We start from the raw sequence: 60948 nt of genomic DNA, 5'->3' as shown, positions 1-60948 counted from the left end.
GTGTGCACCTGGAAAATTAGATTAATCAGTTTACTTAACCATGATTTAGCATATCATGCAAACAAAATTGGTACTAAAGGATTAATCAAGTAGGTCCCAATCCTACAAAACATGGAAAGAGCTGAGGAAGCCATTTTCAGATCTTGGTTAATATGGTTATTGATGTGGGGTAGACTTATAAATGCAAGAAATCCTTAGAACAAAAAAGTAATGATACTGTTTTTAGAATATTTTATATTACATTTTATTTGCATGAAAATAAATTATACAACTTAAAAAATAAAATCCAAAAATTAAGCAGTACATCAAAATAGTTCAGCCAGACTGCCATACAAGAAGAAACTGCTACCAGTCAAAATTGTACAGCATTGTCTCATATGTAGTGGCATACATTCAAACTGTAAATTACCATATGTAGATAGATATTACAACCTTGGAAACTCAAGTTTGCGCTGCACTCCAGGCTACATATAGTCTATTAACAGAAATGTTCTTGAGTACTGTTTTATTTCACACGTAGAACCTTGAATTTACAAACACAGCATTCCAACTAGTTCCATGAAAATAATTTTGCACTCAAGATACCAAAATTTGTCCATGAACCTATCAAAATTCTCCCCTCTGTATTTTTATGTGTACCTTCCACAACTGATACCATAATGCGAATAAAATCCAAAGTTTATGATTACTCAGGTCATGTTTCCTTTAAAAAAACAGGGAAAGGGGAAAGAACCACCACTAAAACTTAAATGTAACTATACTATGCTCCCAAGAAAAACAATAAATGAATATAGTACACGAAGACATCAATGGGATTAAGGAAAAAATGGAAGACTTCGAAGTAGAGTATGAACCTCATTAGTTGTGACAAAACATTTTGTAAGTATAATTATATCAATGCAACTCACATTATTTTTCATAGAATATTTTTTCACATTTAGAATATAACCTAATACAAACCACAGTGGCAATGCTTGTGGCAACATTTCCCCCCCTAGAAGCAGCACCTCTTTATTCTAGGTCTTTGGCGGGAACAAAAATAATAATCCAAAGCTAAAAAAATCAGCTTGAAAAGTGCCATATTGCAAGGACTATTTCATTACTTTTAGATGTGAAAGTATCCACACTTTTGCGTATATTTTTTAAGCCATAGATAGCTACCTTCACAACAAAGTTCGCCTTAAGGGCATCTTGTTGAAAGTGTCCGAGCAGAAATGCTAAATGTGATGCTGCAGCTGGAAGAAAATTGCTGGTGTGAGTTTTGAATCATGTTTCACATGGCATGTATTCCAATTTGTATTAAGTACTGAAACTAGGATTTATAGCATATTGTTCGTTATATTTTCTGGCTTTGAACTCACTTAAATTATGAATGAAATGGGTATAAAAGGTAAGACACAAGTAATGAATATTTTTAATGTAAATAAGGACAGTCTTCCATTAGCAACATCCAGGCACACGAGTGCTCCAAAAACTATTCCATATGTACCTGGGGTGCCTAGCAATTTTCCCTTCAAAAAATATCTCTTACACTGCATCAGTTATCTCTGTTTCCAAGAGGCAAAAGGAAGTGCAGAGAGAGGTAATTCTGAAGAGCTATTCATTAAACCTAAAGGAAGTTAGAAGTCAGATACAAAATGTAACTTTTAAAAGACTTGCCCTGCTAAGAAATGAAATCATTCTGAAAGTCAGATTGCTAGCATTTGGATGTCATTAAATATGAGGTTTAGGGCTGGTTGGATATTCAATGCCACATGCCTGCTCCTTTCACAGCCAAAGTAACAGGAAGCAAAGTCAAAAGGACTCTACCAAAGAATTTTAGAAATATGTACATACTTTCTAAAAAAAACTTTTTGTCTTTTTCTACCCATTTCTAACTTTATTTCCAAATCAAATGCAGTTTTGGAAATCTTGTAGCATGTACAAAAGACTTCTTGGTAAATCAATTTTAGTTTTTTTTTCCTTTAGCATATATTGAATGTTGGATAATATATACAACTTTTTTCTGACTTTTATTCACAACATTTTGAAATTGAGATTTTTAACAATCCTATGTTAAATTTGCAGCGCTTTAAAAAATATTAATCTCTGTTCTACAAGTAATAAAAAATGCACATAAATACAGAAGATGAAACTTCAGGTCAGCACCCTGTCTTCATTTACTTGCTTTTTTCATAACCACGAATGTCTGCAATTCTCCACTGCAATATGGTAGGGTTCTCTCAACCTAACCCTGGGACATTCATTACAGGTGGAAGTTATAATCTGCATGTGTGCATCAGTGCAAGGTTTTGAGGCAGAATTCAAAGTTCAGTTTCCAATTTGGAGGATGGGACGAATTTTCCTTCCCCTGTGGACATATCATGCACTTTTTAAGAATTTACTTAGGAAGATTGTATACAAGGGAGTACAGACGAGAAATCAGAAAAAGAAAACCTTACAGCCTGAACTGATTTCCATTTCCACTGGATTATATTCCTGGCACTGCTAAATTCATTTGGCCCACAATTACGCTGTCTTGATCTTACTTTTCTACCAATTAGCAGCCATAGTCTAATGTAACAACTGAAAGATGACAAAACTCGTATGCATTGCTGAAATTTCAAATGTAGCTTTGCAAAGAGGGGCTAGCAATATGGCACAGTAGGAAATCATTTAGAGAAGCTAAAAACTTGGGAGTCCTTTACTAGCATTTATTTTAATCTGAAATTCTGTACTCTTTTTGCCCTCTATAGATTAAACTATATTTCACAGCCTTAGTATTTGTTTCTTCACTTAAATCTGAGGCAGATTAATTTTAAGGAACGGAGAAAAGGGCCTTCAACTAGTGGTGGGTTTGATACATCCCACTAAACTTATGGGGCTATGGTACGACTGTTGTTGGTAGAGTAAGTGAACAGCCTATGCAATTGATCAATCTGTTATCTGGTCAAACTGGACAAAAAGACATGCCTTCTTCCACACTTTTTTTTTCAGAGTATGATTACGTGTAAAAACATACGTTTAGTTATTTTCAAATAAATAAAGGTATATATAAGAATTGTCAAAATGTAACAATTTTGAGGGAACTGTGTACTGGTTATGTTTAATGCATTACTTTTCTGAAAGCATACTAAATAGTGAATATCAATATTAAATGTATAACAAATACATTTAATATTTTTTTCCACTACAAACACATCTTTCGATGAATAAAGTGAATATTAAAAAAAGGAGGGGGGGGGAGATTGAAGCAAACTATGTGACATATGTAATATATCCTGTTAGGATTACTAGCATCCCAGTATTCCAATCCAATTTTCATACTGAAACACTTGTTTAAGCTAACAGATAAATATGTATCTATAGATGTGATGCATTTGTGTGTTGTTCAGATATTATACATGGGGAAGAGATCAAAAGGAGGACAGTACATTTAGGCAGTTGTTCCAAAACACAAAGTGTGAAGTGCTACATCTAATCTATTTGCTTCTCTCTTTTTTATGTGAAAATGAAAACTAGCAAGTTTTTCAGTGCGTGAATATCTGAATTTTTTTTTCTTTGTGCAAGTTCTGTAATATAAAAATCCCAGATTTTGTTCTCTTCCAGGTGCAAATCAAATCCTAACATTCTCACAATGGGCTCTCTGTGAATGTTGTTTCCCCACAAAACCAGCATGCTGTTAAAAATGTGCACAAGATGAGGGGAACACCATCATGCTAACTGGAAAAAAAAAGGAGAGAGAGAGATTGACAAAATGAAGTCCTCTGGTAAGGTAAGGCAGGAATTTGAGTAAGTAATGCAGGTCAAGTCCTTTTACAGCACAGTCTTCTTGTATATTTTTTTCTGCCCAAACCACTCCCAATGCACATTTCTTGGCCTTTTCCAGTAAATCCTTAAGCTATGCCATGTATATAAACGTATTGATATCAGATTCATCTCTTCGGATATATTTGTGTTCTATAAGCCATTCAATTTGCTCTTTTATCATTTTCTTCTGTGGCAAGAACATATTTTTTAATATCTCTACTAATTCAGTCTGAAGTTGAGCATTAGTAATTTTCTTCCGCATTTTCATTATTTGGATGATAGCCTCCTAAAAAAAGAAAGAGAAAAAGGGAAAATTGCACTTTGGATATATTTGTCCAAGATAAGCAAAGTGGATGTAGCGAACAAGTTGAAAGAGATACCATATACACAATTGCACAAGCATCTGTTTAGGTCACTGTGTTAGTTTTCTGTCAACTAGAAGAGTTTGTTTTAGTAACTGGGAAGGTCAGACAAGCTTAGATAAAGGAACCTCTTTACATACATACTCACCAGCCTGATTGCCTAGGACAGTGATGGCAAACCTTTTTGGCACCGAGTGCCCAAACCGAAATGCCTGTGTATTCGCATGCATATGTGCACGCCGGAGTGTCGGAAACCCGAATACCAGCTAGCCGGTGCATGCATGCCTGGTTTTTTGGCCATTTGGGGGGCATTTTTCAGGCCATTTTCAGGCTATTTTGGGGGCCAATTTCAGGTCTGAAAATAGTTTGAAAAACAGCCCAAAAAAGGCCCCCCAAATGCCCTGTGTTTTAAACCAGAAGAGCAGCTGGTGACGGCACACATGCCTACAGAGAAGACTCTGCGTGCCACCTCTGGCATGCGTGCCATAGGTTTGCCATCATGGGCCTAGGATTTATTTTAGCAATATTATCAGTTATCTAGGAAACAGCTAAATGGATATAGCATAACCTGAAAAAGCAGGTTATATTCTAGTGAGCGAATGTAGAAGACAATTTTCATTTGGTCTTACTAGCTATTCCAATATAGAGTAAGGAACTGACTTTGTTAAAAATACATGTAGACTCTCTGGTCAAGGCAACATGGCCTGTATATTTCTGTTAAGGTCATTTTCCTTGTCCTCTACATTTACAACTTAGCACTCACAGGGTTTGGGAATTCTGGCAGGTGCACTCTCAACACACCTAGAAAGTGCCAATCTGAGGGAAGGTTTAGTTAATCTCTGTAAGTGTGGGACAGTATTATTTATGATCCAACATACAGGCAAAATGGCATAGAACAGGGGTGTCAAACTCAAGGCCCGCAGCCCGGATCCAGCCTGCAGTGTGCTTAGAACTGTTTTCTGCGGGGCCACCCTGGAAACAGTGAAGGTCAACCCGCAGTGCCTCTGCCAGCGAAAATGGGCTCCCAAGCTCCATTTTTTTTTGGCTGCAACAGCCTCCTGCAACTGTCTGCCAGTGTAAAAGGAGCTCGGGAGGGCTGCACACCGTTTCCACTGGCAGAGGGTTGCAGAAGGATGTTGCAGCCAAAAACTGGAATCGGGAGCCCGTTTTTGCTGACAGAGTGCTCAGGCCACCACAGGTGCTAACCTGAGTGACATTAAGCTGGCCACACCTACCCCAGCCCCCCAAGATCAAACACAACTCTGATGCGGCCCTCAATGAAACTTGAGTTTGACAGCCTTGGGATAGAAGGATCACAGAAAGAAGTAGAGCACTCAGAGTTGTGATTAGGACAGCTGGAGGCAAACCTGAGTCCCTTGGGAGTGGGCGGCATACAAATACCAATAAACTGGAAACTAAGTTATAGTTTGCAAGCTACAAAGTGATCTAGAATATCCATATGGCACTGCAGAGCCAGTTACAGGCTGATGACTATCAGCTTGATGGACAATGTATTCCTCCCCATGACATACATACAAACACACCCCTCAAAACCAAGAAACTTATATTTTATGTTTTTTTCTAATTTACAAATTTATACTTATTTATAATCCCCTCATGCCAGATTCTACTAATGGGCACTTGTTAGTAACACCTTTATAATGTCATCTGGGTAGTATGTGCCTAGTAATGTGGAAGTTGGTAAACTTTAGCATGCAATGCACCTTGGAAATGGCTCCCAAATCTTCATTGTTGGACCTATCAACTAAGAAATTTTAAGTGGAAGTATTAAAAGATCAACCTGGATTTCTTGCTACTCTTTCTTTTTTGCACTGTATATACTGAAATCTACTCAAACTCTCTTCCTTGAAGTTTCTGGTTTTCAGTTTGTGTCTTGTAACTTAGCAGAAAAACTATTTTTCACCTGCTTGTTTTGTGAAACCCTTCTGATGACAAAGTGAGACAGTTGAATGTATGAATCTCCACAGCCTATACCAGTGTTGTTGAACCTTTCCGGTGCTCCCACATTTAAGCTAAGCTTACACGTGGGAGCACTGGAAACTGGAAGAGCAATTCTCTGGCGTGTATGTGTGCGCCAGGAAGCAAAGCTTACAGTTTCTACATGTGCATGTGCGCACATCACCTGGTCTTCCGGTTTCTGGTGCACATGCACGCACAAAGACCAGCTGGCTGGTGCGCATGTGCACCCTGGAAACTGGAAGCTTAGTTTCCTGGCACGAGCATGCAGGACAGGGAGCTGCTCTTCCGGTTTCCACCACTCCCGATGCGTGAAGAACAGCTGGACGGCGTGCATGTGTGCGACAGAACCCAGAAGAGCAACGGGTGATGGCTGGCATGCCTGGAGAGATGGCTCGGTGTGCGACTTCCAGCACACGTGCCATCACGCGCCTATAGCATCAATTCTACTTTTCATCTACTTACATAATGTGAAGGAAAGGGGGGGGGGGTTTGTCAAGTATCAAAATACTACTTTTTGAACAGCATAACCATAATTGTATATTATATCTCTTAGGTTCCAGAATTACACAAAGCAACAACCTATGATCAGTTAACATACCTGGGTTCGTAATATTCTTAACTGGACTATCCCTTCATTCTCTTCTTCTCTCATTCTCTCTGTTGTTAACTGCAGTCTACCAATAAGGTTTATTTTACCTCTTTTTTGAACTTTAGCATTTTTTCTGAAAAAACCAAACAGGAAATGTAAAAAAAGAATAAACATATATAGGTTAGTTTTAATCAGTGAATGTTATTGACGATTTGAGAGACACAGCTACTTGGACTACAGAGATTTGAAACTGAATACAGACATTGGGAATTGTATCCGTATACAATTTCCAATGATTTTTAGGAAAGCAATCCTGTTTTTTCCATTTACTTGAATATTTAATGGCTTTTCGTGATTTGTTAATATTTTGCTCGCAAAGATTTAACTGTTTTATATTTATACATTATTATGGCTGAAAGCACAAAACAGGAAATTAATATTTACTAACAAAATAATGTGCTCTAACACTATAATCAATATTACAAATGCTTAATATTTAAGTGCTTTACTCATATTATTCTGATTTCTTCATAACAGTATAATCTAATTGCAAATATTGCATATTGCCTAAAAAACTTTTGTTACAACACAATCTCAACACAATATATGAAAGAGAACTGAAGTTAAAAAATAGTTTATCACAAAAATAAACTTCAAGCTGAGAATTGCTGGATTTAGTACTTAGTACTTTTAATTATATTATTCCACGCCATCTGACCTACCTTTAATGAGAACTCTTAACTAGGTACAAGGCCATCTCCACAAGGCAATATAAACAACAATTTATGTGCAAACTTCATACAAAATGATTTTGGTTGCACAGATGACTACATTGTCCTTAATGTCAGCAGAGGATGTGGCATGTGCATGGGAACAACTAAGTCTGTTTACCTGGCCTATCTCTTCTCTGCACAGTCTCTCTATTACGATTTACATTTGGCAGTTAAGAGAGCCAAGCCTGGTTAGTATTTGGATAAGAGACTCTCGGAAAATATCGGAGCTGGAAGAAAACGTATCAAAAGAATTGTTCTGCCTTGTTACCAAGAATTCTGCATGGTTATGCCATGTAATTTCAGAATTCAAACTGAACTCAGGAGTCCTGCTATTCTACCTTAGAAACATAAAAAAAACCCACTGCTACTATATGGATGTCCATCTAATATAAACTATACTGTGCGTAGTATGTCACATTTTTCAGTATTCATATGCTAACAATAATCCATGCAGAGACTATATGGATTATTATGATGTTATGATGGCATTAAACCAAGGGATTTACAACTTTTCCTCAAAGTTCTGGCCATTGCAGCAGCCACGGGAACACAATTCAATTCAATTCAATTGCAATCACTAAGAATTTTTATCTACAGTACTATTTTAAAAGTTCTAGTGGGCTAAGAATAACTTTCTCAGAAGCAGAAGATTATGGCCCAGGGAAGGCAATCCACAGGATAATATTGAGTGCATTACTGGAATACTTAAGCGACGAAAACAAGGAAAAATTTAAATGTTTGTTTGATTTAAAAGAATTTAAAGAATATTTAAATTCCAGTCTTCAGTCAATATAATAGTTTTAATAAATGGAAATATCAGGAAAAAGGAAAGATTTGTATTTCTAAAACTGAATATAGATATATCAAAACATTTAACTCTTACAATTTTAAACTGTAAAAAAATGTAGCTTAATTCTAATGATATCGCAAAGTTCAACTTTAAGAGCAGTTGAATCATTCAATATTAAAAGTTATCTTTGGATATCTATAAAACATTTGTGAGTAAGCCAGTTATCACTTCTTACATTAAGCTGAACTCCTGGTTCACTGAGAAGAGAGTTCCCTCTGTAAAGTCTTTGGGTGAATTGACTAGAGGTTCATACAGCAAAACTTGACGTTTCAACTTTGGAAATGCGACAAGAGACTGTAAATTAGGAGAGAAAAAAGACCATGAAAATCAGATCTTAGATCAAACATAGAGATCAAATTTTGTCATGACTTCATTGACAAAATTCTTTTAATTCCATAAGCAAAAGCTAGAAATTTTAGTTACCGTAATCAGATGTTAAAGAAAAGCCTTAAGTATTACATTTGATCATTCTGAAATGTAATCTGATAATAACGATATCAGCAAGCCTACTTTCAAAGACAGATTTTATTTTAAAAGTAGAAAAGGTTAAGACTTGTTCTTTGTTTCTCACATTAATATGCATGTTCCCACAATGCTATTATCATATTATTGAAGAGCTGAAGACTTACCCATAAAGTTCTCCTAAGCTCAGCATCTGGAAGTTCTGTTGCTAGTTTAAGGTTTTCAAAGCTAATTTTTTCTCGGGGTCTTTGATTCCATGCAAAAAGCACAGCCAATTGAAACGTAGTAACCTCCAAGTCATACTGGCCAACTTCATTCTTGAAAGTTATCTGTTAATGACCAAAAATTAGCAAGTGAGCTTAAATACACTCATACTTTCAGGATGCCAAAACCGAACAGAAATACAAAATGCAAGCAAGTGACATACTTACAATTCCATTGGACATTAAATGATGCCAGTGAAGCTTCCTGCCACTGTGGTTCTTTTTGTAGAACTCTTCAACCTCGGGGATAAGGTCTTCTAATTCCGTTGGCAGTGATACAAAAACTTTTTCAGAACTTCTGGACCAAGCCCCAGCATTTAATATTTTAATATTCACAGAATCAGCTGTACAGAAAACAAAAACAGAAAGCTCAGCCAAGTAACACTAAAACTATCAACCAATGTATGAAGTCAAAGAAACTGAATGCACAATTTTGTATTATAGTTATCCAATTTATTTATTAACAAAAAAAACCAGGATAAACAAATATAAATAATCTTGGCTTACTAGAACACTGAGAATTTTAAAAAGTAACAAGTATAAAAAGTACCTGGGAGGGCCAGTTTATTATTTTTGTGCATTTCCTTGAAGGCCTGATTGAGATCTTCAGATACCTTAATATCCTGAAACATCCTTGCCAATTTATTTACATAATCTGCTGGCATACCCACTTCCTGCACAGAGGGAGGATTGAAGCAATAACTATATGATTTAAATACAGTAAAAACTTACTACTGATCTTTTTAGTTAACTATTAGGCCCATGCAAAATCATTTCAAAGACTTTTTGCAAAGCAAGTGAAGTGGCCCTTCAAACCAGCCTCTTGAACCATAACAAAGCCCAAGTGGTTTTGTACAGCTCCGAGTAGGTATTACAACTAGCAATATCCACGTACTAACATAAGAACAACTTATTTCCCACATAAAATGTACTAAAGTGGAAAAATTAATCAGTTCTTCACATTCATGCATGGGGAGGGGCGGGGGGGGGAGCAAAAGAGGTTGGGTTCAAACTACAGACCAACTAGCTATTTTGTTTATATAAATCTTTGTTAAATCATTGTTGGTACCTTAACATACAAAGTTCTAAGTTCAATTTTTACTTTTTAAAAAATTGAATAAAAAGTTTGCTCACATTAAACTAAAGACCAGGCTACAGATAATGTAAAATTCAATAATTTACAGTTTGTGTGATCTTAAATTAAAAACTATGCTTTCTAAAGAAAAGAGTAGACAATAGAAGTGATGAACTTACTCGCAGCCATTCAACCATGTTCTCTTCTATTTCGCTGTCTGCTGATATATCCAATATAAGACGCCTTGTTAAATGAGCTTTGTGGTATCGCATAAAAACATCTTTGTTCTGTACATACTTGAGTACCAATAGCTGTTTTTAAAAAGCATTATACATATTTTTATGATTGCTATTAGTATTTACTCCTGTTGCAGAACAGCATTTCCAGAATATATTTTACCACCCTTCAAAAATTCCTATATGTATCAACATATTCAGTCACCATATATATCACTTCATTTATACTGATGCATCCATAATACTGCCTTTTGTTCATATTTAAAAATAGCAAAAATATGTTTGTGATCATAAGGCAGTATACCTTATCCGCTGCTTAAAATGTTTGAATATGAACAGCCCCAAAATGAAACATGATTGCTAGTTGCCAATAAGGATTGTGATCACTAATCAGTGATAGGAAATGTTCCAAGGTGCAAATTAGTTTATATTAATATACTGAAACTCCACTAGTTTGATAGGACCAAACTCCTACTATAATCAGATAGATAATTAAAAATCTATGTCATCTGATTTCAAAAAGATTTAAATAAAACAACCTTTATTGTATCACATTTTAAAAAGAGCATAGCTTTAAATAAAATATGTTGAGATAGTTTCATTTTTGAAAGATGGCCATTTGCTAAAGCATCTTTCCAACCTAAAACGTGCAATATCCTAAGATGAAATTTAATTGTAGATATAGCAGGCTTCCTCTCTCCCTTTCCCTCTCTCTCCAGGGAGGAACAGAATGTCAACAATATCAAGAAGAAGGAAATATTACTTATTTAGAAATTTACTTTTGAAGTAAAATTTGGCAACAACTAATGGATTGAAAGTTTCACTTAAATCCAGTGAAGATTTCAATCACAATCTTAAACTTACATTTTAGGGGAATATCATACAATCAGTAGAATCTTTTCAGTGCTCAAGAGTATAGGGACTGCATTACTAATGATGTATAACCATTAGCTATATCATGGATGACACCTTGCCCTCATCAGCAACTATTTTAAGGACTAAATCAACACGTCACTTTTAATCATAACTGACCTCTCAGTGCTATTAACTCAGATTTAGAGAAAAAGTACTATGTTCTGATAGTTTTGAGAGCAGAAAGGCAGAAAGACATTAAGGAGAAATTACCCAACCTTCACATTTATTTCTCTCAAATAAAAAACTAGAAACAAAAAAGAACATACCACTTCTTTAAGTTTTGCTTCAATTTCTTCAGAGGTTAATTTTTTGCTTAGTGGTGTTTTTCTTAATAACATATCACAATAATTTGCAAGTAACTCTGGACATTTGGATTCTGGTTGTGTCTTCAATCCAACACTAAGGAAAAAATAGTAGCCAAAAGTTATACAGAATCACTAACATTGGTTTCATGCCATTATATAAACTCATTATTTTATGAACAAAAAAGGGGAAATGCCTTATGTAAAAACAATCAATATTTTCATGTTTGCATTGTATAAATTTATTTCTTTTATTTCAAAGTGACTATATTATTTTTTACATATAATTAAAAATATAAAATAAAATAGATATGGGAACCTACAGAAAAGTTGTTCAATTTGCATGAGAAATGAATAGAATAGAATAGCATTCTTTATTGGCCAGTGGACACACAAGGAATTTGTCTTTGGTGCGTATGCTCTCAGTGTACATAAAAAGACAATATACATTTGTCAAAAATCATAAAGAAATAAATGTGTAATTTTTTAAATAAATGAAAACATAACTATTGTAAGATCCTAGAGGAATTGTCAAGTCATTTTCTATTACCGATTTAATGTGCTTCAAAATGACAAGCATAGTTCCAGGTAAATAAGCAAAAATGTCTAGAAATATTTCTTTTTTTAAAATATTATCTTATGGTTATCACCAACATTATCAGTAACGGGGTTTGGAAATGCATTAAACCTGCACAATAATGTATTAATGTAATGTGTTTTAGGAGTAGATAGGTAGATATACATATCTGAGTATCTGAGATACCTTTAGTACTATGTGCATGCTTTTGTGCACTTTTTTTCAAGGTTTGTAGATTGCCTAAGTTAAGTTTGCCCAAGTATTACAGAAAACAAGGACAATCCTAAATATCCATTCAAAATATAAACAAAAATTAAATTCTATTATTGCCAAGTACTCATTCAGATTACTTACCCCTTCTGTTTCAATGGTAATTCAAGTTTAAATATTGTAGCATCATTAACCACTGCTTTATATGCCTAAAATAAAAATAAAGCATTAAATACAGGCATTCAATCTACTTTTTTCATACCGAAGTATGTCTTTAAAAACAAAAATATGTTAATTTTAAAACAATCACTCTTAAGAACCAAATTCCTGTATCACATTGGGAAAACAGCCAAAACACAGAAAACGTCCCTAAGAACCACTACTTTCAGGGGAAGTTTGAAGTTTACTGTTGCTTCAAACTTCTGTTCATGAGAAAGGGGGAAAGAAGACAGAAAAAATGAAGGGACATGGATGTAAGTCTGGATACACCAAATTAGCCCACAGGTTCAGAAGTTTTATCTATATCTTGTTGCCCTGCTGGAATCTGTTTATATTTTTAGATCTTCAAGGTGAAGTAAAGTATACAGTGATATTATTACTTCTGTGATCCTTGGCAAAAATGACTCAGCGGGACTCCCTGATAATGTCTTATCCACATGCTAACAAGGTCTGTTTCTACTTAACTTCCTAGCTGGGAGAAAGTTAGCCATGTCTTATCCCTGGAAGGAACCTTTACTTTTATTTAGTTTGTAATCAACAAATATTCCAAAATGATTTTTGTAAGTACTGTTGCCAGATTAGGAGGCATTACATTTCATTATTATTTTCAGACATTTTCTCTAGCCTATCAATATATTTTAAAATGCTATTTATCGGTTGTAAGATATTATGTCATGCTAGAGGCATTTGCTCATTTTTTGGGAAATATGAAGTGTTGCTATTTTAAATTCTACCCTGTGATTATTCTTCATGATTTTCATGAAGATACTGATGAATCTTCTTATTAAAGCAAGATTACAAGTACAGCAATGCAAATATATAAATAAAATCTTGCAGTTATCTTAATACTTAAATCTCTACAGAAAGCCCAATTTCTGGCAATTTACTTGTATGATTTCATAAACATCTTGACTAATTACAATACAATATAATAGCAGAGTTGGAAGGGACCTTGGAGGTCTTCTAGTTCAACCCCCTGCTAGGCAGGAAACCCTATACCGTTTCAAACAGATGGCTATCCAAGATCTTCTTAAAGACTACCAGTGTTGGGGCATTCACAACTTCTGGAGGCAAGCTGTTCCACTGATTAATTGTTCTAACTGTCAGGAAATTTCTCCTCAGTTCTAAGTTGCTTCTCTCCTTGATTAGTTTCCACCCATTGCTTCTTGCTCTATCATCAGGTGCCTTGGAGAATAGTTTTGACTCCCTCTTCTTTGTGGCAATCCCTGAGATACTGCAACACTGCTATCATGTCTCCCCTAGTCCTTCTTTTCATTAAACTAGACATACCCAGTTCCTGCAACCAGTCCCCTAATCATCTTTGTTGCTCTTCTCTGCCCTCTTTCTAGAGTCTCAACATGTTTTTACATCATGGTAACCAAAACTGGATGCATATAAGTGTCGCCTTACCAAGGCATTATAAAGTGGTATTAACACTTCACGTGATCTTGATTCTATCCCTCTGTTTATGTAGCCCAGAACTGTGTTGGCTTTTTAAATACTTACTGTTTTAAAAAACTAAATACATGTAAACATGTATCATCAAAAAATGAAACAAGAACCAACTGGTGACTTACTTTATCTCTAGCAGTAAGAAATCTTGGGTCATCTTGAAAAGCTTCTTTAACTAATTTGCTAAATCTATTAAACAGTGTAAGTAATTGTTCTACGTATTTTTCAGAATCCTAAAATTGAAAAGCAAAACAAAGATTAAAATATGGGAGGGGAAAAAAAGCAAGCAATCATAATCAAGTGAAATCGCCCTCCCTTTTTCAACTGCATTTCTGATATAGCAGTCATGAGCCCATGAATAATACAATAAGGTACAAGTTATTTCTTGTGGTCTAGTTTATATCTCATAAAATCACACTTTGTGCAAGTTAGCCTCCAGAAAAGTTACTAGCTGCCAACCCAATAGGGACATTCTTCCACTTGTTTTCAATTTTCTTGTTTTCTTTAGCCACGATTCCACATGGCATCAGCATGAACCAGGCTCACTCTACCAGATTACCCAATTCAAATTGCCACCCATCCAGATTTAGAATAGAACACCCAAACATACCTAAAAATCATAGGATGTTGCAAGATACCGCGATAGTGTTAAGAGTTTTTGTTGACTCTTTGACAGCCTGAATGTTAAGCCAAATTTGTGGGGGTAAGGAAAAGATTTTTTACTTTAACTTCATTAAATTAGCTGCACCAGCTGTGAAGGTTTTTGACTAAACAGCTGTCAGAATAAAGCAATTTTGATGGCAAATTAAAAATAAAAATGCTGTCTCAAAACATAGAATTATCTTCATCAGTTTTTTAACCTGTCTCTTTTTATCAATAGAAAAAAATCATAAGAAGTTGCCACAAAATATGTTTCTTGAATAAAAGTCTTTTCATTACATTCCACTTTAACTATCAATTTCAACTACCTGATGTTCTATTTAAGCAGCTAATTCAGATGCAATAATTGTTTTATAAGAACAAACAGTAAAAATCAAAGGTTGCTCCTCCTTTATGGATGGCAACACTGATGTTGGATGAATCACTGGATGAAGCTGCCAACCGGTTGGCTTCACAGTAGGAACATCTAAGCAAAGGAAGGAGAGCACTGTAAGGCATTACATCCAATCTTCACTTTAATGACTATGTTCCAATTGTTAGCTTGGCTACTCCTGCAAGCAAGGATGCTTTCAAGTGATAGTTAGTTTTTAAAAAAAAGACAAATAGAACAAAATGTTTCAAAGTCAGGATTCCTGCTTGTTGCTCTCAGAACAAGCCAGAGAAATAAAATAGGCTGCTTTCCAATATGAGGTGAAAGTCAGAGTGTCTCATTCAGATAACACAGCTTCCAAACCATGAAATCCTTTGTGATTTTGCATTCTAATTTTTAAAGAAGTTGTAGTACTTTCCTATTTAATTTAGTGGACTTTAACATTCATTTTTTTTCACATTAATTTCAGCAATATAAGATTTTATTTTGCCAAACATTCTTGGTATTTCTAGCCAACATTCTAAGAGGAGATAAGGGATAAAAATAGAAAATGCTCACTTACAGTAGTAATAGTTTCTGCAGCTGCTACCATATCTGCTAATCCAGCATTAACAATATGCTCTTCTAAATCTTTTAACATAGGCTCTATTCCATTAGGAACTTTATCCATCAAAGAAAACATTAAATGTAATTCTGAAGATAAAACATATTGAAGAGTCACAGGTCAAATCCATAGTAATAATTCACTTGTCCAACTTTCTTTTCTTTATATAGTATACTTCTTTATACACTACTCTTGTCAAATTAAGCAAGCCAAGGAGATTTGTAGAAGTGTTCACTGTTGACAAAAATACGATATAAAAAGTCCCTCGCGATGAATTTGACTTAAATAATACTTTCTCTTTTAAGAATGTTGATTTCATGTTGCCCTAACTTTCTAAATGAACTTGACAAACTACTGAAAAAAATTCTAGGAAGTCTGATTTGAAATTAAATAGCGAGCTTGTTCCAAGCTTCTGGTTCCTGCAATTCCTGACTGCCCAACTTAGAACTTGGTTTGAAAATCATGCTCTTTTCTTTCCTTGAACCGATTTCCTCTTTCTTTTCCCGCATAGCACTTTTAACACTGTAATGCATATAAAATAATACAAATCACAACTTTTAGAAACTATATATTGTATTAAGAAATTCCTGTTTCCCAAGGACTATTTCTACTCTGTCTTTTGTAATATAGGAACAAAAGAATCTTCTGGCACTTTAATGACAGTTGTATTTGTTACTCTATGACAGTGGGTCTCAACCTTCCTAATGCCACGACTCTTTAATACAGTTCCTCATGTTGTGGTGACCCCTAAACATAAAATTATTTTATGTTTTCCATATTTTTTCAAAAATATGTGTTTTCCAATGGTCTTAGGCGATCCCTGTGAAAGGGTCGCTCGACCCCCAAAGGGGTCCCGACCCACAGGTTGAGAACCACTGTTCTATGAGGATTTATAAGTTACAATCCATCTCATTTGAATAAAGGCCTGAAGAAATAATACAAATCTATTCACATAAACACAAATAGTAAGTGGAAGGTGAGAAATTATAAAAGAAATCAAAATGGTAAAGAGATAGTGATCATTAACAGTGGTTAGAAGTGATAGAGACATTTTTGTATTACATGCTAAGAATTTGGTATTCAGCTAATTTCTGAGAAATGGACCGATAACTCAGTTTTTCAGGAAAGAAGAAGACCAAAGTTTCTTATTAAATGCCATCTCTGTGTAATCAATTCAACATAACTGAATGTATATCCATTTTTAGGACTATATTCCGGACACCTAGTAAAGCAGACTTTGATCCTCAAAACTTTATGCAATTATAAACTGTTATGGGATATGTTATTTGCTGAAGATACTCTACATATTTTTTGTAAAGAGAATTTACAGAGAGAAAGGAAAAGAAGGAAAATTATTTTGCAGATTTGAAAATTGAATTCAAAAGAGTAACTTCTGGTTTTGTTTCTGGTTAACAGAGAATTGTCCTGATTGGTAGTATCAATTTCACTTTGATTTATATTGAAAAGCCAAGCAGAATCAGTTCTAGTTGATATTTGGGAAAGGAGTCAATAAGTCCAGAAGAATATAGGAGCTATACCATCACTTCTGTACCAAGAAAACTATATATGTCCTTGAAGTTACCCAAGACTTCAAGGACATATATAGTTTTATGTTTTAGGAATTTAGTTCAAATAATTTAACTGAGACTCAGCATTGTTTCTCAAGGATAAATCAGCTTAATTCTAATAATATTATAATTAATGTGGAAGTCAGTGACAGCAACCAGAAACCCAGTTCCCATCCCATATTTAAAAAAGGTCCTTCATAGGAAGATATCTAAGAGCTGGCTTTTTCAACAAATTCGCTATGGATTGTTATTATGTATTTATGCCAGGTAAATGTAAGACAAATCATGATTAAATCATTTGGATTAGGAAGCAGACACAATGCTTCCTAATAATTTGGGGCTATGCAAAGAATTTTATGCAAAGAATTTTAAAGAATGGATTAGACCCTCTCCAAGCTGCTTCAAAGTTTGTGCTGGCAGCTTTGTGGGTAGAGTGGGACTGAGCCGAGGTGGCGCAGTGGTTAAATGCAGCACTGCAGACTACTTCAGCTGACTGCAGTTCAGCAGCTCGGCTGTTCAAATCTCACCGGCTCAGGGTTGACTCAGCCTTCCATCCTTCCGAGGTGGGTAAAATAAGGACCCGGATTGTTGGGGGCAATATGCTGACTGTAAACCGCTTAGAGAGGGCTGAAAGCCCTATGAAGCGGTATATAAGTCTAACTGCTAACTGCTATTGCTATTGCTATAGAGTTACGTATGCGGGCAGGACAAAAAGCCTTCAACGCAGGAACATGAGCCTTCCAAAAAATATGGCTGCCTTAATGCTTCAAAGACTGCTCTGCATAGCATTAGTGCAACCGCTTTGCACAGCCCTGTTTATTATATCCAATTAGCTTCACAGGAATGTTTAATGGCTTATACTATTCAAGACAAGCTTCAGAGAGCGAATGAGCTATATGGGAAATGCTGCTTTATGCACCAACTTCCAGTCGCCTTTTATAGGACTATGCAACAAAGACTATTTGGGTCACCAAGCTGTCTTTATCGTTGCCATTTTCCATAAAATTTCATTCCCCTTGAGAGCCGAAAGCAATATATTTGCATAAGGTATAATATCTTACTATATTCAGCCATGGGTGAATGCCAAGCAACTGCTGTCAAGTTAGGGTGCCAGACTTATTTTTAAGGTCAGATGCCAAGCCTAGCTTACACTCTGGAAATTAGAAATGCACTCTGAACTAATAAGAACCGTTTCAAATCAGGAACAGCTTTCAATTTTCTTATTACATAGAATACACTGTGTAATCATAGAGTATATTTATGGACTGTAACATAAACATTAGGTGTCTCTAATTCATTTTTCCCAAATTTTGTAATTGGCTCACTCTGCTTTTAAAAAAAGAGGAAAATAATACAGAGGAAATGGTTTCAAGACAAGCCCTAGACAAAAAGATGCACAGCTTAATAGGATTCCTACGGCTTAAAGACATACTTGTATATTTAAACAGCAAATTCTTTGTAATCCTGAAAGGCTGATTAAAATTATAGAGTTGGAAGAGGCCATTTAGGCCACCAGATTTACCCTTGTGCTCAAGACAGGAAAAACCAATATATTTAAATAAAGAGAGAACTTATATAATAGGGTAAGTATAAAGGGTTTAGAAAGGAATTGTGTTCCCAGATGTTACTAGAGTAACTCATGTTCAAGAACAACATTAGACAAAGAATTGCATTAAATAAATATGTGATAAAAGAGATGGACTAGGAACAAGTCAACTGAATCCTTATCTCACTAATAAGAGCAATGAGCGTCCAGATCCATCTATTTTATCTACCAATTTTAAAGATCAACTGTTCTAACATCTCAGAAGGGCCGATTATAAGTAATGACAAAAATGAACAGAGGAGGAGCCAATGTCGCGATGAGATGGTCGTACGGTCTCGATGCTCTGTGACCGCAGCCAATACTTTTGCCGCTGAGTGGTTTGTTAGAATGGCACAATTTCAAAAGAAAACAGAAGTCTCAAATTTGCAAAAGATACTTTCAGAAATACAGAAATTATCAAATATATATGAAAGAATAGAGAAAAAACTGGAACACTTAGAGCACATAACAATAAAATATGATGAAAAAATTGAGGATGTCTATCAAATGCAAAACGGGGTGATTGAAACTCAAAAAATCGAAGTGGAAAATGAATATAAAGAGATTAAACCTGCTGATATTTATGGTAATTGGTTTGTTTCTGAAAATGGAAAGAATGAAATACTGAAAGAGGAATTAAATGGACAGCAAATCTATTCTAGCGGGCAAGATACAGAAGAAGAAAAAACTAAAGAATCTATGGATTTAAAGAGAGAAATTCTATTAGCAAAAGCATTGATAACACTGCTGACAATCAAAGATAAGCTGAATAAGGAAACAGAAAGATTATATGAGAGATCTTATAAGCAAGGAGTTGCTAAGAGAAGTCTATACAAAGCTGATCAAGATGATTAGAGGATTGACACCACAAATGGCAGAAGATATGAGACTGTTTTGCTATTGGAAAGACACAGGTTGATAGATGGAAGAACATAATTTAAAACTAGTTAAACTCAGTGAAATTTATTGATAATAGATATAGCTTAAATAAACAACTGATGTTACTAATGTATACAATGTGTAGTGTTATGATGAGTATAATTGGATATGAATATTGAATGGTACCCATGTGAGGAAGATTAGCAATCCCTTTGGATTATACATAAAGGATGATAATAATAATAATAACAACAACAACTAAGTTAGATACAAATAAAGTTTTGATTATTAGGGGGATATAGCCAAATAAAGGAGGGATAAGAATAACAACATATACATAGATATGGGTATAACACAAGGAAACTGGATGTCAACTTTAAACAGTGATTTGGAAAGGAGGATTAGAAAACTTTATTAAATATTATGGATGTTTAGCTAGAATATGACATAAGGATTTAGTGTTAGTGGAGGATTTTAAAAATAGTAATTGAAAAGCCAATATGTGGTTATGCATTAAATTTTGGTATATTTTATGATGAAGGACGCTTAAACAATTATAGTCAAATGAAAATGGAAATATAATGATGGTGACATGTATAAATATTTGAGTTAAAATACTTAAGTTAATATGAATTATGTTTGTTGACTGTGGAAGAGATGCACGAAAGTCTTTTTGTAACCAACTGATACACTTTCTATAGCATGTAAAGAAGGATGCTGTATTTGTTTTAAATTAAAAAATTTTTAAAAAACATTTTAAAAAATGAAACTAGCACTGCATTATAAATTAACATATGTAACCAAAATGGTAGAGGGAAGAGAATAACTTTTAACTGTATTTTCCTTATGTCTCCAATAACAAAAGAATTCTAATCCATTTTAACTCCAACTAACTGTAGGGACCAGGGGAGGACACACACATATTCTCTTACTTTCACAGGTTCACTTACTTTCCGTTTCATTGCGTTTGATCATGCCTTGGCATTCAGCTAAAATTGTCTCTTTAAAGGAGGTCACCAAAGCATTTACACAGCACTCCATAAGCTGAGGGGGAAAGAAGTTAACAGTCAAATGTACACAGAATACCACTGTTTCAATGCATTTGCATGGAATGGGAAAATTTATGCTGAATTACAAAGCAATGAGTCTAGCCTCCTCTCCCACCCAGGACGTATACAATATCTAAAGAGGAGAATGTTAAGGACCATGAAGAAGTATTAAAATACTATTAATAACACATCTGCAGAGATAAATAAAATAGTGATTCTTAAGCTTCTGAGATCTGAAAGAGAGTCTGGAAGTCTTAGCTGGCAAAACCACACAAGTGGCATCAAAACTCTGGTATCTAAATCAGCAGATCAAGCAAGTGACACAATGTACTTTCTGATATTCCAAGACTGGTAGTTTCCTAATATATTTAATATCCACTATGTCCTAGAATGCACTGTGCTGGGAGAGGGTACTATGTACTGTTACACATTTGTAGTATAAAATATATTTTTTTTTTAGTATACCATGGAATTCTTAGTGCTCTCTGAATTTGGTTATTTGCTTGCAGGTGGTTCATTACCCAACTAGGTAACAATTATCAGTGCAATCTTTATTATGAAGGTCACATTTTTTCATATTTACAAATCAGTCAGCATTGTTTTCTTAAAAGAACAATTTCAACGAAGAACTACAAACACAATTTTTCTCATGGTTCTGAAACTGTATGTTTACACTTTTAGAAACAGAAGAATCTGCTTGGAAAGAGCAATAATAATCTTGCATCAACTTCTGCAACAGAGAACTATCTTTGACCTTATGGAATTTCTGCTTTTAATTGCACATGATATAGGTTACTATGTTAATACATTCAGATATTCCATAACTAGATTTTTTTAAAAAAACCAAGGTTGAGTATGTTCAGACTTGTATAAGTAGTGATTTAATTTACTAAATCTTTTAGCATATTAATTCTTAGTATTATTAAAAGAGTACTTACTGCTTCTACAGAGTTACATTCACGCCTTGTTTCTAAATATCGTAGTGCTCTTTTTTCTTCTTCCTTTAGTTTAGCATCTGCCTGTGCAGAAACAGAATATCATTGCTTAAAATATTAATATGTAACCAACAGATTTCTTCAAAAGAACACCTTCTCACTTACATATTTCATATAGTTTTGTACGCCATTCTGCTGCAAATATGAAGGGGCTTGAGTTCTATAAAATCTCTCTGTTGAATCTAGGTATGCTTTTTCAAAATTATCCCGATAAATCTGGAGTTTATCATCAGGATTGGAACACAGATTAACTGTAACAAGAAATATCAAATTAAAGTAATTGCTTCTTATCCCTGTTAAGAAATATACTTAATCTTCTTAAGACAATGGCAACAAGAGTTGGATAAACAATAATAATTTGAATATAAAATTGCTACTCTCAAGCAATTTGGGGAATAATAAAATCTATTTTGGAGAAGCTGTTCTTGATGTTTTAAATTCAGAAGGTAAACTGAAAGTTTTTGGACTGACTATATTACATTCATGCACTATATTGCCAAAAGTATTCCCTCACCTGCCTTTACTCGCATATGAACTTAATGTAAGTGACATCCCATTCCTAATCCATAGGGTTCAATATGACGTCGGTTCACCCTTGGCAACTATAACAGCTTCAACTCTTCTGGGATGGCTGTCCACAAGGTTTAGGAGTGTGTTTATGGGAATTTTTGACCATTCTTCCAGACGCGCATTTGTGAGGTCATACACTGATGTTGGACGAGTTTAGTGGCCTACCACTTCATGGCTGAGTTGCTGTCGTTCCCAAACACTTCCACGTTCTTATAATACAGCTGACAGTTGACTATGGAATATTTAGGAGCGAGGAAATTTCATGACTGGATTTGTTGCACAGGTGGCATCCTATCACATTTCCACGCAGGAATTCACTGAGCTCCTAAGAGCGACCCATTCTTTCACAAATGTTTGTAAAAACAGTCTGCATGCCTAGGTACTTGATTTTATACACCTGTGCCCATGGAAGTGATTGGAACACCTGACTCTGATTATTTGGATGGGTGAGCAAATACTTTTGGCAATACAGTGTAGCTACCATCTTAAATTAATTCATATTCCCAGACCATGGTTTTTGATTTTTTTTAATTTCCATTTTGTAGTTTTTCCTATGCAAAAAGCAATAATGTGGTAATTTAAAACAAATTTCCACTGAGGTGTTTGGTGTAAACCCTTATTTACCAGATGAGAAAAGACAAAATTTGAAGAATGCAAAAAGCCCTGCAGTTTCCTGATCATTTGAACTTCACATGGAGATTAAAGTTCTAACTTTAAGCATTAAATTGGTATTAAGAAAACTAATTTACTTTTATTGCAATGACCTAAATCATTATGCACACACACGTTTGTACATATGTATTATTCCTAAGCATTTCTAAAAAAAAGTAAAGATACATGTTCGCTGTTAAGTATGCTTGCCAGCAATCGTTTTACTACCATTTTCCCGAAAATATGATATGTCCTGAAAATAAGGCCATGAAACATTTTTCGGGTGGGCAAAAATATAAGTCCTCCCCTGAAAATAAGACACCTGGACAATCCCCTCTCCGGCCAGGCAGAGTGCCACTCACTGACCTAGCAGTATCCCGAAGGCACCAAGCTAACAGCGGCCCACAACCATAGAGCGTACTCCCAGAGCGGCCACTGCCAGAGGACTTGGTATCCTACCTCTGTGGTTTGGAAGCCACAGAAAAAGCCATGTTGGGATGATGGCAGTGGAGGGTGGCGGCAGCGGAGGTGGCCTGGCTCTGCTGGGAGAGTTGGGCAAGGGCACCGTGAGACTGGGAGGCATGTGAGCGGGGAGCAGAACAGCTGCTCGCACAATCCCCCTCTCCAGCCGTGCAGAGCCCCATCCACTGACCTAGGGGCATTCCAAAAGCGCCAAGCCGCGGGAGCCAGGGGGCGAACAGGAGCTCACACGGCTTGCTGATTCCCCTAGGTCAGTGAATGGCACTGTGCCTGGCTGGAAAGGGGGTTTGCCGGGTGGCTGCTTGTGAGCGTGGTCATTTCATGGCTGCTGTGTTGCGCTGCTGCGACAGCGCAACACAGCCGTTTGACCCTGAGGCTGTGCCTGGCTCTTCGGGAGACCGCTTGCAAGAGAGAAGTCTCCTGGCAACCCCAAAACAATAAGCCCTCCCCTGATAATAAGGCCCAGCCATATTTTGTGAGTCAAAAGAAAATAAAACCCTGTCTTATTTTCTGGGAAACATTGTAGTGTTTGAAGAATGCTAGAATACTTTTCATATATAATGTAATAGTCTTTCATAACAAGGCATACCATAAGATTCTCTAACACCAATGACAAGTTGAGAGTCAAATGCTTCTCCTAACCGTTCAGCATGGACCAACTTCATTGCACTGTCTTGAAGGCGAGTTTTTATGTTTGAAAATATGGACTCATTCCAGGTATCTAGCATGAGCTAAAAATACAATAATAATTAAACAGCAAATATGATGGATCAATTGCTAAAACACAAAACATAACTTATTTTATTTTTAGGTATAAAGGATCTGGCAGATTTAAAATAAATTGTATTAAATCTCTCAACCAGGAGGGAGAAAAGAGAAAAAAATGACTTTTTAAAAATAAAAGTGTGCCATGGCTAGGAGGTCTATGGTTCAATAATTTAAAACTGAGTCTGCATTTATAAGCAGAGGGCACAATTAGTATTCCGTTACCCTGGAGGTGAAGACTCTGAATGAAATTACTCATTTCTGAAAAAAAAAGATGCGAATTTGAAATTTGCCCTTGACATAGATAAAATTCAAAAGCACTAAAAACAAGTTGCTTATTAAAAATAACCTCAGGTTTGTTATATCTGACTTAACTTTTCCCATCTCCTACTATTTACTTTTACTTTTTTAAAGAAAAATCTTCATGTAGGTTTATTCTGGATGAATCAAACTTTGCATATTCTTTAGTCCTATCTCATTGGTTCCCCAAAAGACCTACTGACTAGTGGTATAGTATTTCATTCTTCTGTTTCACCATGAAAAAAGGCTACAACGAAACCCAGCACTTACCTTCCGTACAATACTGTCTTCTACATTGGATTTTTTATTGCTGCCTTGTTTACCCATGAGAGTAATCTCTAACTGACAAAATGGCTTGGGTAAGATATCACATTGTGTGAAGAATTTACGCCATTCTACAATATAGGCTTTCAGTAATGCAGTATCGTCTTGGTGGCTGAGCACCCTCTGAAAGCAAGATAAAGGCAAATATAAATACATTTGCAAAGAATTTCCACTTCATGAACAAATGGACATTACGCTCCCACTCATTTCATTTGGGATATTGAGGTTTAAATTCATCATGTGTGTGTGAGTATATACACAGACAAACACACAAATATCAACATGACAACATATATTTTTTAGAAAATGTGCCTGAAATTAAGGAAACAACTGCTAAAGAAAAACATCAAGAAGATAAAAGAGAGCTTAAGATGCCAGCTTCTTATGCCTAAGCCTTAGAAGTTACCAAGCCACTGAAGGAATAATCTGAAAAGTATTCAAAACTGTGAATCATATACTGTATGGCATGATACTAGGCATGCTTATTTGGAAATATGTTCTGATAATTTTTGATGCTCAGCTGTACTTACTCCAAGTGCAGCTGATAGAAAATTATAGTTTTAGCCAATCAAAATGCATGCCTTTAATAATATGATGTTTTCACAGGCTGCTTTCTAAACAGGGAACATAAATGAACTGAGAATGGGTATCAAAATGTGTAATGAGCTCCTGAATATAAATGAAGAAGAAACAATAAAATGTGGTTCTTTAATATTTGAGTTTTAAAATGAGATTTGATTGACATAGAAGCATTATCAAGAACTCTTCAGAAAAATAGAGGTGCACAATTTCCCATGCACACATAGCACAATCAGAATGTTTGGTTCAGAGGTTAGTCTTAATTGTATTTTGGAGACTTAGACTCAAGCAAACATGGGTGATGGCAGTATAATGTTTAATATTGAGATAGATAGATGATAGATAGATAATGAAATATGTAAAGAAACTAACTTAAGTATACATATATATACTAAACTACCCATACTTAACTTGTTATTTTAATTGAGCACTGATTAATCGACAAACATTTATACTGATTTTACAGTGACTAATTTGGTTTGAGTTCAAACTACAATTTAGATGTTACAGTACTGACTTTTTTGTTTGCATAATACACAGTATCCTATCAAGAGGCATTTGAGTGAGATGTTTGAATTCTTAAATCAAAGGTGGATGTAAAATCTAACAAAAATATATTGTTTAAAAATACTTGCTAATTATGTTTAATTTACCGCTTGTGCTTGCTTAATAAAATCAAGGATATCTTCTTTCAAGGCCTGATGTATTTTCGCTGGGCCTTTATCATCCCACAAACAAACTCCATGGACATCTCTAGAAAATATGCAAATCAAATCAAGTTAAAATAACTTCTCAATTTATTTTAGGTGTTGTATAATAAATTGCTTACATGTAGGCACGAAAAATGCAGACCCCCCCAAAAAAACCTAACTAAATAGCAATAGCACTTAAGACTTAGACTTATATACCGCTTTACAGTGCTTTACAGCCCTCTCTAAGCAGTTTTACAGAGTCATCATATTGCCCCCAACAATTTGGGTCCAACAATACTATGCTGATCATAACTAAAGGTGGGGGAAAGGAGAAAACAATATTATCTTCTTGAAATGTAATACACATATTAGAATAAATGAATATGGAAATTCCCAATTAATGCTTGTAAGTTCAATTAATTAAAGAAGCCATCAGATTCTCATATTTTTATTTGCAGATAAAAACTCAAGCAGTCTAAACCAAAGTTCTTTTCACAAATAAAGCTAAAGATACAAGTTAATATCCTATATGTTAATAAGCTGTCTTTTTCCCCTAGATTATGCCTTTTAGTATATGATGCCTCATTTTAATTGCTTTGACTGTAAATGTAAGATCTTCAACAGCCCTTAATAATCAGCACAGAAGTATTTAAAACAAGTTCCCGTGAGAAATCCATCGAATTGTCTTCCTTTGAACATCTGCTCTGATAAGACACTTCAGAACAAATAAATAATACATAAATATTTTTCTATTCCAAGAAATAGACATTTCAGAAGTTACTTACGAAAATAGATCAAACCATTGTTGTTTAGTAACAGATTCCTGGCGTAAAAGCTTCAAAACAATTGGGCGCATAAAATCCCATTTGTCTTCAAACTGAAGTGACCCTTTATTCTTTAAAGAGAGAGAGAGAGAGAGAGAAAGAGATTTTAGTCAAATAGAAGTGAATGTTACACCTCAACCATATTCAGAAGTTTTCCCAGTGAGACTTGTTTCCAAACAAGCATGTATAGTATATATATATGTGGGTGTATGTGTGGGTGTAAAACACACGAGTAACAATAAATAGCATAAAACACATGAGTAACAATAAAAAGCTTCATATTTCAAATATGATAAGTGCCACTGTTTTAAAATATGTAAGAAAATTAGTTCCCATTTCTTCTGAATGAATAGCTCATGATTCACCAATTATGTAAAATTGGAATATCCAGGGGATGTATTATTAAATCATAATGAAACACTGTTAAAAGAAACAAATAGACTTAAAACACCATTGTAATCTAGATAATAGTCTATACTACAAAGTACAGTACTGGGAATCTACCATTTTTATATGAATCCAATTTGCACATTAACTATATTTTGCAATCAATGATTTTGGATCCATATAAGCACAAAAGGACCTCATGTCAAATTGCTCTCAATCTAGTCTATGCATCTGAAAAAGTGCTATCTCCATATCAAAATATACGGTGGAAAGGAAAATGCATTTTATATAGCTGACAGCATGGGGTTTATGTATTGATACGCTGAACCTCTCAAAGACAGAAAAGATTAATAATTGCTGCAAGATGTTGCTATTCTATTGAAATTTTAGATTCAAAAATAGTACATAATTAATTATACAAAAATAATCAGTGATATCAAATATTATTTCCATTTCATTATAAACCTGCTTCTAAAAATATGGAACTTGCTACATATTTCTAACCATTTGCTCCTATCGTGTTTTTCTTTACTTGTTCTTCTTTTGTGGATTACTTTAAAAAAAAAACCCTTCAGTTTAAGAAAAAATTTAAGAGACATTCATAATTGAAAAAACATACAAAAGTAAGATATAATAATGACAAGTTACACTTATTGTATTTATGGGTTTGCTTCTACATATATGATCATCCTTCTTGGTCTTTTACATGATTCTGTCCCACAAATACCCCTTCAAAGGCAACACATGATCATATCACGAATGCTGACTCTCTACAATTGATTATCATCATGGTAATTCCTTTAATGTGACAGAGAAGGTCCACAAGGAACATTCAATTTAAGCACACAGTGTCTGAATTATTCTTTTCTTAATGCTGTTGAGTTACCATGTGTGGGTTGGGTGGCCATAGAAATCTATTTAACAAATAAGTATATAAACATACTGTGTATATAAGAAACAGAATATCTTCATGAAATCAATTAATTTTACAAAATTTAGACGAACAAATCCCTTGCTATTTTAACAACATTTTTGACTGGGGTTATAATGATATAATGTTATGTTGCCTAACCACTTTTACCTTTGCAGATATTTACACAAAGCCATTATAAGCTATTAAGTAAACTACAGTTAAGCAACCCATGGCTTAGATTCTTTGTGCAAATGCAGGCACACACTACTGTACCTATGTAACAAATTTCCACCAACTTATTCCATTGTACGCTAACAAAAAGAAAGCCCACAAGATTCCTAACTTAGTAAGCAAGATTTCCACTATTCTCTTTATAAAGTACTTTTATAGACCATGCCTTTCTTTCCTCACTTGATTTCAACATTTTCATATCTGATTCTGAACAAAATCTCATTGCTCAACTTGAAATCTTTTTCAAGAAAAGAGACATTAGCACTGCTAATTAAATATCAATAATTGAAATGAACATAATCAGTCATAAACTGTCACAAAGCTTAAGAAATGTTACCATATTTTGAGTACTGTCGGCAGATCATATACCATAAACACTAAGACTAATATTTAGCTAAATTAATATAATTGAAGATTTTATACATTTTATGCTATTTCCTTCATATAGCCATGTTATGTCATCATTATTGCCAAGAACTTTACTGATACTACTGGATCTTTACCTCTCAAGAAAATTTTTACTACATTACAGTGAGGATGCGCTTATTTCTAGAAATAATTTATTCTATGAGTCTAGAGCATGAATGAAGATGAAAAATAATTCCAAAGATCATCGAATATAACTACAATGCACACTGCAAATCATCTTTCCACAGTGTGATCAGTTCAACATTTCACACCAATAATATGGCTTATTACAGTTTACTGAATAATTACAATTGGATGAGTTTGTAAAACATACTTAAATTATAATGCAAAGTCTACTAACCAAAATAACTGAGTTCACATAAGATATTAAACAGGTTTCCTAATGGCTTATCACACTGGGCAAACTTGGCAGTTGAAAGTTGTTTCACTAGTGTAGCTCTACTACAAGGAGATAAGAAGAGGTGCTATAATCAAGGAATTTGTATCAGCCCAATTTTTAGAAATGTGTTTCTGCTCGCTTTCTTCTCCCTTTTAAATCTTGGATGGCAGGTGAAATACAACAGCTGTTTAGTTTGCAGGATCCACTGGACGCACAAATAAAGCAAAGAAACAAAGGGCTGTATAGATAATACAGCTACAAAGAAACTTGGACAAGTGATATTCCAGCAGTACCAACTGTATGAAGTTGCACAAAAGTGGGAGAAAAGATGTCACAGCATGTACCTGTTGATTCCACTAAGGATTTTATTCTAAAAAAAAAATATTTATAAAAATGCAGCCAATGCATTTTAGCCATAAGATATTATATTTTAATTTACACTCTGGAATTTCAAACAAACCTAATGATGTTATGAACACACACACACACAATGCTTTCTTGACTAGAAAGATGGGTACAAGAACTAAATGATGGAGAAAATATGAAGGAGATGAAGGAAGGGACAGGGCATTAGCTGGGATCAGAGCTCAACAAACTGAGGAGGAAGAAGGGGGTTGTTGAACTCAACATTCCTCCAGAAAGACTTAATTAATATCAGCAGCCAATTTTTTTTCACTAATCATAGTAGGTAAACTAAGTGGTTTGATTCAACAAATCAGGCTGCTCACTGTAGAAACAAAATAAAAGCCTTGCAAGAAGTCAATGTTTAAAAAGCTGTAAAAATAAATATTGCCTGGGAGGGGATTATGTCTTATAGCGAAACACTGATCAAAATAGATCTTCAATCTATTTCTTATTGAACAGAGTGGGAAACTAATGTTTGGCACTTCATAAATAGTAAAAAATTATCTAGACTTAGTTATGTATAACTAACAAAATTTGTAAATTCAGATAATTCAACATGATTATTTCTTAAAGCCACTTTTAATAACAGTGTAGGGCATTTTGAAACAATGCACGAGGAATTAATGCATGAAAGTTAATCCATAAAACTAATGTGTTCTGCATTAAACCATAGCATGACTTTTTTAAACTTTGGCTTAATGTGTTGTATAAATCATGTCAAAAGAAAGTTGTTCTAAAACCATGGTTAATAAGTCAGGCCCAACGTGATGTGTGAATTTTAATACATCTATGGAGAACCATAATTCATGTTGCTTTCATTCTTGTATAAGCGTAAGAATCTGTGGTTTAGGATCCTTCTACCAGCTGGATAAGTGCCAAGAATGGTATTAATTTCATTTTGCACACATTTACATTTTAATAGTTTTATTAAGCAAGCCAGGACTAAGACACTCGGAAACCTAGAAGCAGCAACTATGGGTAGGCTTCTATTTCCATATAATTTGAAATATTATGAAGATAAATTCTCAAAATCCATGTGGTTCTCCTCCCACCAGATTAGAAGCCAGAACCATGCAATATTTACACAGATGGCCAAGCTGCATAACGTTGGCATCTCCAAGCACATCCATTCTATTCATAAACACTAGAAATTTTGAGAAGCTAATGCATTTCACAAAGATTCATCATGCATCAGATTAGATTTATAAGAATAGTTACAAGAATATGAACAGGACAATAATACAATAAGAGCCATATGAATGTATGCTGTTTATTTTCTTATTCTTCTACACATCTAAAAGCAATCTTTTAGATCCTTCTTTATGTCCTGCCTCAAGAGAATCTAGAAATATATTTATTGAGAGTAAAGTTAGAGAGATTTCTGGTGCAGATATTTTTTGTTATTTTTTGAACATAGTTGAAATGTTTCCCATCTCTCCAATATGCTTCAGTTATTTTAACGTGTTTGTATATTGTGTGCAATGATTGACAGTAATCTACTTCCATTAACCAAACCTTTCTTGCTCATAATATTTGAATAATTTATTTCATAAAAATAGGCATATTACATATATGCAAAATAAAAATGTATATGAACTAAATGTTTTATAATAACTAGTAATAGACAAAATTACATTATGCTTCTATTTATTCTGTTCTACTTTATGCTACTACTTGTTTCATCTAGCTCAGATTAGTCTTGAATTCTCTGAACAGTTCACACAATACTGTAAGGTTAAAATTTGGTGGGCTAGTTTATGGCTCAGTCTGCATTAAATTTTAGAGCTAGAGACAGTCACTCTCCCTCCTTAGCCCAACCCACTTGGCAGAGTTGTGGTGAAAACAGGAGGCATGATGAGTTTTAGCTATGTATCCTATCTATCCCTATCTATGTATCCATCTTTCTCTCTCTCCTATCTCTCATCTATTCTATATCTATCTATCTATCTATCTATCTACCTACCTACCTACCTACCTACCTACCTACCTACCTACCTACCTACCTATCACTATCTAAACTATCTCTATTCTATATCTATGTACCTATCTACCTACCTATCACTATCTAAACTATCTCTATTCTATATCTATGTACCTATCTACTCCACTTCTATCTAATCTATCACTATCTAATCTACCTACCTACCTATCTATCATAAAAGACTAATAATAATCTAGACTAATTATCTAGACTAACAAGAGTAATAATAACAGCACTCGCATCCACAAACCATTATTACAGGGGTTGAGCATAGACCACAAACACACCAAGTGACATTCCAACAGGCTAATTTGCTTTATTATTAAGAGGTACCACAACCCCCACCACCCCAGACATCTTAGATGGTTTATATGGTGATGTAACCGAGTCCATTCAGGCAATAATCTCGGGTTTAGCGCGTTGACATGAACCCAGCCCCTCACTCTCTTTCTACACCCGCACGGGGTCAGATCAGACCTCTTAGGTCGGGGTTCCTCTTCTCCGGACAAGGTTGGCTTTAAAAAAAGGGTGGGGGGCTCCGCTCTTTTTAGCCAACCGTGGCTCCTGGCTTGAGGTTGTTGAGGTGAACCACGAAGGTTGCTCACTTCACGGGACGGCGGGAAGTTAAAGCCTAGTGCGGGTCACGCATATACAACACCTTCCCCCTCGCTGCCCGTCCTTCCAGCCCCACTGATTAGGACTCCCTCGGCCACTCCTCCCTTTCCTGACGGCCCTCCCTCCCCTTTCCTCTCCTCAGCTCCTTCAGAGCCGGGGCCGGAGCTAGTGGCCGGACGGGCCGAGCGGCGCGAAGGGGTGCCCGCCTCGCTCCCTCTTCTCACCTTTAAGAGATTAGACGTCGCCATGTTCTTCCCCCCCAACCCACGCGCGCTCCGGGCCTTCCCGAGCCAGCAGCTCCGGCGCCCTCCCCGCTCTTCGGGGCCGGCCTTCGGGCTTTAGCCGGTCTCCGGTTTACATGGTCTCGGACGGGCCGCGGGCGGGAGAGGGAGCGAGCGAGCGGCCAGGCGAGGTTCGACTCTCGGCTTTGACGGCTTGCTCGGCGGCGGAGCGGCCTCCCGGGCTTTCCTGCGGGCCGCGGTTCTCAGCGCCTCATGGCGACGGCGGCCCCGCGGGAGTCCGGGGTCTGGCGGCTGGAATAGCGGCGGCGGCAGCGGCGTTCCGGCTCCTCGCGAGGGGCCGGCCAAGCCCGCATGATGCGGTGCCGAGGAGAGGCAAGTCCAAATCCGGAGGAGAGAGAGCGCTGCGGCTCGGGCGCCATAGCGCCACCTACCGAGCGGAGGCCATTCTTCCCTTTCTTGGGAGGAACCAGGGGAGAAAGGTCGGCAGCGCTCGGTTGGTTTGGATCAGTGATGAAATTCATTTTTTTTTTACTATCGGTTATGTGGGCGTGGCTTGGTGGGCGTGGCAGGGGAAGGATGCTGCAAAATCCTCATTCCCTCCCCGCTCCTGGGGGAAGGATACTGCAAAATCCCCATTCCCTCCCCACTCCTGGGGGAAGGATACTGCAAAATCCCCATTCCCTCCCCACTTCAGGGGAAGGATACTGCAAAATCTCCATTTTTTCCCCACTCCTGGGGGAAGGATATTGCAAAATCCTCCTTCCCACCCCACTCCTGGGGGAAGGATACTGCAAAATCCCCATTCCCTCCCTACTCCAGGGGGAAGGGTACTGCAAAATCTCCATTGCCTCCCCACTCCTGGGGGCCAGCCGAAGGTGGCATTTGCGGGTTCTCCTCAAAATTTTGGCTTCTGCTTCTCCAGAACCTGTCAGGATCTGCTGAATTTCACCCTTGGTTTGGATGGTGGGTTTGGATTGGTTTGGCTGTGGGATATGGGATGAAGACATAGATATCCATTTGTAACTTTATAGGAGGTAGAAGAATTACCACACTTAGTATTTTCTTTATTTCACTCTTTCCTTTTCCTTGTCTTATTTCCTTTTACTTTCTTGGCACTTTTTAATTCTTTATTACTTTCTGAGTTTAGTTTTTACTGCTGTATTTAAAATTGTCAATAAAATGTATGTATAAACTGATGCTTCCTAGAGCTATCTTTTATTGCCAGTCTGCAAACTTTTTGGATTCTCACCGCCGATTCTCCCTTCGGTCTTGTCTGATTCTCAGAGACTGCCTTGCAAGTCCTTGCACTTCTCTTGGCAAGTAATCACAGAGCTGAGGTGGTGCAGTGGTTAGCATGCAGTACTGCAGGCTACTTCAGCTGACTGGTAGCTGCAGCTCGGCAGTTCAAATCTCACCAGCTCAAGGTTGACTCAGCCTTCCATCCTTCTGAGGTTAGTAAAATGAGGATTGTTGGGGGCCAGATGCTGACTCTGTAAACCACTTAGAGAGGGCTGTAAAAGCGCTATGAAGCGGTATATAAGTCTAAGTGCTATTGCTATTTCAGAAATGATTTGCCATTGTTCCTGCAAAAAAGCAACTGGCTCGGGCTTTCTATGGCTATCTTGCCAATTTGCAAACCTTTTGGTGAATTACTTGCAACTGCACTAAAGATCAATATTCAGGTAATATTCATAACTAGATTAATAGATTGGCCAATGGAGAAAGACATCTAGGAAACATATAATGTCATTAAGTTGAAAAATCTTCCATTATGAAGATTTGGCCATCTTTATCTGCTCAGTAAAAAATCTTTGTATCCTATTGGTTTGTGCAACAAAAATATGACTGTGTGGCTAATTTATCGGTCCTTATTCCTTTAGGGATTTTTTTCTTGCACAAATATCTGAAAGCAGGTTTATATATTTGATTAAGTTTTTACTCATTATGGAAATATGGTACTTTATTTCCACCACTGTTAAATGAAAAAAAATTGTCTACCTAAGCCAAATGGAGTATAATTATGAATAACACAAGACAATTAAGAAAAACGTTTTGTTTTAAACAGTATTTCTTTCATAGACCTTTAAAGATTCAGAAAGAGAATTTTATTACATTTTATTGTTAATAAGAGTTGCAGAAGAAATATAAAAAATATTTACTAATGTGACACGTTTTTGGTTTCTTTGCCACATGTAATTTCAACAATGTTAAAGCATTGCAATTGGAAAAGAAAAATCCACTGGTGTGGCATGGCATTGCATTATAAGCATTGCAAAGAACAAGATGATATTTATGCTGATTTATGCTTCATCCATCTGACCAATTAACAGAAGCAACCCAAGGTTTGGGACAAGATTGCCTAACCTCATGTTGTCTTGGAAGCTAAGTAGGACTGAACTTGGAAGAAGATCACTGAGAAATCTCAGGGCTAGGATTTGCAGATTGCAGAAGCCAGCTTAGCTTAGGTCATGGTCAAACTCTCCCACAAGAAGACAATAGCAGACTGCTGTCAGCTTGCCACAGAAACAACATCGATGTGTTGGTGTCGGGACCAGGAATTGAAATTCATTCCATTTCCTGGAGATGTTTGAGACTGAATTTGATGCTTTCTCCATGCATACAGGTGAAACTCGAAAAATTACAATATCGTGCAAAAGTTCATTTACTTAAAAGGTGAAACTAATATGAGATAGACTCATTACATGCAAAGCAAGATAGTTCAAGCCGTGATTTGTCATAATTGTGATGATTATGGCTTACAGCTCATGAGTCCCCCCAGGGAAAAGGGCGGCCTATAAATAAATTTAAGAAGAAGAAAAAAAAGAAAATCCCAAATCCACAATCTCAGAAAATTAGAATATTGTGAAAAGGTGCAATATTCTAGGCTCAAAGTGTCCCACTCTAATCGGCTAATTAAGCCATAACACCTGCAAAGGGTTCCTGAGCCTTTAAATGGTCTCTCAGTCTGGTTCAGCAGGAATCACAATCATGGGAAAGACTGCTGACCTGACAGTTGTGCAGAAAACCATCATTGACATCCTCCATAAGGAGGGAAAGCCTCAAAAGGTTGCAAAAGAAGTTGGATGTTCCCAAAGTGCTGTAGCAAAGCACATTAATAGAAAGTTATGTGGAAGGGGAATGTGTGGAAGAAAAAGGTGCACAAGCAGCAGGGATGACCGCAGCCTGGAGAGGATTGTCAGGAAAAGGCCATGTCCAGGATCCGTCTGTGTGTGGTGGCTCTTGATGCACTGACTCCAGCCTCAGTCCACTCCTTGTGAAAGTCCCCAACACTGCTCGGTTGCTGGGTGGCTGGGTGTGGCCATAGTGGGTGTGGGCTAGGCAGCCTCCTGCACCATGGTGGCGGGGGGGGGGTTCTCCTTCCCCAGGCTCCGGAGCCTTTCCTCCAGCCTCTGGGAGACCGAAAACTGCTTCCCCCAGGCTCTGCAGGCCCAAAATGGGCCCGTTTCCGGCCTTCCGTAATTTCTGGGAGGCCAGTTTTTCCCTCTTCCTGAGTCTCCCTGTGGGCCCTGCACTTACCTTGCATCCAAAACGGGCCGTGTGGAGACTCCTGGGAGGGGTGGTGTGGGCGGGATCAGCCAGGAATGGTATTTGGTGGTTCTCCGTCCCTTTAACAGCCCACCCCTGTATCTGGAGGATAATTTGTTTTGGTAGCCTGCATTATAATCAGCATTCTGGGGGGAGAAAGAATTTGGAGACGCATGGACCTTCTTTAGGCCTACATGTTTCATGTGTTAGTTGAAAAACATTTAAACGTGTGGGATTAGTAAGGTGGAGTGCAGCAGGGGGCAATCTTGGTTGAGGGGATTTCTCCATTATTCCATCACTAATCAATTATTTTCATTTATTACTATTATAGTGCCTGGGGTCAAGCTACCTCTTTGCGGTTAAGAAAATGGATTATGTTAGATCTCAAAAGGAAAGGCGTTCCACAGGGCAGGGGTTATTATGGAAAACATAAGCTTCCTGGCTCTCACTAGATGTCAACATTTAATGCAAGGATCATAACATTAAATTCCCTCCAAATCTTGGTTGGCACTCCAAAGCTTTTATTTCAGATTGTCTAGAGCAGGAGTGTCCAACTTTAAGACTTGTGGACTTCAAGTTCCCAGAATTCCCCAGACAGCTGTGGGAAGCCACCCCTCCCAGAAGGAAATGTTTTAGGAAATATTAAAAAGGCAGAATATTATATTCCCCCTAAAAGAGAAATGGAAATCTCAAAGGAGACAGAAACTCAGAGCTTCAGCTCCCTGCCCCCAACAGACATTTGGAGCCGAGGTGGCGCAGTGGTTAGGGTGCAGTACTGCAGGCCACTTCAGCTGGCTGTTATCTGCAATTTGGCGGTTCAAATCTCACCGGCTCAGGGTTGACTCAGCCTTCCATCCTTCCGAGGTGGGTGAAATGAGGACCCAGACTGTGGGGGCGATATGCTGACTCTGTAAACCGCTTAGAGAGGGCTGAAAGACCTATGAAGCGGTATATAAGTCTAACTGCTATTGCTATTGCTATTGGTGCCCATTAAGAAAGACTGGGCCAACCTAGCTACAAGACCAAAGACCTTCAGCTCCAGGATGATGGGATTAAGACATGTCCCTCCAGGACAGCCATTAATCCACAATAGGAATTGCCCAACACCCTTTCAAAACACAAACCTCTTCATTACATCATCACCCTCCAGGGCTTCAACCAAACCTGGGAGCTCAGACAAACATGGCCCATAGGAATCTGATAACAGCCAATAGAATACATGTTCTTGCAAAGGAACAGTAAGCTCAAGTTCAAAGCATAAGAGAAGGTAAAAATGCCCCTCCTTCTGAACTCCATGTGGTCAGCTACCCAGAGTCACACGTGCTTGGTGGTTCTGCTTCATCAATAAATGGACCCTCTTTCCAATCAGCCTCCATCCTCCATTTTGTCTCCAGTGCCTTTCTCCTGGCTTGGAACTGAGCCAGATGGATATTTCTTCTAACACAGCCATATTGACATCTACAAGTCTTAAAAAGTTGCCAAAGTTGGACACCAACACTGGGCTGTGGCCCACTACTGTGCCATAAGCTGTTTAGACTTTAGTCACTGAACTTGCGGGTGAGCGGACACATGTGCATCCCCACCAGAGGTGGTATTCTGCCAGTTCGTCCTTGTTTGGCCAGTGGTGGGTTCCGGGTGGTACGGCCTAGTATGGCCATACCGGTAGTAGCAGGGAGAAGCACCTGCGTGACCTCCTCTGAGCAGCTAGGTGTCACAGGGCAGTGGCATGCCCATCTAGGATGCCTGGCCCCGTGCACAGCATACCAGTTGTGACATGATTCGGAACCCACCACTGCGTTCGGCCGAACCAGTAGTGGCGGCGGCGGGAAGCTCCGCCCACCTGCCCAGACGTCATCATGAACATTATGTGCATGTGCAAAAGGTTCTATGCATGCATAGAAGCGCCACACACGAGCGAAGCAAGCACACACACACATGCGCTCCTGTTTCTGAACCGGTAGCGAGTGTAAGCAAATTTACCACTTTTACATTGTCCTTCCTTCTCCTCCTCCACTTCTGCTGCAATTATTTATTTACTTCCTTTATTTATTAAACATATATGCCACCCGTCTCACTGTAGCAGCGACTCTGGGTGGTTTACAGCGTAATAAACAGATAATACAAAAGAATTACAAATCAAGAAACATTAAATGAAGGCTAAAGAACAAATCAAGAGGACAGGTGACATGAGGGTGGGGACCTTCTTTTCACCCTCTCCAGGCACCCCCAGCATTGAGAGTCCCTATCAGGGCCCTCGGTCAGTCAGCAGAATCAGGTTACAAAGCTCTTCTGAAAGGTCCAAGTGTGGGGCTGATCGATGGGACAATATTCCAAAGGGTGGGGGGCCCACAATCAAAAAGGCTCTCTCCTCTTAGACCCTGCCAGCCAAAATTGTTTGGCAGACAGGGTCTGAAGAAAGGTTTCCTGCCTAGGCAGGGGGTTGGACTAGAAGACCTCCAAGGTCCCTTCCAACTCTGCTATTGTATTGTAAGTCTCAAAGGTGCTTTTTTTTCTTCAAAAGCCAAGGGCTGGGGTTTTTTTTTTCTCTCTTCAAGAAGAAAACATTTCACTTCTCATCAAAAGAAGCTTCATCAGTTCTAACAAGAGAGGGATGTTTTGCTTCTCTGCTGAGAACCAAATCATTTTCTTCTTCTTCCTCAAGGAAAACAACAACAACAACAACAGGACAGTTGCCTTTTGAAGAAAAAAAGCACCTGGATGACTGAGAATCTCCACAGATCTGAAGGTTTCTTCAGTTGGAATGAGGGGTGGGCTGCTACAGGTTCGTCCGGGCTCAAGAGAACCTGTAGCTAAAGTTATGGTCAGTTTGGAGAACCTTCAAATCCCACACCTGGCTGGCCCTGCCCACCTCACCCCTCCCAGGAGTCTCCACAGGGCCCATTTTGGTAAGTGCAGGGTCTATGTGGAGGCTTGGGGAGGGGCAAAAACAGGTCTCCCGGAAGTTCCGGAAGGCCTCCAGAGCCCGGGGGAGGAGTTTTCGCCCTCCCTGAGGCTCGAGAAAAGCCGAGTAGGCCATGCCCACCATGGCCATGTCCACCCAGCAGACAACCTGTTGCTGAAATTTTTGAAGCCCACCCCTGGTTGGAATGAGTTGAACAAACCAATCCCATTGAGATGAAATGGGTCCTGAATTAATTATGCTGCTACTATATAGTTTGGAGTTGGAGTTTGGAGTTTATTCGATTTGTAGGCCGCCCTATTCCCCGAAAGGACTCAGGGCGGCTGAACAAAAGCCAAGGGAGGGGAAATTACAAAAAGTAAGACAAAAACAATCGGACAATACAAACAATTTAAAAGCACAACAGACACAGCAAATTCGAGTAGGGGGGGGGGGACTCAACCCCAGGCTTGCTGGGACAGCCAGGTCTTCACGGCCGTCCGGAAGGCCCGAAGGGTGGAGAGGGTCCGAATCTCCACGGGGAGCTCGTTCCAAAGGGCCGGGGCAGCCACAGAGAAGGCCCTCCTCCAAGTAGTCACCAGCCGACATTGGCCGGCAGATGGAATACGGAGGAGGCCTAATCTGTGGGATCGAATGGGTCTGTGGGAGGTAATCGGCAGAAGGCGGTCTCTATAGGCATCCCACCATTATTTCCCAGAATAATCTTCAGAGGGATCTTTAATTTGGGAGTGAGATTTTACTTTCTTCCAACTCGGTAACCCCATCGAAATGGTTAAAAGTTGGAAAGACATTGGGTGTGAGATACTTCTCACAATTGGAGGAAGAATGAGTGTAAGAGCATAAGTGAATGTCTATGGAGATTCTCAGTCATCCAAGTCATAGTTGTCCCAAAGGTGCTTTTTCAGGAGGGAACTGGACTTTCTTCTTTTTTTCTTTTGAAGTTTTGCTTCTCATCCAAGAAGCTTCTTCAGCTCTGACAGGATAATGGGAAATGGAAGGATTTATATTCCTCGCAGACAGCTGGTCATTTACATCCTTTTAGAGGGTCATTGAAGCCCTTGGAAGTTTATCTGTGTCCTCAGGGTCATCTGAGTAGTACTATCCCCATATCCTGACAGAGCTGAAGAAGCTTCTTGGATGAGAAGCAAAATGTCTTCAAAAAAATAAATCAAGAAAGTCCAGTTGCCTCCTGAAAAAGCACCTTTGGGACAGTACAAGTGAACGTGAATAAATTAGTGTATCTCGCACCAATTTCACTAGGTGTTTAAGTGCTTTCTGTCCCAAAAAGATTGTCCCCTCCTGGACTGGAGCTTCTTTTGTGAAAAGTTAACCACAGATAAAGGAATGGGTACCCCTGAGGTCCACAGTGAGAAAAATATGGAGAATTCATGTGATTTATACATCTTATTTCATGCACATGGTGGTTGTGAAGGACACGTGATGATGGCCATGCTTTACTTTTCTTGACAATATTCATAGTTACAACATATGGGGGAAAAAACCTGTTAGCAACAAATGATAAATAAACCTGAGTCGGCCTTGTAGAAAATAGTTATATACGTCTTTCAAAAAGTTGCAAAAGATGAAAACGAAATAATTTTTCCTTTCTTTAAAATAAAAACCTGCACTTTTGCTTCCACCGACTTGGCTGACTCCCATAATTAACGATTAGAAGCTTGCTTTGCTTTTTAAGCAAACGCTGTTGATTCTTTATGATCCTTATAGAATCCTGCAAGCCACACGTAAGTAAGTATTTTAGGAGCTGTAAGCATCTCAGAAGCCACAGATCACTTATTTCTGATCTAACGCATCTTTTAAAATGATCTTTTGCAAACGGTTGCCTTATTTCTCCAACCCTTCGTTAAGTTGTATGGCATGCAAAAAAATTTTTTTTTAGCAAGGGCATTGTTCTCCTAGTGAGGTAGCTTCCTCTGAGGAATGTACAACATTTGGAACAAAGCCACTCTTCACCCCTTCCCATCCATCCTGTATTGAAATCTCTCCTTTTTTCACAAGTTCGTATATGTCCTTGGTGAGGATAGTGAATGATTCTTCAACGTTTGTGGCTTCCTTGGCAGATGTTTCTATGTATTTCATGCTACAGGCAGATGCTAATTCTTCAGCTTCCTCTCTTGTAACCTGGCGATCTGATTCCAAGTCGCATTTGTGTCCCACCAAGATAAAGATAATCTGGAAAGGCTGAACGTGCATTTTTGCTTCATCCAACCAATCATATATATGTTCAAAAGAGGACCTGTTTGTGATATCAAACACCAGCAAGCCGCCAACTGAATTCCGGTAATAGGAACGGGTGATTGACCTGTAAAATTAAAAGGGAAAGACAAGCTCAGCAAGAATATTACACTTTTTAATTGTGTACATTTCAAAAACAATGGAGGGGGGGGGAATGAAAATGAGTATCTGCAGGATCATGTTGCTTTTTTCAAAATAATAAACACATACAGTATTTTTCGGAGTATAAGACGCACCTTTTTCCCTCAAAAAAAAAAAGGCTGAAAATCTGGGTGCGTCTTATGCACTGAATACAGCATTTTTTGCCTCCCGAAACCCCGCCCCTTCACCAAAATGACCATGCAGAGTCTGTAGGAGTGCTCCTGGGGGCTGGGGAGGGCAGAAATGAGTGAAAATCAGGCCGATTTTCAGGTTATGCATGCAATTTTTTTGACGAAAAACAGGCTTGTTTTTGCAAAAAACGGACCAGTTTTTGCTCGCTTTTGGGGGGACACCATGAGCACTCTACAAGCCCCCTAAAGGCTATTTATGCCTTTGGGGGGAGGAAACTGGGCCCATTTTTGCAAAAAAAATGGGCCATTTTGGGGAGATTTGCAGAGTGCAAAAACTTTTTTTTTAAAAAATTGCCTCTTCAAAACCTTGGTGCCTCTTATACTCCGTTGCATCTTATATTCTGAAAAATACGGTACAAGTGCCAAGTTTGACCTTGAATTATATCAGTGCTGAAATGATGTGCAATATCGCCACACTCATACCTTCTATGGATGCCAGTAGAGTTGGATAGAATTAAAGTGAAAACAGACGATTCTGTTGTCTTGTCCAGCTTACTCTCTTGTGCAAAGGTAAATCAGGGTATCAATGCCAGCTATTCTGGGCAACTAATCCCCATTACATTGTTAAATTATCTACTAAGACTGTATTACTATTATTCTTCTTTTCCTTCCTAGTACCTATCTCTTTCCACTTATGACCATGTTGCTTGTATCTTTACAATTTATATTGTTTTATTTGTTTCCTAGTATGATTTGACTGCTTATTAGTAACCTATGACTATCACTAAGTGTTGTATCTTATGATTCTTGATGAATGTATTCTATTTTATTTTTCTTTATGTACACCAAGAACATATGCACAAAAGAGCTTGTGTGTCCAATCACACTTGGCCAATAAATAATTCTATTCTATTCTATTCTATTCTATGTCTCCAGATCATATGTGATGCTGGAATAAATAAACCAGCCTCTAAGAAAAAAATAGCCTTTTGGATAGATACTTCCAGTGTAGCCTCCTGTCAAATTTCACAACTTCTCCATGCAAATATCAAATAAAAATGTATTAGACTCAGAATATCCATTACATCTCAGGCTCCTTACTCCCACTTCTACCCCAGTTTTTTAAAAAGTAGTTTTAATATTTTTTTAAAAATACTAACAAGATGCAAAGCAAAGCACAGCCTAAACCATGATGTTCATTTCCAGTGGTACTTCTAACTTCAGGATATATACACTGGAGGCATTATTAGAAAATACTAGCGATGATTTGAAGTTACAATGGCTCTGAAAAAAAATGACTTATAATCACTCCTCCCACTTAGGACCATAGCAGCTTTCCCCACAGTCACATGATCAAAATCCAGGCACTTGGCATAATTAGCATGTACTTAAAATGGTTGCACTCTCTTGTGAACATCTGAATGCCGTTTGCAACCAGCCTCAGACAAATAAAGGAAAGTCAATGGGGCGGGGAGCCAGGTTTGCTTAATGACCATGTGATTCATTTAACAACTGCTATGATTTGCTTAGCAACCATGAGTCATAAAATATCTCACTTAAAAACTGCCTTACTTAGCAGTGGAAATTCTGGTCCTAGTGTCAGTGGCGCAGTGGTTAGAGTGCAGTACTCTAGGCTACTTCTGCTGCCTGCCGACTGCCTGCTATTTGGCAGTTCGAATCTCACCAGGCTCAAGGTTGACTCAACCTTCCATCCTTCTGAGGTGGATAAAAGGAGGACCCAGATTGTTGGGGGGAAATATGCTGATTCTGTAAACTGCTTAGAGAGGGCTGTAAAGCAGTATATAAGTCTAAGTGCTATTGCTATAAGTTGAGGACTCCTGAAGTGTATATGTCAAGGAAGGGAAATGAAAATGGACTTGTGGACCTGTGAATGGCTGATCACAATGGCTTAATGATGAGCAAAATATTCTTTAGATGTAATCAAATGCATTTTTTTCTCACTAGTGCTTCGCACATCCCAGATGATGGATGGCCTATGATTTGTTCATAGGTCTGGCCCCATAAAACTTTGTTTTTGTTTTTAAAAAAGAAGTCAGAACCTTTCCAGCTTTGTTTCAGTCTGTTACTATTCTACAGCTATATTTTTATTACTGCACTATTGTTCTGATTTGGTGCCTAGTACTATTCATCTGCATTAAAAAAAAACATTTTCAAATGCTTTTAGCCTTTGTTAGCCACCCAAATAGCAACAAAGGTGTAATTTCCAAAACAAACAGAAGCACCTGGATAGAAGCTGGCCTTTCCCAGGAACTGAGAAACTAACCCACGAGCCTAATTCAGCTTACGTATCATCTGTCTCTCCAGACCACCCTCTCTCTTTGTCAGCAAGAATGAGAGGTGTACATATTATTAACTAAATAATAAAATAATTATTAATTATTTTCCTGGGCTCCAAGATCACAGCAGATGAGGGACTGCAGCCAAGAAATTAAAGGACACTTGCTCTTGGGGAGGAAAGCTATGGCAAATCTAGACAGCATACTAAAAGGCAGAGACATCACCTGCAAAAGCAAAAAGTGTGTATAGCCAAGGCTATGGCTTTCCCAGTTGCAATGTATGGCAAAGTTGGACCATAAGGAAGGCTGAGTGCCAAAGAATTGAGGCCTTTGAACTATGGTGCTGGAGAAGATTCCTGCAAGTCCCTTGGACTGCAAGGCGATCAAACTAGTCAGTCCTAGAAGAGATCAACCCTGACTGCTCTTTAGAAGGCCAGATCCTGAAGATGAAACTCAAATACTTTGGCCACCTAATAAAAAGGAAGAACTCACTGGAGAAGAGCCTCATGCTGGGAAAGATTGAGGGCAAAAAAAGAAGGGGATGACAGAGAATGAGGTGGCTGGATGGAGTCACTGAAGCAGTAAGTGTGAGATTAAATGGACTCCAGAGGATGGTAGAGGACAGGAAGGCTTAGAGGAACATTGTCCATGGGGTCACAATGGGTCAGACAGGGCTTTACAACTAACAATAACAATAGATTCTAATTTCACAAACAGCAATTTCAGTTAACTGGGGTGTAATGTATTGCGTGAAGTAAATATGAATCAGCCAGACAGGTGTATCTTGTTGATTTCCTGTTTCTAGAAAATCCAGCTCCAAGCTGCCAGCTGGACCACAGCTCTAAGCGGTGATGATGTCATCATGCCACAGGGAGTACAAATTACATAACTGATGTCATGTGTGACCTCATCCCTCCACTGCAGATGCTCAGTTCCAGTTGGGTTTTGCAACCAACTAGTGTCCAGAGTTAAGATTGCCTCTGAGCATTATACAACTATAGCGAATACAACTAATAGCGACTGCCTTATCCTTGGCTAATCCATCGATTTCAAAGCTGTGTCAGCAAATGCCTACCAACATTTCCCATGGCATGGAATGTCTCACGGATGAATCGCTTGGATGCTTCCCATTGTCCGATTGGAGTTTCTTCAGTTCCGAATGATCAAAGAGGGACCAGAGCAAAAAACAAGGCTTGCTTGTTTAATTATAACTTTTGGGGGGCAGCTGAGGCTTTGGAGGTGCGGGTGGCAAAAATCATTTGACCAAGGATACAGGCTGCCCACAAAGCACACCTTCATTTCAGAAGCTACCCAAATCTACCAAGCACAGAAAGTGTTTTGTTTCCTTTAAAAAGATTTTTTTTTGCTCCAAAGCACTTCCCCTTGCCTCTCCCACACACCCCTTACACGCTCTTACACTCACACAAGCACAGAGTTCGGGTATCACGCGAAACCCACAAATTATATATCCCTTTGACGGGGAGTTAATTTCCCCCATTCTAGAGGCTCAGATAAGGGCCCGCATATAAAGTGAGTAAAAAGTTAGCCCGCAAGCACACTTGTGAAGGAACGCGCGCGCGCGCACATCCACATAGACCCGCGCGCGCGCGCACACACATATACAGAGACGCAAGCGGCAAAAGTGGGCGTGGCTAGGGAGTGGCACTCTGCACATCCTCAGACGCTCCAGAGGATGCGGAATCCGTTTTACTATTTCTCCGGACTCAGTTTTTTGGGGGGAGAAGCAGAGAGAAAGAGTGAGAAAAGGAGATTTTGGAAGGCGATGCCAGCAAAAGCGAGGCGGGAAAGCGAAGCAGCGCCCGGGGCCAACGTCGGCTGTACCTGAACCTCTCCTGGCCCGCCGTGTCCCAGAGCTGCAGCTTGATCCTCTTGCCCGGCTCGATCTCCACCAGGCGGGAGAAGAAATCCACTCCGACGGTGGGATCGCAGTGCATCGGGCCCGGGAAACGGCCTTCGGTGAAGCGATGCAAGAGGCAAGACTTGCCCACCGTGGAATCGCCCAGCACGATCAGGCGGAACTGGTAGATCCAGATGGCCGCGTCCATGGCGGTCTCCCCGCTGCCGTCCGCCTGCTGGCCGCTCCCCTTGGCCTGGTCGGGGCGCCTTCTCGGGCGGTGCCTGCACCGAGCTCCCACGGCCCCTATCCCAGGCATTGGCGCAGCAGGAAGGAAGGGAGGAAGGGAGGTGCCTTTTGATCTGGCGGGAGGACTCGACCCGAAAAGACGGAGATCCCCCCGGGGCTGTCAGCCGAAAGTCGCCGGGGGATCGATAGGGCTGGAGACCCTCACTCCCTCTCTCTCCCTTTGGTCCGCCGTCCCGCTCGCCCGCCTTGCCACGCTGCTTCTCGCTCGGCGCTTCTTTGTTCCTGTACGCTGCGAGTGGCGAGGTGGAAGGCTGGGGGCAGCGGTGGGAGGGGGCTGGGTTCGCCCTTCCAATTTTCGGTCCCTGGTGGGTTGCGGGAGGGGAGGGGGAAGGCGGGGCTTGTCCAGAGCCTTTATTCTTGAGATGAGAGAGGGAGAGAAGGAAAGAAAGAAAAGGGAAAGAGAAAAAAGGAAAGAGAAATAATAGAAAGAAAGAAAAGGAGAAGAAAGAGAAAGTAAAGAAAGAAGAAAGAGAAAGAAGAGAGAGAAAGAAAGAAGAGAGAGAGAGAGAGAGAGATAAAGGGAAACTGTTCATTCTTGGCTGATAGGTGGGTCTATGCCATGGAATCAACCTTTGTGAGATGGGAGTTAGCAGACCTTAGTCTCTTCTTCTTCTTCTTCTTCTTCTTCTTCTTCTTCTTCTTCTTCTTCTTCTTCTTCTTCTTCTTCTTCTTCTTCTTCTCCTTCTCCTTCTCCTTCTCCTCCTCCTCCTCCTCCTCCTCCTGTTTTGATCTGTGCTTGTGTTTTCCATTAGCCAGAAGAAGGCACTCTGCATATGTTCAGACATATGTTACTCCAGCAATAAAAGAAAACCCAGCCTCTATTAAACACATTGCATTCAGCATAATTAAATCCACATTGTCTATGTTCCAATAATGAATACAAGTCTATTTTTTTCTGCCCTGATTCATCTCCTTGCCCATTGCATCACAAGTTGAACAGTTCTTTTTTTGTCACCATGCAATGGATAGTGTGTGTGTGGGGGGGCTAGTGTGGTCCTTTGGCTTTCGCCAGCATACTCTGGCACCCATGCTGCTGTTTTTAAATAGGGAAGAAAGTCGGCTAAGGCAGATGGAGCAGAGGTTAAAGGCAGAGGAGCTATCCATTCAGCACCGTGTTAAAAACTGAATGCATCATCAGCAACAAAACACAACAGCCTGTTTTCTGAGAACAAGTTGGTTGCATGCCTAATACAAATGCTTGTATGTCTCTATGTTGGGGGAATGGGGAGAGAAAGAAACTGCAGCCTTCTGAGAAAACTGGACGTAAAATGCGAATTGGCTTCACATTTTGCAAGCTGGTATCCCCAGCTGCACTTTTGAATTAGCATGCAGTAAGAGAAGCAACATTTCTACATCAAAAGAGGAACAACCATTAGTTGACCACTAAAAAGAAAACTAATCATCATCAGTCACTTGCCTGTATATTTATTGCCTTGGGCTGTGGATCTGAAGCTGCTTTAGGATTTTCAACGGGGGGGGGGGGGGGTTTAAAAGTTATTGAATGTTTTGATTTAAATCAACTCCACTTGGGATTGCATAATACATGTTTGAAAATAAATAATAATACAGAATAAAGAGGGATAGGTTTCATTCTTTAAAAGTTACTCTTTAAGGGAAATGGACAGTTAAGAAGTTTGATATATAGATACCATGTTTCCCCCGAAAATAAGACAGGGTCTTATTTTCTTTTGACCCCGAAATAAGCACTTGATCTTATTTTCAGAGAGGTCTTATTATTTTTGAGGTGCAGTAGGTGGCGAGCATGGTCACCTCATGGCTGCTGCTGTGTTGCAATATTTTTGGGAGGGCTTATTTTCACGGGAGGGCTTATTTTAGCACATGCGCTCAAAAGCCCGATTCGGCTTATTATCTGGGGAGGTCTTATTTTCAGGGAAACAGGGTGTCAAACATACACACACACACACATGCATGCATATATACTCTGTGTGTATGTGTGTGTATATGCATTTGTGTGTATACACACACATATATGTATATGTATATATCTACAAATCAAACCACTCATCTCCCTTATAAAGGATGTTTCAAACAATGAAACATATCCTTCTTTATTCTGTGTTCAATTTTTAATAAATAATATATATTTAATTCAATAAATATTCATATACACACATAATTTACAGACATACATATACACATATATACATATACATACATACATACATACATACATACATACATACATACATACATATGCATATATGTACACACTGCCGAGTTGTGACAGACTCTAGGGGTGGGGATCAACTCCATTTCTTAGCTGAGGGAGTCAGCATTGTTCAAAGATGCTTGGCCAGTATGACTATATACCAAGGTGCATGGAATGCTGTTCATTTTAAAGAAGGATATGTGACTCAGGACTATGGCATTGAGTGAAGCAGGCATGAGCTTAAAAAGTTTTGTGAATCTGAATGGCCCACTTTTGGTTTTGGGAGGCCCAACAAAGGCAATTTTTGATCCCAACATAGCTTTGAATGTCCATAGGTTAGTGTTTGATCCTGATCAAACAGGATCCGTATATTGACGTGTAGTACAATTTGTTGAGGAGACAGCTTGGCTAAAAAAAACAAATGCAAAAGACCAACAGTGTATTCTTATGGCTGTTCGGGTTGCAAACCCCAAATGTCCCAAGCAGAGACCACCAATTCTAGCTAGTGCCCCAGAAGACTTGTCAGAACAGGAAGAGGATCACCACGACCCTCACCACGACCATGCCAAAGGGGGGCTACACCTAGTAGCTCAAGAGACTTGAGGGCATCAACAAGCCGAGCATCTGTGGAGTGGATAGAGTGAGGGCTGGACGGTGTGACCTCTATGATGTCAGCTGAAAGTCCTGTCAGAGGGACAGGGGATGGGGACCCTCTGAGCTCACCAGAATTTTGGGAGAAGAAGGAAGAGGAGATAGAGCAGTCTGAAGAGAGGGAGAAGATTAGAATTGCAGTGTCTAACATTCTAAAACCTGATGTCCCTGCTCACACCAATCTGGCTGACTTTATTGAGCAACGCTTCCCTTCAAGGGACCCGAGATGGAGCCCCTATGACCCCCACCAGTTGACTCTGTCTATGAGTAAACTTTATAGACATGTCTATATAGGTTCCTAAACTTGACTTGAAATAATTCCTTCCTTTTACATGAAGTGTATCTGTGCGTCTATACAGACGGAGAGAGAAAGAAAGAAAGAAAGAGGGGGGGGGGAGATGGACAGAGAGCAAGGGAGAGAGATGGGGGGGAGAGACAGAGACACACAGAGAGAGACAGAGACAGAGAAACAGAGAGAGAGAAAGAGAAAATGTGGGATTTTCACCCATCACAAAACTATGATTTATTTAACCATATTTAAGTAAATAAACTAAAATTGGCTGGGTTTCCATGTCATACAAAGCTTTCAGCTGTCGTTTACAAAACCACACTGACCAGATTAATGCCACCCATTAAGCAAGAACCTTATGGCTTAGCATGATATATTGTGTTAGCTTGGAGTGGGGAAGAAGAGGAGGAAGAGTGGGTATCTATAAATGTTTGCATTATGTCTATGTTATGTACTTAGCATACATTATATAGTTGGCCTTAGTATCCAGATCCAACTTCTGTATAATGGGACTTAGAGACAAGATATTTTTTTCCAGCATGTTATTTTAGTTTTTTTTTTTTAATATGAATCTTACTACGCTTATCAAATAGAAGTCAGAAATTAACCTGTAAATGAAAACACATCAGCTCTTTTTGACTGGCTGCTGATCACAAGTGGCCTCTAGTGGTAGTAAAGAACAGTTCCAGATATAGGAACTGCATGAGTCCGAAAGTTCGGAAGAGTAAATCCCAAGTCCTGGGCACTGACCCAAATTTGATCTCGCAATAAAAATTGTTTTTTTTTATTTTTTAATTATCAGGCAGCGGTTACGTATAAGCTGGGTTGACAAAAATCACAAATGAGGTGATAAACCACCTGGGAAAGCAAAGGGAAATCATCAAAGCCATTAGAAAGCGGAAGTTAGAGTATTTGGACATGTGATGCGACACCCATAAAAAATATGGCATCCTTCACTTAATCCTCCAGGGAAAAACTGAAGGCAAATGCGGTCCAGGCAGAAGAAGAACACCATGGCTTCAAAACCTAAGGGACAGTTTTGGACAAAGCTCAGCAGCATTTTTTCATGTGGCTGTTGACAAAAATAGGATTGCCAACATGATCTTTAATGTCCAATGAGAGATATGGCACAAGAAGAATAAAAATTATGTATAAACCAACACCTTTCTGTTCACAAAGCACCCGTTCCTATTTGTAGCAATAACTGTTAAAACAGCATTAGAAACCCAAAGGATGGTAAGAAAGGAATATGTACTGTATTTTAAAGTATGACGCTTTGTTTGCAGATATGTGCATTTTGCTGTTTTAACTTTATGTATGAATTTTAACTTTGCATAAGTACATTTTATACAAAAACTAAGTCCAGGAAGACTTACCTGTATTTTCTTTGGAGTATAAGACGCACATTTTTCCCTCAAAAAGGGGACTGAAAATCTGGGTGCATCTTATACACTGAATACATCATTTTTTGCCTCCAGAAGCCCCGCCCCCTTCCCCAAAATGGCCATGCATAGCCTTTAGGAGATTTTCAGAGTGCTCCTGGGGGCTGGAGAGGGCAGAAATAAATAAAAAATGGGCTGTTTTTTGCTTAATTTTGCCCCCCCTACCAGCCCCTGGGAACACTCTACAAGCCTCCTAAAGGCAATGCATGCCATTTTTTTGACAAAAAACGGGCCTGTTTTTGTGAAAAATGGGCCATTTTGGGGAGGTCTACAGAGTGCAAAAACTTTTTTTTATTTGCCTCTTCAAAATCTTGGTGCGTCTTATACTCCGAAAAATACGGTATCTTAAAACAAAATGGTGGGAAGACATAGTAGCAAGATTGCCTAATGGGTGAGGTGAGCAGATTTTCAGATTGGTAAAGAGGGAAACCTTTGACCGGGGGGGGGGGGCTTGATTAAAAATTTTATAAGGAGCAACAAAATTTTTCATACAACGCAAAAATAGTATTGTAATATTTTTTTTATTTCAACATAACTACAGTTTACAAATATAAATTGTAACTGTTGCCAAACATCAAAATTTTGATCACGTCACCATGAGGATGCTGCAATTGTTGCTAAGTGTGAAAAATGGTAATCACTTTTTTCAATGCCATTGTAACTTTGGTCACTAAATTAACTGTTTGAAAGTTAAGGCTATTTCAAAGTATTGTGCATAGAATTTTTAAAAATGGTTTATTTCAATTTATTTTGGATAGAATCTTTTTTTAAATAGTCTAAGACAATTTAAAAAAAGAATCCACACAGAATAAAATTATTTTAAAAAATTCTATGCACAATAAATAAAATATTATTTTAAAATATATTAAAAAATAAAAGAAAAAAACCCGGCTCACTTACCAGCAGGCAGGCACTCCAAGTCAATCCAGAATGATGTAGATGTTAATACAAAGAACTGAGCAAATTAAAATGGTGAAATTAGTCCCAGGGAAATATTTTTCAAAGAAACCTTGCCACCATTTTTCCCACACAAGCCAACCTCCGTGCCCCTCCCTCCAGGAAATCCAGGTAGGAACAGTCCCTACTTCTCTAGCCAAAGTATTTCCTGGAGCTCTATGGTACTGGGTCATCTTTTTTATAAAAGGAAGTAAAAGCGGCGGGCGGGGGGTTCCGTTTTCTTGCTTTAACGTTTTAATATCTTCAATGAAAGTACTGAGACACAGAGAGAGATTAGACAGAGTGTCTTTTGTCTTGCCCCGGTTAGGATTTCTTAAGCAAATCCACTGTGCTTTCAACATGAAGCCAAAATCGGGACTTTTTAAAAATGCCGCGGGACATGGGACAAATTGTTAGAAATCGTGACTATCCCACCAAAATCGGGACGTCTGGTCACATTACTAATGGGAGAACATGTTAACCTTCTTTCTATACTAAACAACTTGAAATCTGATGCCATAGCTGCTCAGTCTAAAATCAATTTTCTTAAATTGGCTTAGTTTGAGCAGAAGACAGGAGCACCTTAAGCATGTGGTGCACATATGCTCTAAGATGAATCAAACCTCAGTTGCTGCCTAAGAAACAACACTTCTAGAAGGAACAATCATCTAAAAGGATTATAAGCAACAATAAAGCCAAGACAGTAAAAAGAACAAAATGTTAACTGGTCTTCCTTCAAAATAGAATGTTCTATTCAACATTCAGATCCAAGAAGATGGTGTTAAAACATAACATATATTAAGTTCTCTAACTGGTTAGGAAAAATAAAGGTGCTAGATAGGGATATATGACTTGATACCAATACATGTAACAAAATCTAGAAGTCAACTGTATCAACTGCATACAAAGAAAATCTGTATAAAATGTTTTATAGATGGTATTTTGAACCGGCAAGACTAGCAGAAATGTATAAAGATAGATCTGCTAAATGCTGGAAGTATAATCGATCATCTGGTTCATACTATCATATGTGGTGGACATGCCCCAAAGCTAAAAAATACTGGACGGAAATACATATTTGGTTGGAAAAAATGATAAAGCAACACATAGACTTGAAAGCAGAGATATTCTTGTTGGGCATTATACCGGAAAAATATGATAAAAAGACTATATATATGGTTTTACATATACTAACTGCAACCAGAAATGTATTTGCACAGCAATGGAAAAATGATGAGATTCCGTCAGATGAATATTAGAATGTGCAGAAATGGATAGATTAACACTCACTATTAAGGATAAAGAAGAAACTGAATATATATTTTTTATATGGGATGTATTTTATCAATGGCTAGACAACAAAAAACAGGTCAGAAAGGAGGAGATATAAAAAGAGGAAATATTAATGGGAGTTGCTAAAGAAGATGTCAAGTATTATTGCTATTATATTATTATATTTTTAATATTATTATGAAGAATTCAACAACAAATATGTAGATTATGATTGTTTAAAAAAACTGTACCCAGATCATACACTTTTCAATGGAATTTTAGTGTTACATAAATAAAATAAATAAAACATGGAAGAAAAAACAAAATCTAGAAGTCTTTATGGACCATCAGCTAAAATGAACGAGCATTGTTGTGCAGCAGCTATTAAAGCCAATGAGATGTTGGGCTGCATTAACATCCAGATCATGGGAAGTAATATTTCCACTGTACTAGGGGTGAAATTCAGCAGGTTCTGACAAGTTCTGGAGAACAAGTAGTGGAAATTTTGAGTAGTTCAGAGATCCAGCAAATACCACCTCTGGCTGGCCCTAGAGTGGGGTGGGAATGGGGATTTTGCAGTATCCTTCCCCTGGAGTGAGGAGGGAATGGAGAATTGCAATATCCTTACCCCAGGAGTGGGGAGGGAGTGAGGATTTTGCAGTATCCTTCCCCTGGAGTTGGATGGGAATGGAGACTTTGCAATATCCTTCCCCTGGAGTGGGGTGGGAATGGAGATTTTGCAGTATCCTTCCCCTGCCATGCCCACCAGGCCACGCCCACACAACCAATAGTAAAAAAAAATGAATTTCACCAGTGCACTGTACACTACATGTGGAGTACCTACATTTATTTCTTGGCACCCCCCTTTAAAAGGGCCATGGAGAAGATTACAGGCAAGCTATCAGAATTATGAATTTTCTGGATATTAAGCCCCATTTAGTTTTTCAGGAGCTGGCTATTTTAGGACATACTATGGTTCTCCCCTCACTGGGTTTTTCCCAAAACTTTTTTTGAGCTGTATGAAAACCATTCTGATTCATGCATTTTACGATTCTATGGAAGGAAAAGTAGCAGTATTACAGAGTTGTAGATTGAAGATATATTTTATTTGTCTTAACAAACAGTTGCTGTTTTCTGACTGACATTTCTTTTTTGTTCAAATAAAATTTATTTAAATTAAAATGGCCATCTAGAAATCTTTCAAACCAGGCAATTAATGGTGTAAAATAGCTCAGACTTCAAGTACTGTAACGAGTTCTCTTTAAATATTTCTAATAATAATATCCAGTTGAAACGATGGAGTAAAATGCACAGTGATGTTTTGTTAAAACACATTCCGTTAAAAAAAATGTTGGAATTGTTTCTAATTCCAGTAAGAGTTTATGGGCATCTGAAGTGAGGATTTAAAATTGGAAATTTTAAAAGCATTTGGCTTTGAGCCCAGCCTAAATGTAACCTCTTCCAAACTATTTTCTTACCAGCTATATTTAAGGAGGGGACGAATGCTGATGAAAGTAAAGCACTATACTACAGTACCAACCATCAAACATTCAATTGGATAAACATTCAGGGCCATGTCTCTTAGAACCAGACAAAACAAGGGAGAGAAAGAACACCATGTGCCTTGAATTTTAATGCTCTGCAAAGACAGAATGAGAAGGAAAGAGCTTTGAGCAATTTATTCCATATAGTGAGATAGCTTCCTCGAAAAACAACAACAACAACGAAGTAGAGTGGTACTGTTCTGACCTGAGCTTCCCCAAAAAGCACAAGACAGAGTTCTGGTCCCGACAAAACCCCTTTTATTAAACGAATGTGAATTCCTCTTATTCACATTCAGCAAGGCCTGGCAAACAGTCTTTCAAAGGAATATTTATGACCACAGACCTTATCTATCTTGGAAAGCTGCGACGTAAATATTTTCCAAACGAGGTGCTGTGCAAGGAAAGACTGGGCACAGAGTCTCTGAGATTCACAGACAGATCTTCACATTCCTGAATGAATCTAATGATTGACCAAACAAATAGTTTCTTGCAAAAGCCCACTCCCCTTTCGCTCCTCTTTTATTTCCTATGGGAGGGGCCAATCACCTTCCACCTGTGACTTTATTCCCAAATATACCCTGATTTCTGAGTTGTTCTTTTCATCTGGCAACTCTGTGCATGCACATACTGGGAACAGCTTCTAGCTGTTCCTCTGCCTCACTGTTGTCTAGCTCCATAGGCACCTGATCATTGCTAGACGGCCTTCGCCTCGTCTCTGTCTCCGACACAGAGCCCTCGTCCAAGCCTTCCCCAGCCTCCAGCATTGGCCCATGCTCCTCCCAAACCTCCTTACTGTCCGACTCTTCTGCCAACTCCGCTGATCGCTGGCAGACCACAACAGGTACCTTGATACCAGTGGTGAGTTTCAATTTTTTTAGAACTTCTTCTGTAGGTGTGGCCTGCTTTGTGGGAGTGGCTTGCTGGCCATGTGACTGGGTGGGAGTGGCCTGCCAACCATGTGACTGAGAGTGGCTTGGCAGTCATGTGACTGGGTGGGCATGGCCAACTTGTAAAATGTGATGAAACACACTTAACAACACTCTTGCTTAGCAACCAAAATGTTGGCTCAGAAACTCTGGCATTTGAAGCACGCAAGTCTTAAAGCTGTCAAGTTACAAGACCCTTGCACCTCTAACCTTTTAGAAAAAAAAACCCTAGGGGTGTTCAAACTTGACAGCTTTAACACTTTAAGTTTTAGACAGGACTCTTAGAGGCTGGCGGGGTGATTGGTGAGCCAGCCAATCAGTGAGCGGTGGGCCAGGCAAGTGTGGTGCGGATGGGCAGGGGGAGGGAGCTGGAACCAGTTCTAAATGGCACGGTAGATTTGTGGAACCTCTTCTATAGAAGAGGTTAGAACTGGCAGGAACCCATCCCTGCTTGATACTCAACTTCTTTGAAACTCATCGAATGTTCAACATATTTGCACAAGAAAATTTTGTCCCACACTTGCCATTTGTTTGGTACTCAACACACAGGTTTGAACTTGTCAGTGTCGGTTGCCTCATGACTTGCTATCCTTCTCAACAGAAACAAAGGATGACACATTAGTTATGCAGTAGCTCTGTCTATATCCCCTTGCAGCCTTACCTTAGCTTCTGTGGTCATTTTGTGCATTTTTGCGCTTTTTAAAAAACCGCTACAGGTAAAGTGAAGTTTTTATTTTAGTTAATCTAAGCATTCATTAATTTTTAAGTTTATTTCTCACGTAAAGTAATGATCTACAACCCGATCTTTTCACATATTGCCTTAAAATGTGCATTGTCTTTGGTTTGGGAATGCATTACACCCGTGATGGCGAACCTATGGCAGGTGTGCCCAAAGTGGCACATGAAGCCATGTCGGCCAGCACATGCAGTCTTGCCTGTTTGTCTTCTAGGTTCCTGGGCTCCATGCATGTGTAATGATCAGCTGTCCTTCGTGTGTGCAACAGTGCCAAAAACCAGGATGCGCATGCGTGCCAGCCAGCTGATTGTCAGGCAAGCATGCATCCCAGAACCTAGTTTGGCTTTTCCGGAGTGCAGTCCCTTTGCAAGCACGCCAGTGCCGAAAGCCGGCATGCACATGCACACCAGCAAGCTGATTGTCGGGCGCACCTGCATGCTAGAACCTGGAAGTTCGGCTTTTCTGGATCGTGGCTGCGATGTGAGTGTATGATGTTTCTGTGCAACCTTTTTGGCCCTCGGTGCCATAAAGTTTCACCATCACTGCATTACACCATTGCAGCACCCTGTAGTCACATGATCAAAATTCAGATGCTTGCAACTAGTTCATATTTACGGCAGTTCAGGTTTCAGGGTTCGTTTTATTTATATGCCGCCCTATTTCCAGCGGGACTCAGGGCGGCTCACAAACCAAAGAGGGGAAGGGAAACACAAGAACTACAAATACAAGCATTTAAAATAACCAACAGACACACAATCGAGAGGGGAAGGGAATTCATCAACCCCAGGCCTGCCGACACAGCCAGGTTTTAACGGCTTTTCGGAAGGCCTGGAGAGAGGTGAGGGTCCGAATCTCGGCGGGGAGTTCGTTCCAAAGGGCCGGTGCTGCCACAGAGAAGGCCCTCCCCCGGGTAGTAGCCAGATGGCATTGGCTGGTAGACGGAACCCGGAGGAGGCCAACCTTGTGTGATCGAATGGGTCTTTGGGAGGTAATTGGCAGCAGGCGGTCTCTCAAGTACCCAGGTCCAATACCATGAAGGGCTTTCTAAGTGACGACTAGCACCTTGAAGCGTATCCGGAGACCAATCGGTAACCAGTGCAGCTCGCGGAGGATAGGTGTAACGTGGGTGTACTGAGGTGCACCCACAATCGCTCGCGCGGCTGCATTCTGGACGAGCTGAAGTCTCCGAATGCTCTTCAAGGGCTGCCCCATGTAGAGCGCATTGCAGTAGTCCAGTCTTGAGGTCACGAGGGCATGAGTGACTGTTGCGAGTGCCTCCCGGTTCAGGTAGGGACGCAATTGGTGCACCAGGAGAACCTGGGCAAATGCCCCCCCTGGTCACAGCCGACAAATGATGTTCTAAGGTCAGCTGTGGGTCCAGGAGGACTCCTAAATTGCGAACCCTGTCTGAGGGGCATAAAAATTGGACTACTAACCAAATTTTTGGGAGGGAAACACAACAGCCACTCGGTCTTGTCTGGATTGAGTGCAAGCTTGTTGACCCCCATCCAGATCCCGACAGCCTCCAGGCACTGGCACATCACGTCAAGGCACTGGCACATCAAGTTGCTGTGTCATGTGATTCCCTTTTGCAAGTTTCTGACAAGCAAAGTCAATGGGGGGGGGGGGGGGAAACCAGATCCATTTAACAATTATTCCATTATTATTGGAATAATGGAAGAGCATCAAAATGCAAACTCTCTGGGACGTATGGACCAGTGTATCTGAAAATACCACCCAGGATATGCTTTGTGTAAAAGCAGAGTATTTTCCTCCTTCAAGGGCAGTGGAAGTCTTGCAAAACCCTGTTATCAAACATCCCTGTTTCCAGCAGAGAAGAAATGGAAGACAACCATGAATTTCCCGCCTGCTGAATGTCTTCTCATCACTCCAGGCCAAATTCGAGTCATCAGAAGCTACGAGGGAGGAAATGTTGCAGAGCCCGTTCTACACTTTTAAAGACGAGCCTCCTGGCATGAGTTATAATGCTGTGCAGTCGGTACATCTGAATCAATACTGTTCAGAAAAAGCAGTACATTTTTAGAAAAAAAAAAGTGTATAAAAGTGGCCTGAAAAACCCCAAAGCAAAAATAGCCTGGAGGTAAAACAAAAAACAAAAAACAAAGCCCAATAACGACACAATGCTTCATGCAATGTACAGCTGAGCCCAGGTGCAGCAGCGAGAGTGAAATCTCTTGTTGTGGAACTTATTTTGTGACCTTGACAAGTAACGCTATTTCAGCCTAACTTACCATGCTGTAGTGAGATAAAATGAAAAGGGAAGGAGCATGCATGCAGCTCCTAAGCTCCTAAAAATGGGTGGCAAATATACATGTGATAAACAAATATAGAGCTATGGTCCGATGGTGGGATTCAATTTTTTTTTACTACTGGTTCTGTGGGCGTGGCTTGGTGGGCATGGCAGGGGAAGGATACTGTAAAATCTTCATTCCCTCCTCACTCCAGGGGAAGGATACTGCAAAATCTCCATTCCCTCCCCACTCCAGGGGAAGGTTACTGCAAAATCTGCATTCCCTCCCCACTCCAGGGGAAGGATGCTGCAAAATCTCCATTCCCTCCCCACTCCAGGAGAAGGATACTGCAAAATCTCCATTCCCTCCCCACTCCAGGAGAAGGATGGTGCAAAATCCCCATTCCCTTCACACTCCAGGGGAAGGATACTGTAAAATCTTCATTCCCTCCCCACTCCAGGGGAAGGATACTGTAAAATCTCCTTTCCCTCCCCACTCCAGGGGAAGGATACTGTAAAATCTTCATTCCCTCCCCACTCCAGGGGAAGGATACTGTAAAATCTCCTTTCCCTCCCCACTCCAGGGGAAGGATACTGCAAAATCCCCATTCCCTCCCCACTCCAGGAGAAGGATGGTGCAAAATCCCCATTCCCTTCACACTCCAGGGGAAGGATACTGTAAAATCTTCATTCCCTCCCCACTCCAGGGGAAGGATACTGTAAAATCTCCTTTCCCTCCCCACTCCAGGGGAAGGATACTGTAAAATCTTCATTCCCTCCCCACTCCAGGGGAAGGATACTGTAAAATCTCCTTTCCCTCCCCACTCCAGGGGAAGGTTACTGCAAAATCCCCATTCCCTCCCCACTCCAGGAGAAGGATGGTGCAAAATCCCCATTCCCTTCACACTCCAGGGGAAGGATACTGTAAAATCTTCATTCCCTCCCCACTCCAGGGGAAGGATACTGTAAAATCTCCTTTCCCTCCCCACTCCAGGGGAAGGATACTGTAAAATCTTCATTCCCTCCCCACTCCAGGGGAAGGATACTGTAAAATCTCCTTTCCCTCCCCACTCCAGGGGAAGGATACTGCAAAATCTACATTCCCTCCCCACTCCAGGAGAAGGATGGTGCAAAATCCCCATTCCCTCCACACTCCAGGGGAAGGATACTGTAAAATCTCCATTCCCTCCCCACTCCACAGGAAGGATAATGTAAAATCTCCATTCCCTCTTGATCTAAGGGGACTTGGGTAGCAGAGAATAGATGGGGGCGGGGCCAGTCAGAGGTGGTATTCACTGGTTCTCCGAACTACTCAAAATTTCCACTACCGGTTCTCCAGAACTGGTCAGAACCTGCTGAATATGAAACCTGCTGAAATCTCTGCAATGGTCCACATTTTCACTCGTAATAGGTCATTTCACAGTGGGAACTGTGCATACTTACAGCCATTTAAATCAAGTTAGAGATAGTAATCTACTTACAACCTTTTGTTTAGCAGCCATTTGACGTTACAACGTCACTGAAAAAAGGTTACCCCCAACTGTTACAACATCCCCACGGTCACATGATCAACAATTGGGTGCTTGGCAATTTGCATGTAATTATGATGGTTGCAACCTCCTGGGATCATGTGAATTTTCGACCTTCCTAGCCAGCTTCTGACAAGCAAAGTCAATCCGGGAAATGAATTTGTTTAACAATGACATGATTCTGTTAGCATCTGCCATGATTCACTCACCGTATTTTTCAAAGAATAAGACACACTTTTCTCCCCCCCCTAAAAAGAGGGTGAAAATCTGGATGAATACAGTATTTTTGGCCCCCCAAAACCTCTCTCCCTTTGCAAAAATGGACGTGCAGTTGGCTTGGGAGGCCTGCAAAGTGGTCCTGGGGACCCATGAGGGCAAAAATGAGCAAAAAACGGGCTGTTTTGGCTTGTTTTTGCCCCCCCCCAGCCCCCAGGAATACTCTACAAGCCTCCTAAAGCCTCTGCATGCCCCCCCTTTTTTTGCAAAAAATGGCCCATTTTTGTGAAAAATTGCCATTTTTTGCTCATTTTTGTCCCCCCAGCCCCTAGGAGCACTCTACCAGCCTCCCAAAGCTCTGCTAGGTATGCAAAGGGTTTGGGAGGCCTGCAGAGTGCAAAAACTGTTTTTAAAAAAATTACCTCTTCAAAATCATGGTGCGTCTTATACTCCGGTGCGTCTTATAGTCTGAAAAATATGGTAATAACCAGGGCAAAGAAAGGTCATAAAATCAGCTGTGACGCGCTTAGCAATTCTGGTCCCAATTGTGGTTGTATATTGAGAATTATGTGTATAACAATGAAGTTTCTTCTCCCAGTTGTGTGCACTTACAGCAGACTACCCTCACTCTGCTTTTCTTCCATTATAGCCTGCTCTCTGACATTGTCTGCTACAGTATGTGCCACACTGATTCTACCATAAAGGGTGCTTCATAGATTGCAAGGAAAATAATGTTCTTGGGTTAAGACTAGTTGGAGAAATAAAACCGTCTGCAGTAATTTTCCCAAAATATCACCAGCTGCTACCTGGCCATTTTTATTACGCATTGCAGTACAGGTAGTCCTCGCCTTATGACCACAATTGGGCCCAAAATTTATCTTGCTAAGTGAAACATTTGTTAAGTGGGTTTTGCACCGTTTAACGACCTTTCTGGCCACGGTTGTTAAGTGAACCATTGCAGCTGTTAATTTAGTAACAAGCTTGTTAGTTGAATCTGGTTTCC

The 60948-nt window shown here is 39.1% G+C and overlaps 2 protein-coding genes across 2 annotated transcripts; both read right to left on the bottom strand.

The window, feature by feature from the left end:
- Positions 1-219: 219 nt before the first annotated feature.
- On the bottom strand, positions 220-32859 carry CUL5 (cullin 5). Its single transcript, XM_087721180.1, has 19 exons — positions 32514-32859; positions 26911-27020; positions 26087-26186; positions 24801-24977; positions 24055-24196; positions 21870-22015; positions 21708-21788; positions 20671-20764; positions 15647-15777; positions 14180-14287; positions 12528-12592; positions 11561-11693; positions 10323-10454; positions 9619-9742; positions 9237-9412; positions 8973-9134; positions 8519-8637; positions 6730-6853; positions 220-4075 (listed from the first exon to the last, which is right to left on the bottom strand). Exons 1-19 carry the CDS (start codon positions 32535-32537, stop codon positions 3881-3883), a joined length of 2343 nt encoding a protein of 780 aa, XP_087577306.1. The 5' UTR covers positions 32538-32859; the 3' UTR covers positions 220-3880.
- A 6640-nt stretch (positions 32860-39499) lies between these two features.
- On the bottom strand, positions 39500-46201 carry RAB39A (RAB39A, member RAS oncogene family). The gene is made up of 2 exons (XM_014060397.2): positions 45662-46201; positions 39500-41317 (listed from the first exon to the last, which is right to left on the bottom strand). Exons 1-2 carry the CDS (start codon positions 45991-45993, stop codon positions 40891-40893), a joined length of 759 nt encoding a protein of 252 aa, XP_013915872.1. The 5' UTR covers positions 45994-46201; the 3' UTR covers positions 39500-40890.
- Positions 46202-60948: the final 14747 nt, after the last annotated feature.

Source organism: Thamnophis sirtalis, unplaced genomic scaffold (assembly GCF_051295495.1).
Source record: "Thamnophis sirtalis isolate CommonGarterSnake01/CBP01778 unplaced genomic scaffold, rThaSir2_p1.2 scaffold_8, whole genome shotgun sequence".
NCBI classification, from domain to species: Eukaryota; Metazoa; Chordata; class Lepidosauria; order Squamata; family Natricidae; genus Thamnophis; species Thamnophis sirtalis.
The sequence above is the reverse complement of the archived record's forward strand: the minus strand, read 5'-3'. Positions and strand labels throughout refer to the sequence as shown.

Excerpts from the sequence above, each read along its gene's own strand:
- CUL5 (XM_087721180.1), bottom strand. The coding sequence starts at position 32,537 with ATGGCGACGTCTAATCTCTTAAAG. Across the intron at positions 14,288-15,646 it reads CTGCAGAAACTATTACTACT|GATTCTGAAAAATACGTAGA; the intron begins GTAAGTGAGCAT and ends TTTCAATTTTAG. Across the intron at positions 6,854-8,518 it reads AACCAGGAGTTCAGCTTAAT|AAAAAATGCTAAAGTTCAAA; the intron begins GTAAGAAGTGAT and ends TGGTTTTTTCAG.
- RAB39A (XM_014060397.2), bottom strand. The coding sequence starts at position 45,993 with ATGCCTGGGATAGGGGCCGTGGGAGCTCGGTGCAGGCACCGCCCGAGA. Across the intron at positions 41,318-45,661 it reads GCGGGCCAGGAGAGGTTCAG|GTCAATCACCCGTTCCTATT; the intron begins GTACAGCCGACG and ends TTAATTTTACAG.